The sequence below is a fragment of the Prionailurus bengalensis genome, chromosome A1 (assembly GCF_016509475.1).
Source record: "Prionailurus bengalensis isolate Pbe53 chromosome A1, Fcat_Pben_1.1_paternal_pri, whole genome shotgun sequence".
Taxonomy (NCBI): Eukaryota; Metazoa; Chordata; class Mammalia; order Carnivora; family Felidae; genus Prionailurus; species Prionailurus bengalensis.
This window is the reverse complement of record NC_057343.1, coordinates 199,712,244-199,784,332: the sequence shown is the minus strand read 5'-3', so window position 1 is coordinate 199,784,332 and position 72,089 is coordinate 199,712,244. Positions and strand designations below refer to the sequence as shown.

General features: G+C 42.5%; 1 protein-coding gene across 1 annotated transcript; it reads left to right on the top strand.

Annotated features, from left to right (window-relative positions):
• The first annotated feature begins 29,050 nt into the window (after window positions 1-29,050).
• Window positions 29,051-59,393, top strand: SNX18 (sorting nexin 18). The gene is made up of 2 exons (XM_043598583.1): window positions 29,051-31,137; window positions 56,662-59,393. The coding sequence occupies exons 1-2, from the start codon at window positions 29,517-29,519 to the stop codon at window positions 56,913-56,915; spliced, it is 1,875 nt and encodes a 624-aa protein (XP_043454518.1). The 5' UTR covers window positions 29,051-29,516; the 3' UTR covers window positions 56,916-59,393.
• The last annotated feature ends 12,696 nt before the right edge of the window (window positions 59,394-72,089 follow it).

Genomic DNA, 72,089 nt, shown 5'->3' with positions numbered 1-72,089 from the left:
AGTAAAACACAGAAAACAGGATAACATTGCTTAGAATTTTAAATGGAACGCTACAGATCACTAGACACTTGATTAATGTTTGTTAACTTAACAATATAGATATCCTAAGGAGCTAGACTGAATATAGGCTGATCTGGTCATTTTCCAGCAGATAACACCCTCTTTGAGGGGATAAGGGAGAACTGCTTCCATGCAGGTAATTATTTTAAGTGATTTAGTCCTGCTATTATTTTCTTCAAACGTTACACAATACTATGTTTTAAATATAACACTAGGGAAAGACGTACACTGTTCTTTCCAGAATGGACATGCTAAAAGAAAAGAAATAACTATGTATGGAAAGATATGTTTTAACAAGTCTTATTCTTCATTTCCTTTCTCTTCACTGCTCATCAACATGGCATGCACAGTGCTTGTCCTTAGTTTCTATCTCTACTCTCTCTATGGTGGTTCCCAGATGTTTTTAACTAGTTCCTATATCGGTGAGGTTTCATTTGCCTTGGGTTCTTCTTCTTTGAAAGAAGAACAAACAAGAAACTTTGTTTTTCTTCTTGTATTCTCCTCTTCCATAAATGCCTTAATTTCCCCCCTGTGTTTACTTTCTGCCCATCTGCTTCCCTTTCTTTCATTTTCTCTGTAGCATTTACTCCCTCCCAGTTTTTCACCTAGAGTCGCTGAATTACTCCTTGGCTCTTACAGGCCAGACGCCTGGTACAAGATGACCAACCATCTCAGTTCTCTGTACAAAACCCACTCAGGCCCAGGACGACCAGGATAGTTGATCTCTCTACTTAACCAGTAACCTGGGGAAAGAATATATTGGTACTAAGTTAAGGGGAGGAGTAACTACACTAGGTAGTACCCAACTGTGTGGCTGCAGTTTTTAAATTATCAAGTGTTGGGAGAAAATGCAAATGCGAATAAAACATATAAAGGTGTTAACCAATTATTGGCGAGATTCAGATGACCCGAAGGACCAGAGACAAGTATGTGAGTCAAGGAGACTTTGGAGATCGTGTGAGAGACTCAGTTGGGTCTTTAGAGCTACAGGCTGTGAGGTTTGTATACAGCCCAGAGTAATCTATGCCCTACTCCTGGAGAAAATAGGACACTCTTTGCACTGAGGAGTTTGAATTGAATAAAAACTATGGTACTGATAATGAAGTGTATTCCAGAGTAACTGACAACTCAGGAGGAGAGGCTAAGAGGGCAACAACATGGCTCTCCCTGCTCCTGGGAAGCATTGTCAAGGCTGAGTCCCACCAGTCTGGATTGCAGGGTCTGGGAATTCCCAGTGCAAGTTCCATCAGGGGCTTAGCAGAGCCATAAGATTTTCTGTGGCTCCTTCTAGTCCTCCTAATTACACAAGTAAGGGGCTACAACTCCTGACCAAAACAAGCTTCACCACATCTTTCTACTATTAAAAGTACTGTTCCTTTTTTATCTTCAGATTGTGTTCGATTGTGCCAGTATCCTGGTAGAAGGCCATACTAAAATGCAGCTAATCTCTGCTAAGATTTTAACTGATGACTTGAGGTATTATTTTATTTTTAGGAGCCATATGAAGAATAAGTTGGTCATCCCTTCACTTCCCCTGTGAGAGAGGATTCCTGCTTCCAGGCACACACAATGCCTGTTTGACAAATTAACTTAGACCATTCTGAATACATGATTAATTCTTTTAGAATTCATTCATTCTTGTGGAAAGCATAGAACTGTGGGATTATTAACGGATGAAGGAAGTGGAATTCAGGACTCTAACACATTTATGTGGGAAGTCAGACTACACCATCCTTCCTGGCTTTCATTTGGGAAACTGCTGATTGAACATTTGCTACGTACTGGGCACTATATTCGGTGTTGCAGATACAACAATGGAAGCACTATAATTATTGACCTCAAGGCACTTACACAAAGGCTTTTTAAAAGTTACATACATATGAACAAAGAGCTTTAATAAGGGTTAAAGATATTAGTGTAGAAGCATATTCAGGTTACAAGGTAGGTACAAAGAAGGGCATGGTCAGTTCTACATGGGCTGAGGGCTGTGGCTGTGGTCACTTTATGATCTAGTCTACTAGCTCTGGAGGATAAGGATGAGGATTGTTTTATGACCTGTGTATCTCTAATGCCTTGCACATAGTAGGTGCTCAGTAAGTAGTTTTTAAATGAACAACAGATGGTGTTGCCATAGAGCATGGGGGGGTGTGAAGCAGTGTAAGTAGTTTAGCCCAAGGGTTCGAGGTCCTACATGATTGGGCTCCTGCCTCCCTCTCCTGCTGTGTCTCCCATGCGCTGCTCCCCTTCTGTCTTGCTGAGGAGTTTGAGCTTTAGCCTCAAGGCAGTGGGGGCCCACAGGGGAGTCTTAAGCAGGGCTGTGACATAATTAGCCTGGTGTTTTAGAAAGAGAACTCTGGCTGCAGTGTGAAGGACGGATGAGAAAAGGATGACTTAAGCTGGGAAGATCATCATCAGTGGTAGTAGTTCACGTGGGGTAATAGACATGATAATCATCTGGTAAATTTTCAGGGCCAACCCTAAACCATTTGAATCAGAATCTCTGGAGATGGGATCCAGATGTCAGAGGTTTCTAAATTGTCCTGGTGATTCCAATGAGAAACCAAGGTTCAGAATCACTAGCGGAAGTTTAGATAGTTGCAGAATGAAAAAAGGGGGCGCATAGATACACAGCTGTTAGATGTAGAGGAAGCATAATTAATTAACAGAGCAGAAGCAATGAAGATAGAGAAGGAATTGAATTACTCAAAGGTTGTGGTTGGAGTCATGGAAATTAGGAGATAGAGTGATCAAACTTTCCCATTTGCCAAGGAGTATCATGGTTTTATACTGAAACAGGTCCCTTATCCCTGGGGAAGTGATCACCCTACAGGGAAACATCACCATCCAAGATAGGCAGTGAAGGATCAGAGTGCGGCTAGGGGGAAAGATGATTAATGTTAAACACGGGTAACAGCTGCTGAGTATTGGTGACTAACACAGACCTAAAGCTCACAGCTGAGGATCAAGTGGACTAAAGACCCCACATTCTAAATTGCTAAGAAGACAGCTGTTGAGCCTTTTATCCCTCAACAGGGCCTAAGAGGAACCAGGAAGCAGAACCAGCACCACCATCTCATACCCTACTATGAGGTCGAAAGGGAGAAGGCTGTTGCCTTTTGTAGAAGTACACTACTCATGTAGAACTGTTTATTCCCCAAACAAGGGCAGGGGTGGGTCTGGGTTGCTTCTCCTCCTCGAAGTCAAGGGAGGGAGCTATCAACAGGACTGCTCATAGGTTCGGGGGTTTCAGTCCCTGTCTGGATGGTTATGGGGTGCTAGGCTCACTGTCCAGTTCCTGTGCTACCAGGGTAGAGGATAAGAGGATAAGGATATTGGAAGAGATGGCATAGAGGGGGGACTGCAGGGGCAAGACTGTCCCCACTCAAAGCCCAAGAGATTTGGAAGATGGATCATACATAATCCTGAAGACCTAGGAGGTGGCTGGGGTGAGTAGATCATATTTAGAGCTCTGGTTTTATCTGGGAAAGCACAGTATTGGGTGAAAAGGGGTACATATCAGAGGAATAGGGCACCGGGCTGCCAGCTCGGGAGCTGGGCCTGAAATTGAGAATGAATCCCTTTCATAAGGGGCCCCTAGTACCTTGAGCTGCTTCTTGGGAGCAAATCACTTGTCAGATGACATTGTCAGTCTCCGTCTGTCCACACTGAGCACAAGGACAATGAGCTGGGTCCCACAGGGCACTACTCCCTTTCTTATCCCTCCTCCCTAGCCATTATCTGTAAGGTATGTGATGGAATAACACTGGTAGGTGTGTGTGAGCTGGACCACATCCACACCCCCATTTTGCTGTAGGGATTAGGACAGGAGGTGGGACAGAAGACAGCCATTAACTGCATATGAAAGTAGAGGTTTGAAACAAATCACTGGATCTTGAAGATAGCAAGTCATTGTTTTAACAGCCATCAGTAACTCTTCTAAAAACTGAGAGTGACTGAAAAGTTATAGCATTGGGCTAAAATCATTAAGGAAGTCCACATTCTATGGAAGAGGGGATTTTGACACAGCAGTTATTGCCATGGCATGAACAACCTTATGGAACAGCTTAGGTAGTGAGAAACTGAAGCCTTCTACCAACAGCGAAGTGGATGCTCCAGGCACCTCAGAGGACCATGGCCCTAGTGGATAGCTTGCCTACGACCTCATGGGAAATCCTGACACAGATCCTGGAACTTCCAGTCACCTGATCTGCTATGACCTGGATCTTGCTTCTGTCAAACATGACAACTGTTGCCTTGAATAAGAAAGGATAAATCTCAGGCCCAAGAGAGAGGCCCAAGGCCTTGGAAAGTTGGGAAACAAAACAGACTATAGTTGGCTCTGTCTCCTGTGCGTGCCTGAGTCTACTTCTTCCACCAATACTGTGATAGACCTGGTCTGCATGGCAGGCTGTGCTTCTACAGACAGATTTAAAAATCCTTAGATGCTGTCACTCTCTTTCAGAGGCTTTTAGTTAATGGAATTAACTGGCTTATTTATCACTGGAATAGGGGGTAATTTAAAAAACAAACCTACATTAACTCATTTGGCTCATTTGGGGAGGACAGCTGCTCCAAGATTCCAGAGGAGAAGGGGAATTAAAAATCTGATGCAAGTCTAAGATATTTCTTTGCTGAAAGTTGCCCGATGTCTAACTCAATTGAAATGAGTGTTTGGAATATATGTGAAATTAATATAAAGTTTCCAAGTTTCCTTGTATTTTTTTTTCTAGATTTTTTTTTAGCTCTATGACTTTCCATTGAACAAACTTAATATAGAAATGGCTTGGTAGGCTAAGGTTACAGAACAAACATAAGTCTTAGTCCTGTATCTCACAGATAGATAGTATGTGCTCTTTATTCATATCCGTGAAGATTAAGGTTTAAGTAGTTTCATCTTGGGGATGTGTTTCATACAGGATGAATCTGGATGCCTTTTTCTATATATAATTGGTACCATCAGGACTGAAATTTTCCATTTCCTCATATGAAAATAATAGAAGCTGCTTATTAAACAGATCCTAGACCAGGAAATGTAAGGGTATTATAATGAATAATTCTAAGCTCATTATGCTCTTAATTAACAGGTGAAGATTCAGGACAATACTGGAACTGATATTAACCCTGATAGCATAAAGTGCAGGCCTGATCGATTTCTATGGAGTCATTATGTAGTATATGGGATAAATTTAATGCAAATCACTGCTAAATATAGCCATGTTTGTGGTAAAATGAATTATAGCACAATTTCATACCAGAAATAATACTATCAAGATCCATCGATGTTACATGTAAAAATGGCCCCTTTCCTAGGCATAAACACTTATGTCAGGATCACCCAAAAAAATTAGTTGATGACAGTCACCCACAGGCCTAAGGTATAAATATAGTTCCTTTATGAACTAAACGATCTTGTTATATCTGGCCCTTAAATTATTACACCACATTTAAGCAAACAGGGTGGGGACTAATCAGATTAAGTGGAATTTAAAAAAAGCAATCTAGCTAGCTGTTTTGTTGGACTCTATTTAGCTGTAAATGACATTCAGAGTTGTTGCTGGTATTTATCCTACACTCCTTATAATGTCCCATCATCAAACTGAACTGCCAAATGCTCTATTAGATGGAATAACTTCTTTGGGCCTCTGGTCAGGAAATCACTTACTTACTGGCATTATGGAAATTTTCTTTTTTTTATTCAATCCTAGTCTGGGTTCACAGCTTAAATTAAGTCCTTGTTGTGCAACTGTGTGACCATGGGGAAGGTATATGACTTTCCTGATCTCCAGTTACCTCACCTGTGAAATAAGGCTAGTGCTGTGTAATTCACAGGTAATATACCTAAAGCACCTGGCACAGAATGGTGCCTGTAGTAGGCACTGAAGGAACAGTGGTCACCATCAAATAAAGCATATCAGCAGGTTTGATTTGAAATTTATTTCTACTTTAGATGACTTCACGATAATAAACCTGCAACAGAATGTTAGTTCCTTTCACGCCTCGCCTCCTTAAACACACAGGAAACAAAGCAAAACACTTAGGGATACAAGACTAGATAGTGTCCTCTAGTGGTACACAGGCAAAATACATGAAGGCTATTTTCTATTCTTTCTTTCTTTCTTTCTTTCTTTCTTTCTTTCTTTCTTTCTTTCTTTCTTTCTTTCTTTCTTTCTTTCTTTCTTTCTCTCTTTCTCTCTTTCTTAGGATTCAGACTGCAATTGATCATGGAAATACAATGTAAAGCTATAAGGTGAAATATAATTAATATTTGGAAAGGATTTTAACTTTCACATCATCCTGTACCACAATAAAGAAAAACCTCCTTGTCTATTAAAATACAAATTATAGTTTAATCATGAGCAATTAAGTCATAGAGCCAGAAACTATTTCTTTTTCAATCAAGTGTGAGCCTCTTTGATTCATTTTTGCGCTCCTGATTAAGTATTACATAAAGAAATTATGTCAGTAGTTCAGTGGAATGAATTCACAGAGTTCCTTCCAAGTTCATGTAGTAGTACATAATTTGGTTATTTCACAGGATTTCTGATAGTTTAGAAAAAAGTAAATGTGCCATAGAACCTTCTTCAGTGATTCTAAGTATTAGATGTCAGTCACCATCCCTTACTTGCTATTATCATTCCCTTAACTTGCTATTATCAGAGCTGTTCCCAACCAGCTCTGATCTCTCACAATCCCCATTTCTACCAACACTATTGCCCTTGAAATTCAATCACAGCAGTATCAGTGATTAAAAGCATGAATTCTGAAGCCCAACTTGTCTAAATTCCAGATTTACCACTTATTGACACTGTGAACTCTGCCTCAGTTTCTTCATCTATGAAACATGAGTGTTAATACCAGCTACTTTGTAGGGTTGTTGTAAGGACTGATTAAGCTCATATATGGAAAGTGATTAGAACACAGCCTGAACTTATTATCAGTGAATAGCTGTTATGTGCACATCTTTCTCAGTAGTACAGAGACTGCATGAGAGGCTTAAGATATAGGTCCTGCCCTCAAAGAGTTTAACAGTTTGCATCAAAAGTCCTTGTGGGATTGGTGGTAGGGGGTGTTTTATCCCACTTCTTGGTTTGTAGGAGGAGGACTTTTCCTTAAATATACCCCTGGCACTCACATGCTTGTCGTCTGTGGTAGAGGTGGGCTGATTTCCCTGGAGTGGAGTAGCTTTGGGGGCAACTACATGAGGAAAAGATACATTTCCCCATGCAGTCAGAGGCCCACTGGACCATCACTCAATAGTATATCCTACAATTCAGCTCAGCCAAAAATAAAGGTGATAATGTGGGCTCTACCTGCAAACCTCTTGATAGAGTTCTTCATTTATTGAGAACTCAGTTTGAAAAGCAGAGAGCTATTTATTGAGGGGACCCCTGGAAACCCCAACAGAACACACTGACTCACAAAAACAATTCACTGCTAATTTGTATGGTGTGGACCTACCATACAAATGTTTTTCAGAAAGGAGAGTTTGGAGTAGGCTGGAGCAATGGGAGAGACTTTCACAGAAGTGGGACTCAGGCTGGTTCTCAGAGGATGGGACTGAATTTGGATGAGGGGAGGGAGGAAAAGGAATCCTGTAAACAGAGCAGTTCTTTTCTCAGACTTAACAGGAGTCTGTACTTCTGTGCAATTGGAATAAGACATAAAATATTGGGTAAAATCGGAAAGTCGTATTTCTGCTTGATAACTACATGGTGACACAGCCAAGCTATGGTAAAGAATAGGTGGCAAAGAAGTTCCTTGCCACCTAGTTTTCCAATCACATGTGACCTGTCAGGAATGTTCTAAGTACACGTGTTAGGACGCTTACTCCTTACAACAACCCTATGATAGAGATAGTATTATTTCTCCCAGCTGAGGATACCAAAGCATAGAGAGGGGCAATTTGTCCAAGGTCTGTAAGAGCTAGAACAGGGGTTTGAAACTAGGCAGTCTGATCCTGGACTTCATGCTGTCACATCATTCTGCTTTGTGATTTCTCAGTCCAAGAGACAGGGTTGTGGTGGTCCTTCCTTGTGAAGGGGCTCAGAGAAGAGACCAGCCTGATCAGAGTGAAGGTTGGGATTTTGGAGGCTGTAAGTTGAGTTTAGAGGTAGGTGGGGCTGGTAAATGGGGGTTTTGAAAAGCCAGGCACAGAGGTTTGGAGGTGGAGACTAAAAGAAAAGATTAATCCTATCATGCTCCTGCTCGAGGACAATTCTATATTGCTCATTGTATGAAGTCCAAAGATTTCAAGGGTTTCAGTTTGGGGAATGGACACTGTGTGAATATGAGGAGATGGGAGAATGAAAAAACAGCTTGATCCTTTATGCCTTGGCTGGGCCACGGGTGGGCAGGTCACGGCAACACATGTTCTCATCCTTTCTTTCCAAGGGCCTGCCTAGAAAACATTCAAGGCTGGAGGTATGAATCTGAGATTTTATACATATACCTAAGAGCTGAAACCATGAGATGTGAAGCTTCCTGACAAAAAGATGACAAGTACGTAAAAGAAATATTGATGGAAGAGGGAATGTGGGCAACATAGTGCTGTGAATGGTAACACAATTAAAGAAGTTCTGGTCAGCTGGTTCAAAGAGGTGGTACAAAGCCAGGATATTTAACAGTGAGCTTGAAAACAATGAAGAGAGGAAATGAAGCTTGGCTTCTTCCCTTACAACACTGTTGCATCAGGTAAAGAGAAGGATGTCTGGTTAATGTTAGTCCATGTTATCATATGTGTATACTCTTTCCTATATGAAGGGCATGGTTATATTATTGAGAAGATATTTGATCAGTCCAGTCCTCCCCAGGAAAGCAGAAACCATGATGACCACTTGAAATAGGTGATTTAATGCGTGCAATATTTAATGCAGATGATGGAGGAGAGGAGGACAAACAGGGGCCAGTGAGGCAACCCAGAGATTAGGCAGGCGAGAATTCTACCACTGAACCACCAAGGCTGTAACCCAGAGATTAGGAAGCCATTTCTATTCCAAGTCTAGAGGGTCAAGAGGAAGAGGCAGTGTTGCTAGAAGTCAGAGGCCAGTTTTACCCACAGACCTTGGTAATGGTGGGCTTGTAGGGGGGAGCAGCAGGTGAACAGAGATGGGGAGATACTCTGGTTTTTCTCTTCTTCCCACTTAACAGTCTCCCTCCGCCACATCCAGTGGCCAAGCCCCGTTGGACATTAGCTGACTGGGGAGCCAGGAAAATGCAGCCATCAGAGGTCAGGCCCCAGGATAGAGAGCAAAGCAGGGAGCCTGACAAGAGGGCACATGAGGACAAACATGTCCCGGACCTGCATGGTGCTCTTGTAATGTTTGGTCTGACGTGGGGATGATCTCCTCATACAGAGGAGCTAACGCCCACCTGGGTGAAGTCACTGTTCCTCTGGACAGTCACCAGAGTCCTGTCACCCGTCTTCCCCTGCCAGAATCCAATTAGACTCATTCTTCAGCCTCAGTTACAGAACAGTCAAGTTGTGCAATGGTGGTTCTCATGGTAGGCACATAGTTTCTTCTGCATGTTAAGAGGCCTCTAGAACTAGAGTGAAGGGTGATGGAGAAAAAAGCCCATGAGAACCTCCCATCCCCTGCCTTCAGAAGCTGTGAGGGAGTTGCTCTGCTCTGAGACAGGCAGGAGAATGGCACCCAACCTGGGGTGCTGGAGGCTTAAGAGTTATGGTAGGAACAGGGACCTGCACCTCGCAAGCTGAAGGGTTTGTTTCATTTGCCTTCTCTTGTGTTTTATTTCAGTATTGTGGTAAAGTAAAAAGACACTTGGACCCCCTCATGTGGCGCTGGTGTTAAGGAAATTCATGATGAGTGGGGTGGGTGGTGGATTTCCGTCCAAACTTGTGCCATAGCTCTAGAGAGGCAGTAGGTGCTTGGGGCCAGTGTTGGTGGGAAGACTGACATGACAGAAGCCCAAGAATAAAATAACATCCAGAACAGAAGCTCCCTCTGGAAGTAGCTGGTTATGTGCCCTGACTATATAACCCTAACACTAAAGCTTAGTGGTTTGTGGGTTTCAAAGCTAGTAGTTACTGAGCACTGTCCCATGTCATGTACCATTATAAACACTTTGCCTGTATTAATTACTTTAATCCTGATAACAACCCTCTGAGGTAGGTGCACATGACCGATGTGGAAAGGAGGCTTAAAGGTTCAGCAACTTACCCTAGAGAAACTATAGAGCCAGGATTTGAATTCAGACAGGGTTTCTCCAGAGCCTGCATAATTAACCAATACAGGGGAATCTGAGTACCTTAGAAAGCAGAAGAGAAGATGTTTGAGGGAAAAGAGACAGAGAAGCTTCTGGAAAGGGTAGAACGAAAGGGGGAAGTTTTAGGAGAAGATGGGAATGACTGGAGGGGAGAGAACAAGTGACTGATTAGGGGAAAGTTTATGTGCCATTCCAGATTACATCAGCCAAGCATGGAAATCTGTGCGAGGATATGGAAACCATCATCATACAGGCTGTGTCTAATGATTCCAACCCATAGATTCCTTGTCTACTGTTGTTTAGTGCTTCTGTTGGTTCTTATTCATGGTCTTGTCTCCTCATATTTCTGGCTATCATTGAATGTTGGGGTTGTACTTGAAAATAGTTCATAGAAATATTTTGAAGCTGAGACTTCTATGAATCATCCTCAGAAATGTTTGCTTCTGAGTGGTGCTGGCTATCTGGGATCAGCGTAACTTAAGTTCAAGCCTTGAGGTTTTGTGAACCACCAGATGATGATAAGCCAAGCTTTGTATGAGCTGGTTTATTTCTGATTTACACTTTCTCCTATGGCTGTGGGAGGCCTTTTGGGTCTCAGGCTAAAGCAAAGGATTACTTACCATGGAGAAAGTGTTATAAAAATAATGAGAGAGCAATTAACGGATTGCTATGAATTCCTGAGTTGATTCTGTATTTCCTCTCTCAGATCTCTCTCTGCTCCTATCAGTAATGGTGATTCTGGGCTACTGATTGATGCCGGTGGCATGGCAAACGGTCAGGGTGGGGAGCACAGTCAGTAAACTGGAGAGACTGGAGTATAGAAATGGTTGAATGGAGGGGCACCTGGGTGGCTCAGTCGGTTAAGCGTCTGACTTTGCCTCAAGTCATGATCTCATGGTTCGGTGTGTGAGTTCAAGCCCTGCGTTGGGCTCTGTGCTGACAGCTCAGAGTCTGGAGCCTGCTTCAGATTCTGTGTTCCCCCCCCCCCTCCACTTTCTGCCCCTCCTCTGTTTGCACTCTGTCTCTGTCTCTGTCAAAAATATACAAACATTAAAAAAAGGGATGCCTGTGTGGCTCAGTTGGTTAAGTGTCCGACTTCAGCTCAGGTCATGATCTTGCAGTACATGGGTTCGAGTCCCACATCGGGCTCTGTGCTGACAGCTCAGAGCCTGGAGCCTGCTTCAAATTCTGTGTCTCCCTCACTCTCTGCACCTCCCCCACTCATGCTCTGTCTCTGTCTCTCAAAAATGAATAAATGTTAAAAAAAAATGGTTGAGTGGAAATTCAGTGGTGAGCTTTTAGAAAGGCCCTGAACAGTCTAGCCTCACTCTCTCAGCTTACAAAAACAAGATTCATAATGACAGTGCCATAAGCTATGATGTCCTCTCATATCATGAAGAAACAATGAAGATGAAGAGAGAAGGCTTCAGGGGGACCCCACTCAGGCACAAAAGGGCCTGGGCCAGTGGGCTCCCTGGCCTTATTTTTCTTGATATATCTATCTCTTGGCTGCTAACGGGGCTCCCAGAAGCTGAGAAGGGCAAACTGAATACCGTGACTCAACAGTGTCAGGGGCAGAGATGTTCAGGATCTAGGATATGACTTCATCTTATTTCTAAGCTAATAAATTAGCCTGTTACTGTTTCATGAATGCTGGCAGAAGACATCTACTTATACTTCAGAGAGAAAAGACTTTAATACTCAGGGCACAGCAAACAGCATCACCACCAGCACATTTGCATTGGTTCCTCTTGTTCCCCACCTCCACCAAATCCCACAGGGGCAATCCAGCAGGGCCCAGATGGCCACCTGCACATGCAGCGAACTGCATTACAGCAGAGGACACTGAGCTTGGGTAACCCATTGTTTTATAGCCAGCAGTAAACAGCCTCCTCTTTGTCCCAGAGGGAGACCTTACCTCATGCCTCAAGGTTGCTCTCTGCAAACACATCCTGACAAATGGCCTAGATAAAGTGTGGCCAGGGCCTTAGGGCCTTGGTTTCTTGACATACCAAGCAAGTATGTGCAGGGATGTCCAGGGCTCATGGTAGATTACCTTTCCAACAGAGCTGGTGGAGACGGATTACCTAAAATGTGCATAATCTAAAAAAAACTATTATTTTCTGTTGTATTCTCTAAATTTGGGTCACCGGACTGGATCAAAGCCCCAACTGTTTGGATTCTGCTATGTGGTCCCAGTCTGTCTATCTAGCTCACTTACTCTACTATTCTCTCCTGAAGCTTTTCTCCTCATTTTAATCAGTTGTGCTTGTTTTCAATCATGTTCTTTCATACGCTCTGCTTATTTAGAAAGCAGCACACACAGTGGAATGATTGCTGATTTTAGCATTAACAAATCTGTGTTTAGGTCCAAAGTTTACCACTTGTCAAGAGACCAACACACCCATCAGGCCACTCAGGTAGTAAAGTTGGGATACCATAGTACCTCCCATTTGTTTAGTGAGTTACACTTCAAGATTGCCATTTTGAAAGTCAAATTTCTCCTTATCTCTCTGCTCTCTTTATCTCACTTATAGACACTGTCTATCCATCCAGATTCTCCATCTTCATGCCTCGGTGTCACCAAGGCTTGCCAGTTTTATCTACTAAGTATTATTCTCTTCATCCTTTTCTCTCCCTGCAGACATTGTTTACCTTAATCATGTTTCACGTGGAATCATTCAATAGTTCCCTCAGGCTTGCCACCTTCAATGGATCTGTCTTACATTGACTGATCCTTTCATGTCCCTCATTGCAAACGCCTCCCATCCTCATACAGCACGGTTTCCTTATAGCATGCGTTCCCCTTCACTCCTTCTACACCTCACCTTGTATTATTTTACACTACAACATTCCTGATTTCCTGTATTTCTCAGCACCCACCATGGTGTTTTGTATCTTTGTGCTTCTGATGCTTTCTCTGCCTCAAATACTAATCCTCTCTTTGACTAAGCCCTTTTCCTTTAAAAACTCAGGTCTTGTAATAGACAAGGACATGATACAGGAAAAGGAAATCAGAAGTATAATATTGGAAAGGATACTGTCATCCAGGAAAACCCAAAAGAAACAACAGAAAAGTTTCTACCAGCAGTAAGACAGTTCCATAAGGTAGCATGGTCAAGATTGTACCCAGGAACGTCTATCAAATGGGGAATGGGACATTTCAATAAATTACGGCACATCCATATAATGTGATGTTATGGTGCTGTAAGAAAGAATGAGGATACTAAACTCCGACGCGGAAGTAGTTCTAAGATACATCATTAAATTTAAAAAACAAGGGGCAGAGCGATGTGTATAGTGTGCCTATCTGTGTAATGAAGGAGGAGGGATAAACATGTTTGTGTAAGGGAACTCTTGAATAACAGCAAGGTACTACAAAAGTTTTTGTTTTTGGATAGGGATAGTGAAGAGGGTTGGGAGTAGAGAGTATGGGAGAGTCGGTATGGGAGCAAGACTTTACACTCTATGTTGTTCAGTTTTGAGTCCTGTGAATTTGATACCTATGCAAAAGACATACACCAAAAACAAAAGAAAAAACAAAACCTCAGCCATCACCTCTACTCTTCTGTCTCCTTCAGATGAGAGGAAGCTCAGAGTGGTGGCCAGAAACCGAGACTTGGCACCAGGCTGACCTGCACTTACCAGCTTTTTGACCTTGGGAAAATCATTCTCCTCCTTTATAATTTGGGAATGACAATTCTCAAAACAACCTTTCTGGGTGAATATTAAGTATGATAATGTTTGTAATATAATTAACACAGTGACTTACATAAAATTAGCACTTGGTATTTTATATGTACACACACACACATACCCACATATAAGTATACACATATATATTTGTCTATATTAACATATGCACTTGCATATATATCTACACATATGTGCATTTGACTAACACACTGTACTGAAATGATCAGATGATCTGTTTGTGTCTATTTCTCTCCACATCAACTCTCCTTGTCCCCATCCCCATAGGCTTCTATGATTTCTTAATATTTTTATCTCTGGTACAGGCACATTTAAGTGATCAAGAAATATTTGTTAAATTGTTGGTGAACTAAGCGTGGCCAGTTCTTAAGACTCTCTGAACACAGAGAAAAAAATCAACAGAAATATCCTGAAAATTTTTAGTCAAGTCATACTAACCGCTAAGGTTGGTATTATTGCAACTTTCTTCTCTCCCTATACCTTGCCCCTCCATGAAGACCAGAAAAGTATTTATAGACCAGTCGGAGCCAGAGATGGAGATTCTTTTCTATCATAGGTTCTCATTAGAACCAGTTGAGGGTTGAATGAAGGACAAATGCTGTGCCTGAGTTGCCCTTCTCAGTGCTCCCCCCAGCAAGCAGCTCCTCCAAGTACTTGCACTTAAAAAACTTCAGATCCAGACCACACTTCAATTTGCTGATCCCCTTGGCTTAAAATTTATAGAGGCCCAGATTCCAATAAACAGCACAAACAGGCAATGCACAAACAGGAATTCTTTGGATTCCTCTAAAAAGAAAAACTGCAGTTTAGTTAGGCAGGTCTGTGCCCCCCTTTTCCTCCCAGTAGGAGTTTGGCTTACCATTGAAGCTGGGTCCCCTGAGAGTCCGCTGGGGTCCAGGAAAGCCTGACTAGCTCACTGGGGCTAGTCTCTTGCTCCTGAGAGTTCAGCTTTAACAGTCCACCTGGCAGTGCAAATATCCTTTCCTTCTAGACACAGAAATGACACGGTGTTATGTCTTCTGCCGGCTCCCAACCCGTCCTGCCTCGTTGCATCAAGGCATGAAGCTTAAGCCTCTTATGTGCTTCCCAGGATAACAATGCTGTTTAAAAAAATATTTCAGGTTGGTAATTTTTCTGCATGCCTGATTTAGCCACCAGACTCATCTCCAGATATTTAATATAGAAACATGAATTTATAGAATTTGTATAAATTTATATATGAATATAAATTTATTTGTATAAATTTATATATGAATATAAATTTATAAAGACCCTCTACATATCCTATTTCATATATTAAAAGGACTCTTTCCTATAGAATTCATTCACAAGATTTCCTAAAAAGAAAACTGTCCTTGTTCACTTAAAATATTTTATTTACCTGAATCTTATTTTTTTTTTATTTATCCGCTATAAAACCAGTATCTTCGATGTAAGTGTATGTGTGTAGTACCCTAGACTAAATGAATCTAATATATGCTTTTTCCTTTTAAAATTCTTCTCTAGGTATAGTTCTGAGTCAGGTTAGACATAATGGCATTTAGTGGCTCTGTAGATCTTTAAGCAAATTTGTTGATGTCAGTATTGTCTCTGCCACTGAAAAGGCATCTGATCCATTCTGCTACACCCCTCCCCCCTCTGATTTTTATAAACATGTTCTCTCAGCTGGGTCAATATGCATAGAATGGGATGGGGAAGATGTTTAGTGCTAAGCAGCCTGTCTTCTCTTATTATGACAGGGGACATTTAAATGACATTTGTCATTTTAAGGGAGCAGAAATTTTCTCCAAAGGAGGAGCTGGTCCAAAGCTGCTCTGGGGAAAATCAATTATACTACCTTGAACGGAAATGGACATTTCTCCTCCAGATGTCTGTTGTGCTGTGGTCTGGCCTCCTTGAAGATCTTAAAGCATTTCCAGGAGAAATACAGTTCATGCAACGCAGCATCACTTCTCAGGGCTCAGTTGTTTTCTCCAGCAAGGATTAAGGCAGGTAAGAAGTAACTTGGACTTTCAAAATCAGTGTTGCAAACTGGAAGCCAATAGTGCAAATGTTGCCTTCAGACACATGTCATTTGACTCACACAATATTTTAAAAATCAGGACATTTTTACATGCAAATGAAGATTAGTTGCTTCTTAGAAAAATCAAGCCATATGGCAATATAGGGCCTGTATTCTGGCATGTCACCAAGGGGCAGGGGCCGAATCTTTGTCCTCTTTAGATGAGGTGCACTCCCCTCAGGTCACTACAGGCCCCCGACTCCCCACCCCTCTGGACCCCTCCACTAGGCCTGTTTACATGACTTGCCTGTCCCATGCAGGCATTTGAATTGATGACTTCTTAATTAAAATGTTATCTATAGCTCATTGAAGCATCGATCTCTTATGTTTACTTTTTTAATGTTTATTTATTTTTGAGAGAGTGTGTGCAAGTGGGGTGGGGGTAGAGGGCAGAGAGAGAGAGAGAGAGAGAGAGACAGAGAGAGAGAGAGAATCCCAAGCAGGCTCCATGCTGTCAGCTCAGAGCCCCACACAGGTCTTGAGCTCACGAACCGAACAGTTAGAACATGACCTGATAGGAAATTAAGAGTTGGACGTCTGGGGTGCCTGGGTGGCTTAGTTGGTTAGGCATCCAACTTCAGCTTGGGTCATGGTCTCCCGGTTCATGGGTTTGAGCCCCGCGTTGGGCTCTGTTCTGACAGCTCAGAGCCTGGAGCCTGCTTCAGATTCTGTGCTACCCTCTCTCTCTGCTCCTCTCCCATATTCTCTCTCTCTCAAAAATAAATAAACATTAAAAAATTAAAATAAATAAAAAGAATTGGACACCTAACCCACTGAGTCACCTAGGTACCCCTCTCTCATGTTTAAATAATAGGTCTACTTTCTACCCAGCCCATGTAGATTAGATTGCTAGATTATCCTTACAGAAATCTAATTTGTAATTAGCAATACTCTCCTAAATTGCTATGTTGATTAAGTTCTTAGTGTGATAAATGTTCTATTATGTACATATTATTTCTCTTCCAAGTCACTCCCTGTCTTAGACACTAGTATGTTTTGATAGGTGTCTTTGAGGAGTTGTCACTATACTGTGAAAATCAATATTTAGTAAAATTTCACTTAGGTTTTTTTTTTTTTTGTAATTCTTTTAGGTTTGCTTGTTGATTTACTTCTTTGAATTTTATTTTATTTTTAATGACTTATTTTTAAAATATTTTTATTCATTTTTGAGAGAGAGGGAAGGGGAGGGGCAGAGAGTGAGGGAAACACAGAATCAGAAACAGGCTCCAGGCTCCGAGAGCTTTTGGCACAGAGCCCAACGTGGGGCTTGAGAACCTTGAGATCATGACCGGAGCCTACGTTGGAGGCTTAACTGACTGAGCCACCCAGGTGCCCCCACTTCTTTGAATTTTAGATTCTGCTGTAATCTCTGACCTCCAGGCAAGGTGAATGAATGGAGTTCTGATATGTTAATGAGATAAAGGTCTCATTAGAATTAATCAGAGAAAGACAGGCACAGCTGCTGCAGAGAGAGCCAGCATTATCAGCAATAAGGGAAGTAGGGGTTCTCTCAGAGCACTAGCTTCTTTCCCTGGAGTAACAGAATGCTTCCCTTCCCGCCCCTCTTCCTAATCTCCTGCATTTTAACTTTACAAATGACTTTTTTTTTTTTAACTAAAGGAAAAAAACCCAGCAGATTCTTTCCACTGCCACATCTAGGAACTAAAAATTACCATGTTTATCTGGAAACACATCCTTCAATTCTTCTCCTAAAGTTGGCTACTGTTCATGTTTATATTTCCTACAGCTACTACACATCTTATTACTTCCAACATGAAATATTTGAGTACCTCCTGTATTCCTGCCATTAGGACAGCCACAGGGAAATAGTTATGAACCCAGGATAATGCCAGTCTGTGAAAACCACCACCTCAAACTCTTGGAGTGTTCACCCTGAAACTCATGTAAATGGGGCAGATGGACAGATTGGTAATGAATAAGTAACACACTGGTACAGATGCCACAAAACAGGTATGAACAGAATGCTCTGTGAACTCAAGGGAAGGGATAAGTTATTCTGCCAGGGGAAGCTTCTTGGGAGAAGAGGAACAGGAGTTTGAAGGATGACTAGTTTTGCCCACACAGGAAGAAAAGTGGGTACTCCAGGCAGAGGAAAGAGCCTATGTGAAAGGCCCAAATCTCGATGCCCATGTAACCTGTTGAGGAAATGATGGGAAAGCTAGTATGGCTAAAGTGAATAGTAATACCAGAGCATTTCAGAGGACGTTTGCAACAATCCATTACAGTAAGAAATGCAGCCGAAACTTGGGTGGTAGTAGAATGGATGAAGGGGGGCTAAATTCAGGGTACAGGTGGAAGATGAAGGAACGGTAGCAGTCAGGGGCAACTGAAGTTTCCTCTGTGGGAGCATCTCTGCACGCTAACAATGTCAGAGGGAAAAACACAAGAGGCAGCACATCTGGGGTCAGCCAGCAGGGATGGGACACTGGGAGTCTGATGAACGATCTCTTTGGTGAAATCCAAATGGATGGTCTTCATTTTTTTTTTCTGATATGACTTTTTCCCTCTCTTCCTTGAAATGCTTTTCTCTTATTTTCTAATACATCGCCTTCCTACATTCCTTTTTACCTATGTGATCCTTCCTTCTCAGGCTTGCAGAGGAAAAGGAATGACTGAGGGAGGCTATCTGTTGTCGGTTCACTGTTCCTATCTCATGTCTATGCTCTTTCACTCTATTTTCTATTTCACAGCCCCTCAGTTACCACCTATGGACTAACTTCTAACTCTATGTCTGCCTCAATCTTTCTCTGGGTTCCAGACTTTTGTGCAACTGCCTAGGACATTTCCATCAGGGCACAGGCACTTCAAACTCAACATCCAAAACTGCTCTCATCTTCCCTGGCTCTCATGGATGTCTCATCTCAGCCAATGGCCCTCCATCTACTTGGTTTCTGACTCCTCTCAAGTCTAAGTTCCATGCGACCATTTCAGTCTTGGTTACCACTAACACAGTGAGTGGCTCACACATAGCACTCAAATATTGGTACAGTAAATGAATGAGGCAGAATGGGCTCTTACGTGTCTGGTTTCTGTCAACCCTCCTGGGAAAAAATGTCATCCTCTACCTTTCTCCCATCCCACTTTAGCTTCAGTTAATCAAATTAGTTTCCATTTGCTTCAGAAAGCCTTCCCTGACTACTACCCCACCTCCCTGGTCTGCTAAGTTCCATAATTTCCTGTATACACCCTAACCATAGCACACAGCATGTAGTTTCCATGAGCGCCAATTTCACCAACCAGCTCCATGAGGGATAAAGCAGGATCTTCTTTATACCCTGGTGCCTATTTGCTTGATGGAAGGAAGCTAGCAAAGAAGGAAGAACAGACTGGCAGATATTCTGTAGGAAATGTCCAGAACATATTTGGAAATGAGTATGGAGCTTACAAGAGGGCTATGGCAGACAGAGATCTGAATTATCCATGGTGATGCCACTGGGGTGATCATTCTCACCCTGGAAAATGTGTGAGGGACAAACTCTTCTAGGTGTATAGGGGCTGAGATGGGAGACAGTCCTGGGTATGAGACAGCAAAGAGAGTGGGGACTGTGGTGAATTAGCAATAATAGCTGTGTCGAAAGGGGATCAGCTATAACTGCTATGCAGAAGTACTGGCCCAGTGTAGCCAGATCTTCTGACTTCTTTCCCAAAAGGAGCCAGAAATCCCTATTTTTTAATGAGTGAGAAGTCTCCCACATTTGAAACTAAACACTGAGCCATATTCAGGCAGTGGCTTGGCAATTTGTGACTCCTGGTATAAAACATTAAGAAAAGCAGACTTACAAACTATGACATTGCATATATATTGATGATGGGAAGAAAAACAGGCCACAATTCAAAAGGGGGGACAGAAAAGATCTACAAGAACATGCTCATTAGCCACTAGCTGAGTTAATCTAGGAAACATATTTGAGGAAAGAGGACAATTTATAAAAGGGGCTGTCAAGTAATGAATATTGGATCAGGTCCTTAGTCTGATTTTGGAGTAGGAATGAGCTCTGTGAAAGAGGTCCAGTATTGAAAAATGAGGGATTTCTTTAATAGTAGTAGATACATTTTTAGAGACTTGGGGTACAGTCTCAGCTATACATATCCCTACAGAAATGAACATCATAAAATCCAAATGTGAAAATATGTCCAAGTCACCTCAACAATGAATCACACCATTTAATAAATTAATTTTAATCATTAGACCATACTTTAAATTATATTAAAATTAATTTTATACCATGAGCATTGTGTGAACTTATGAACATAATATGGACTTATTTCATTAAATCCAGTTAAGATCACATGAAGAGATTTTTTTTACTCCCATTTTTCAGACTAAGAAACTAAGGTTGAGAAAGGTTCATTTGTTCATTCATTTATTCATTCAGTTGACAAATATTTATTGGATTTAAAACATTTTTTAATGTTTACTTTGGGAGAGAGAGGGAGAGAGAGAGAGGGCATGAGCCTGAGTGGAGGAGGGGTAGAGAGCAAGGGAGAGAGAGAGAATCCCAACCAGGCTCTGTGCTGCCAGCACAGGACCCAACTCCGGGATCGATCTCATGGATCATTAGATGGTGACCTGAGTGAAAATCAAGAGTCAGACCCTTAACCAACTGAGCCACCCAGGTGCCCCCTAACATTTATTTGATTTACTATGCTGGGCATACAGTACTGCACAAAGAAGACAAAATCCCTGTCCTCAAAGAGTTTTAATCCTTGTGAAACCAAGTAGACACAGAAGTACAGTAAGTAGCCTTCCTTTCAGACATGGCGCTTTCTTTGAATCCAGGCCTTCTATTAATTCTCAGCTACAAAGCTTCCAGCAAGCAGCCAATACTCTTTAATAATAACAGTTTTACAGAGCCAGCAGGGGGCAGACCTATGACTCAGACAATGAAAGTTCTCAGGACAGCTAAGTAGTCACTGGCCTGCTTCCCAGCCACGTGATCTCAGCTGAGCTCCCTCTGCAGTTGGATTTCCTGCCCTGTGGTCCTGCCCTGTGACACTAGAGATGATAATACCTGCTCTGTCCATGGAAGAGTTGCAGTGAAAATACAGCAGGAAATAAGATTTTAAGAGGTGAATGTTCTTATGAAATCCTATGTATATATTTGTATAATGTTTGGTATATTATACAAAAAACTTTCAAGTAAATATAAATACAGTGTAATTTGTAATACTATACAAATAGCCAAATGCAAATATAAATCAACCAGTGGTGAAATTCCCAGAAATCTCAGAAAATCTGGAGTATTGTTCTGGATTGTTGAGCTAGCTTTAAGATTGCTAACGTAACGAGAAGTGTCATTTAATTGCTTTAGAAGCATTTCCTTACAGCTGGACACAGAGGGGCAGAGGCAAACAGACCCAGATACATGAAGAGTTACTGAGAAGAGCTGACCTCCAGGGAGGAAAGTCACTGAAGAAGTATTTGTTAATTGCCTACCATGTCTGTTTTATTCATTGCCGTATGTCAGTGCCTGGGACAAACTTCCTGCTCTGAAAAGGTTTGCATCCCAACAAGGGAGACAATTACTATATAGATGTGTTTACGGTAGGTAGTAAGTGCTACACAGAAAAGAAGCACGGAATGATGGCTGGGGGGTGGAAGGGAGAGAGCAAGTATTAGTTAGGATAATTAAAGCCAGCTGCATCAATAAACAAATCATGCAATCTCAGTGGCTGAACCAACAAAGGTTTCTCTTCTCAGAAAGTCTGATTGGTGTCGGTCACTCAGGGACCTAGGCCGTCTCCACCTTACTTCTGGGTTCTCCAAGGCAGAAGAAGAAGAAAGGAGGGATAGAGGAGCTACAATGGTTCTGAATAAAGTGAAAATGCAGCGTGATGGATCTCAGGGGGAAGAGGATTCCAGACAGAAAAAGCAAGCAAACAAACAAAAAACATCAAGGACAAAACCTGAGGCAAGTTCTGGTGTCTGGTCTGACATGTAAGAAGCTTAGAGTTGTTACTCCATTCTTAGGAGAAGTAAAAAGACGAACAAACTGAAAAAAATCAAATATTCTTAGATTCATAAGAGAAGTGAAGTTACAGCACAAACCACTACATCCATATTGGAGAGACCAACAGATGAATATAGAGAATCACACCTTGGCAGAGCAGAAGCCTCTGTAGGAAACAGTGTTGGGGTGGAACATCTGAACTGTAATTGATGAATTGCTGGAGGACCCGTGCGGACAACTCAGAGTTAAAAACTCTGGGGAGACCCAAACATTAGACAGTCCCCACATTTTTGTGAGTTTTACCTCCTGGATCTCTACCAGATCCTCACAGTGAATACTGGAGAAAAATCCTCTACTGCTTCTCGGAGGGGAAGGGGAAAAGAAACCATTTTTAAACATGCTAGAGCATTGTGTTCTTCTAACAAGGTGCGACCTCAGGAGAAACTATTTAACCTGAGCCTAGCCTGCTGGGATTTTATTAGGGCCTAATTGATCTAGAGGAAAGGAAATCTCCAACTCCAGCACACTCTAACCACCCTGTCCCACTTAACGGAAGAGGAAAAAAAAAAAAAAATAAGCCCTAAGAAGTACACGTGAAGTTCACAGTCCAGAGGCAGAGGCTCACTAAAGGCCCAACAATCACCATAAAATGCTTCCCTTCCCCACTGTACCTTACCACACATAATAAAAGGCCTATTTACAAAAGTTCCTCTTACCTAGCAAAATATGCCTGGCTATGAGGAAAATATTACAAGGCATACTAAAAGGCCAAAAAATAAAGTCAAACAAACAACAACAACAACAAACAAAACAAACAAACAAACCCCAAAGACACAGGTGGAAGAGAGAGCAAGTATCACAACCAGATTCATGTATGTCAGGGATGTTGGAATTACCAGATCAGGAATTTAAAGCAACTGTGATTAATATGCTAAGGGCTCTAATGAATAAAGTAGACAACATGCAAGAATAAATGCAATGTAAACAGAGAGGTGGAAATTCTAAGAAAGACCCAAAAAGAAATGCTAGAGATCACTGTAACAGAAATGAAGCATGTTTCGATGGGCTTGTAGTAGATGGACATGACTGAGGAAAGAATCTCTGAGCTTGAGGATATATCAATAGAAACCTCCAAAACTGAAAAGTATACAGAAAAAAAAAAAAGGCTAAAAAAAGATAACCAGCATAGAATATCCAAGAACTTTGGGACAACTACAAAAAATGTAACATACAAGTAATAGGAATAACAGGAGAGTAGAAAGAAGAAAACAGAAGAATTATTTAAAACAACAAGTGAGAATTTCTTCAAATTAATGTCAGATACCAAACAATAGATCCAGGAAATTCAAAGAACACCAGAGAAGACAAATACAAAAAAAAAAAAAAAAACCCTACGCCTAGGCACATAATTTTAAACTACAGAAAATGAAAGAGTAAGAAAAAAATCATAAAAGAAATCAAAGGAAAAAATATCTTACCTATAGAGGAGCAAAAATCAGAACTATATCTCACTTCTCAGAAACGATGCAAGCAAGAGGAGAGTGGAGTCAAATATGTAAAGTGTTGAGAAAAAGAGCTGCCAATTTAGAATTCTGTGCCATGAGAAATTAAGACTTTCTTAGACAAATAAAAATGGAAAGAATTTGTTGCCAGTAGATTTGCTTTGCAAGAAATGTTAGAAGTTCTTCAGGGAGAGGGAAAATGGTTAATAGATTAGAAACTCAGATCTACTTAAAGAAAGGGAGAACACTGGAGAAGGAATAAGTAAAGGTAAAATAAAATCTCCTATTTTTCTTAATTGATCTAACAAATAACTGCTCAAAATAGTAAGCAGTGCTTTATTCAACTATGTATGTTTATGAGTGTGTATATATGTGTGTGTGTATATGTATATATACATATATATACATATATACATATATATACATACATATATATGTATACATATATACATATATACATATACACACACACTTATGTGTGCTTATACATACATAAAATGATATAAATAAATATGTATATATGTATATACACACACACACACACACTTATGTGTGCTTATACATATTTTATACATAAAATAAATGATATCAATGCTACAAGGGGCCAGAAGAATTTGTATTATTTTGTTATTAGAGGGTACTCACACTACTTGTGAAGCAGTATAGTGTTAACTGAAAGCAGACTTGGATTACTTGTAATGCGTATTGCAAACTCTAGGCCAACTACTAAAAAAGTTTAACTGATATGTAAGAAAGCAGAGAAAATGGAATCAATGCTTTTCGACATTATATTGGAAGTCCTAGCTAATGCAATAAAGAAAACCAAGAAATAAAAGGCATACACATTGGGAAGAAATAAAACTCTCTTTGTGTGCGGATGACATGATTGGCTATGTAGAAATCCCCAAGAGAATCAACTAAACCCTCCTCCCACCCCTAGAGCTCAAAAGTGATTACAGCAAGGTTGCAGGATGCACAGTTAATATACAGAATCCAATTGTTTTCCTACACATATTAGCAATGAACAAGTGGAATTAAAAAGCACAATACCACTCACCTTAGCACCCTCTGAAAATGAAACACTTCGGTATAAATCTGACAAAATATGTAAAAGATCTATATGAGGAGAAACCAAAACTCTGACGAAAGAAATCAAAGCACTAAGTAAAAGGAGAGATATTCCAAGTACTTGGATAGGAAGATTCAAGATGTCAGCTCCTTCCAACTTGATCTGTAGCTTCAATGTGATCCCAATCAAAATCCCAGCATTATTTTGTAGCTATCAACAAACTGATTATAAGGTTTACCTGGAGAGGCAAGAGACCCAGAATGGCCAAGACAATACTGAAGTAGAAGAACAAAGAGGGCTGACACTACTCAATTTTAAGTCTTACTCTATAATTTTTTAAAAATTTATTCATTCTGAGACAGAGAGAGTGAGCAGGGGAGGGACAGAAAGAGAGGGAGAGAGAGAATCCCAAGCAGGCTCCACACTGTCAGCTCGGAGCCTGATATGGGGCTTGAACTTCCAAAATGTGAGATCATGATCTGAGCCAAAACCAAGAGTCGGACCCTTAACCGACTGAGCCACCCAGGCACCTGTAAGTCTTAACTCTAACGCTGAAGTAATCAAGACAGTGTGGTACCGGTGGAAAAATAGAGGGATCAATGGGACAGAACATAGAGCCCAGAAATAGATTCACACAAATATAGTCAACTGATCTTTGACAAAGGAGGAAAGGCAACACAAAGAGGCACAGATAGTCTTTTTGACAAATGGTGCTGGAGCAGCTGGGCATCTGCATGCAAAAATCAATCAATCAGTCTAGACACAGACCTTATACCTTCCACAAAAATTAACTCAAAATGGATCAGAGACTTCAATATGAAATGCAAAACTATAAAACTCCTAGAAGATAACAAGAAAACCTAAATGATGTTGGGTATGGCAATGACTTTTTAGTTATAATTCCAAAGCACTATCCATGAAATAAATAATTGATAAGCTGGACTACATTAAAATTAAAAACTTCTGCTTTGTAAAAGACAACATCAAGAGAATGAGAAGACAAGTCACAGACTGACAGCAATATTTACAAAAGACATCTGATAAAGGATTATTTTCCAAAATGTACACAATTTCTTTTTTTTCCAAAATGTACAAAATATTCTTAAAAGTCAATAATAAGGAAGCAAACAACTCAATTTAAAAATGGGCCAAAAATCTTAACAGACTACCTCACTGAGGAAGACATACAGGGACACCTGGGTGGCTCAGTCAGTTTAATGACTGACTCTTGATTTCAGCTCAGGTCGTGATCTCATGGTAGGGAGATCAAGCCCCGCATCTGGTTCCGTGCTGAACGTGGAACCTGTTTAAGATTCTCTCTCTCTCTCTCTCTCTCTCTCTCTCTCTCTCTTTCCCTCGGCTCCCCTCCCCCATTCACACACACACACTCTCTCTCTAAAATTAAAAAAATTAATCATAAAAAAGATATACGGATGGCAAATAAGATGTCCTACATCATATGTCATCAGGGAAATGCAAATTAAAATGAGGTGCCACTACCCGCTTATCAGAATAGCCAAAATCCAGAACACTGACAATACCAAATGCTGACAAGGCATTCTGATCCATTGCTGGTGGTAATGCAAAATGGTACAGTCACTTTGGAAGTTGGCAGTTTCTTACAAAACTAAACATGCTCTTACCATGCAATCCAGTAATTGTATTCCTTGACATTTACCCAAAGGAGTTTAAAACTTATATCCACACAAAAACCTGCACTGGAGTGTTTAGAGCAGCTTATTCATAATTGCCCCATTCTAGGAACAACCAAGATATTGTTCAGTTAGACAAATAATAAATAAACTGTGATACATACAGACAATGGAATATTATTAGGGCTAAGAATAAATGAGCTATCAAGCTATGAAAATACATGGAGGAAGCTTAAATGCATATTACCAAGTGAAAGAAGCCCATCTACAAAGGCTGCACACTGTATGATTCCAACTATATAACACCCTGGAAAAGGCAAAACTATGGAGACATTAAAAGGATCAGTGTTTGCCAGGGGTTAGAAGGGAAGGAGAGATGAACAGGCAGAGCACAGAGGATTTTTAGGGCAGTGAAACTACTCTGTATGCTACTACAATCATAGATGTAGATACATGTCATTATACATTTGTCCAAGCCCATAAAATATACAACACCAAGAGTGAATCCTAACGTAAACTGTGGGCTTTGAGGGATAAAGGTGTGGTAGTGTGGGTTTATCGATGGAAACCAATGCACCTCTCTGATTGGAGATGTTGACAGTGAGGAGGGGCTATATGGAAGATCTCTTGTGCCTTCTGCTCAATTTTGCTATGAACCTAAAACTGCTCTAAAGAAATAAATCTGAGGCACAAATGTGCTTGGCTTGTTCCAGAAATAGCAAAGAAACCGCTGTGGTTTCACTCTAGTTGAAGAGAAGAATGGAAAGAGAAGCAAGGGCCAGGCCACCACATAAGGCCTCACAGGCCAAAGGAAGAAGTGTGAAGATACGGTCGTGTGGAGCTATTTAGTGTCCCGGAATGATGTGTTTTTACAAACGCACAAGGAAATAGAAATAGTTGATGGTTATAAAAATGATTGTGTAAACTAAGTTATGAATAGTCTCCATTTTCCAGAGAACTCTTTTAAAAATGTGTTGCTGTATCTACGTCCCTGAGTGCAGAGTTATGATTTTCTAATACTTGAGCACATTTTCTAAATATGCAAGACCCTAAGGAACTTTTCCTGTCACCCAGGAGCCACAGAGCCAGGCACCATGGATAGCCCGTTTCTCTCCTTCACCAAGCCTGATGCCTGGCCTCCCATCGGACTCCTGCCAACTGAATGCTTGTTTGTTCTGGAACTGCAAACAACCTCTGACATCCAGTAGTTCCTCAACTACTGTTTCTAAGGAGCAGCCCAACCAGTCTTTAAAAGCCATCACCTCAAAGTCCTGGAATTTTCACACCTGAAATAGATTTTTAGTCTCTCTGTCTCAAAACCTGAAGCATTGCAAGTTTCCTGTTACTTTAGTGAACGCTTTAACCTAAAAAAGTAACTACCAGATGAATGGTAAGGGTGAAATTAAACGTACTTATCCTAAATATGGTAGGTTAGCTTCTCACAGTTAACAAACAAAATCAATTGTATTGTAGATGTTCCGTGAATGTCGACTTCATGTTTCTGACCACATAAATTGTTGACGATGAAATTCAATGACCTCTCTTGCTTACTGTAAGAAGGATCCTAACTCAGAGTTTTCAACTAAAAATGTTGTAATTCAGAATTTGCTTACAGAATTGAATAAAGGTTTTTGCATTAGGGATAAACACTGTGGGAGTACTTCTGGTATACTGGGTTGGTGGTTTTGCACAAGATGCTTAGAATACCACAGCCCTTCCTCACAATACTTGTAAACTCTTCTGGCCCGTTTCCCAGATTTGCTTGAAAAGGGTCAGAGGACAGGCTGAAATTAATGACATATGAACACTGAATCCCAGTTAGAGGTGTCTTTAAAGGAATCATTAGGCTAGACTTAATAAAAGGGGACTATGAGAAGGAAAAACTTGGGGCAAATTATACACTGAAGGAAAAGAAGATGTGAAACAAGGCAACTTCGGAGATGGGAGCTGATTAGTATCTCGGGAAGTGAGTTTTCTTTTTTGAATCTACGTATCTTAAAGATAATATAAATACAGTGAGACAGAGATGAACGGACACAGATGGTCACTGATCTCAGATTAGGAGTAGGGGTGTGAACATGAGGGTCCTTTCTGGTGCTATGCCCTGGGATTGTGGTTTCAGGACCCCATTCTCTTTATGAAGGAGAACGGGGTTTTTCCTTTCCCAAACAGCAGCAACAAACACCTGACTGTGCTCCCCATGTATAGTACGCGCCATATATGAATCCCTCTGTTTCATGTTCCCCATCTGTAAAGTAGGGATTACATGATTATCGAATACCCGCAACAACCCTAGGAGGGAGGGAGGTTCAGGGAGTGACTTGCTCAAGGTCATAAGCTAGGTAGTGTCAGAAAGCGAATTCGAACCCAGTAGCCTGACTCGGAAGTGTAAACTCTCATTCCCCGCACTACGTGAGGCTCAGGGAGCAGAAGGGACATATGCAAAATGCCAGCTCTCCCTGCAGACGTATTTTACTGGAAACTCTCCCGCCCTGATGCCTCTCTTCCCACACCACCCTTAGCCTCTTCATTTGTCAGGCACAACACCTTCCTTACTTTGCTCTTGTCATTCTTCTCCCCTTCTTGCCAGAAGGTTCCAGCGGGTGGAAGACGAAAGGGAGCGGACAGCCCCCGGCACAGGCATCTTGTCTTCTTCTTAGTGCCGTCGCTAATATTCACTGAAACTCCTTTATTAGATGTGTGGTTCAGTTATTCTAGAAGCATTCACTGAGCGCTCAGAGTGGGAACGTTCGTCAGGAACGCAAATATTAATTTACTTTCTAGGATACTTTTTTTTTTTTACCTAAGAGCCTAAACATCTCAGACAATTCACTTCTTTCTGAGTGGAAATCTTCGCCCTGCGCCTCACGGCTCAGGGCCCGCCTGAAGGGGGCAGTGGCGGCCGCCGAGTGGGCTCCGCGGGCAGGCGCGGCGGCTCGGCCATCGCTTGCTCTCGCCTGGCGCGCGGCTCTCGGCCGTGGATTAGCGCAGCTGGGGACGTGGGAGGCCGCGGGCCCCGCCCCCGGCCGGCGGCGGCGGCGGCGGCGGCGGCGGCGGCGGCGGCGGCGGCCCAGCGCGGCAGTCGGCGCTGCGAGCCGAGCGACGCGTAGGGCGCGACTGGCGGGCCGGGGCGCGGAGCTGCGCGCTATCTTTTGGCCTCCACTTCGCGCGCCGGGGCGCGGGCGACACCGCGGGTCCCTTCGGCCGGCCCCGGGCTCGTGGCGCCGGGAGTCGGCGGCCGCTCGCCGGGACGCCGGGACCATGGCGCTGCGCGCCCGGGCGCTGTATGACTTTAGGTCGGAGAACCCGGGCGAGATCTCGCTGCGGGAACACGAGGTGCTGAGCCTGTGCAGCGAACAGGACATCGAGGGCTGGCTCGAGGGGGTCAACAGCCGCGGCGACCGTGGCCTCTTCCCGGCCTCGTACGTGCAGGTGATCCGCGCCCCTGAGCCCGGCCCGGCGGGCGACGGGGGTCCGGGAGCTCCAGCTCGCTACGCCAACGTGCCGCCCGGCGGCTTCGAGCCCCTGCCCGCCGCGCCGCCCGCCTCCTTCAAGCCGCCGCCCGACGCCTTCCAGCCGCTGCTGCAACCGCAGCAGGCGCCACCGCCGAGCACCTTCCAGCCGCCGGCTGCGGGCTTCCCGTACGGCGGGGGCGCCCTGCAGCCGTCGCCTCAGCAGCTCTACGGCGGCGGCTACCAGGCCAGCCAGGGCAGCGACGATGACTGGGACGACGAGTGGGACGACAGCTCCACGGTGGCCGACGAGCCCGGCGCGCTGGGCAGCGGCGCGTACCCGGACCTCGACGGCTCGTCGTCCGCGGGCGGCGCGGCCGGCCGCTACCGCCTGTCTACGCGCTCCGACCTGTCGCTGGGCTCCCGTGGCGGCCCGGCACCTCCGCAGCACCACCCGTCGGGGGCCAAGAGCTCGGCTACTGTAAGCCGCAATCTCAACCGCTTTTCCACCTTCGTCAAGTCGGGCGGTGAGGCCTTCGTGCTGGGCGAAGCATCGGGCTTCGTGAAGGACGGGGACAAGCTGTGCGTGGTGCTGGGGCCCTACGGCCCAGAGTGGCAGGAGAACCCTTACCCCTTCCAGTGCACCATCGACGACCCCACCAAACAGACCAAGTTCAAGGGCATGAAGAGCTACATCTCCTACAAGCTGGTGCCCACGCACACGCAGGTGCCGGTGCACCGGCGCTACAAGCACTTCGACTGGCTGTACGCGCGTCTGGCGGAGAAGTTCCCTGTCATCTCGGTGCCCCACCTGCCTGAGAAGCAGGCCACGGGCCGATTCGAGGAGGACTTCATCTCCAAGCGCAGGAAGGGCCTGATCTGGTGGATGAACCACATGGCCAGCCACCCGGTGCTGGCGCAGTGCGACGTCTTCCAGCACTTCCTGACGTGCCCCAGCAGCACGGATGAGAAGGCCTGGAAACAGGGCAAGAGGAAGGCCGAGAAGGATGAGATGGTGGGCGCCAACTTCTTCCTGACTCTGAGCACGCCCCCCGCCGCCGCCCTCGACCTGCAGGAGGTGGAGAGCAAGATTGATGGCTTCAAGTGCTTCACCAAGAAGATGGACGACAGCGCGCTGCAGCTCAACCACACGGCCAACGAGTTCGCCCGCAAGCAGGTGACGGGCTTCAAGAAGGAGTATCAGAAGGTGGGCCAGTCCTTCCGCGGCCTCAGCCAGGCCTTTGAGCTGGACCAGCAGGCCTTCTCCGCCGGCCTGAACCAGGCCATCGCCTTCACCGGAGATGCCTACGACGCCATCGGCGAGCTCTTTGCCGAGCAGCCCAGGCAGGACCTGGACCCCGTCATGGACCTGTTAGCGCTGTATCAGGGGCACCTGGCCAACTTCCCCGACATCATCCACGTTCAGAAAGGTAAAGCCTGGCCGTTAGAGCAGATGGTCTGCAATGTGTTGTTGAGGCTGAAAGGGCCTCTGATTTGGACAGAAACACCAGTCTCTGTTTCAGACTGGTGTTCTGTGGGTTGGGAATCAAGAAGAGATGTGGACAGCTGGCCTGTTTTTCTGAGTGTATGATGGATTGTGGGCAGGTAGCTGCCTCCTTAAAGAAATTCCAGACAGGGAGTGGGTACTCTTCAGAGAAAGTTCTGAGAGTACTTTTTATGACAGTGCTATCATTTTCGAGTTGAATGGTTGGGTAATGAGCTTCTGGGATCTGTAATCTTGTACCTAGGGTAGAATTAGAAGAGGACCCAAACCATGTTAGGCATCCATTTGAACACTGCAGGGTCACTTACTTAGTGATGGGTTTCAGGAAGCATGGAGATAATGGGGGAAGAACGGATATCTGCAAATAAAGTAAGCCCCGTATCTTCCTTCCACACCTCTCAATCCCTAGTTTGGTAGAGGAATTATAATCAATTCTCTGAGGGTTCTAGCTGGGGCAGTTTAAGAATCTCTTGCCTAGGCTTCTTGCAACCTTTGTAGAATGAGGTTTAAAAAAAAGGCTCACTCTAATTTCAGGAAGTTTTTTCTCTTTAACATTTAGTCATTTTTGAGAGCCAGAGTGTGAGTGGGGGAGGGGCAGAGAGAGCCCAGAGCCAGAGACACAGAATCTGAAGCAGGCTCCAGGCTCTGAGCTGTCAACACAGAGCCTGATGTGGGGCTCGAACCCACAAAACCATGAGATCATGACCCGAGCCAAAGTCGGACACTTAACCTACTGAGCCACCCAGGTGCCTCAAATTTCAGGAAGTTTTACGAAAATCTCTTTAAGCGCAGTCATTTTGAATTCGGAGTCTATTAACCGACTGAAGGTAAAAAAGTATTATCTAGGAAAACAATGTAGGGAAACTACAAAGAATGCACAGCATCTGAGTATCACGTCTGAGGGCGGTGTTCCTGGTTTCCCAGTGAGTTAGCTGCCCAACTCTCAGAGCTTGTTTCATTATTGTTAGTTGTTAGTGTCCCTAATTTTTGTCAAAGCACTAACCTTTGCAGATTATTTTCTTAGAAAATAAATTAGAACCGTCAAGCTTGGAGTGAGAGAATGGGGAGGTGTTGGAGTTAGGGAGGTGGTCTTGCCGGTAAATATCTTCTGTTCAGTGTGGCATTTGTGGCGGGGAGGGAGTTACCTAATCTGACTTCCTGTGATGTTGGAAACCTCCTTGGGTCGTGAGGTCTGGCCTTCAGTAAGGAGGTGCTTACTGCCTTTCCAGGTGCACCAGTCCAATTATGAACAGCCCTGATATTTGACATATTCTTCCTTACATTGAACTAAAATTTGCCTCTCTTGTTTGTCTTTGTGTTCCCTAGACCCACAGAAAGTTGTTCTATTCCTCAACATATTGGCCCTTTACACTTTTGGAGACAGAAGTCTTGCTTCCTTCCTTTCCCTGTTCTATTCTTCCCCCTGCCGCCTTCCAAGTGTGTGACTAGTCTTCTCACCCACCAAGGAGGGGATCCTTCCAAATCCTTGAATTTGTCCTTGGTCCTGCTAAAATGCAGTATTCTGAAACATCTGCAGTACTGATTTTGGTAGGGAATAGTAACTTTCTTGGCAATTTACATTTTGTAAATGCAATCTAAGATTGAGGTAGCTATTTGAACAACCATATTGAACCTGCATCTATATTCCTTATGCCTTTGTGTGTAAATTGCTGTGAATCCTTGACTTTCTGGCTGGTGCTGGTGGGACAGACTCTTTGAGCCTTTCGTGCAAGACCTTATATTTAAATACCATTGTGGGGGCGCCTGGGTGGCGCAGTCGGTTGAGCGTCCGACTTCAGCCAGGTCACGATCTCGCGGTCCGGGAGTTCGAGCCCCGCGTCGGGCTCTGGGCTGATGGCTCAGAGCCTGGAGCCTGCTTCCGATTCTGTGTCTCCCTCTCTCTCTGCCCCTCCCCCATTCATGCTCTGTCTCTCTCTGTCCCCAAAATAAATAAACGTTGAAAAAAAAAAATTTAAAAAAAAAAAATAAAAAAAAATAAATACCATTGTGTTATATCAACCTGGACCCATGCTGCCTTTTTACATATTTTGTGAGTTTATGCAAATTGTTGGTAAATAGTTGAAAGGGTGGAGGCAGGTACAGTCATCTGCGGGCGGACACAGGTGACTGGCTGCTACAGGGTGGCATAGGTTTACTCACTGGCTTTACCGTCCTTCAGACCACACACAGCCTTGTCAAATGCCCTGCAGTTGAAACTATTAGAAAAGGTATGGTATTTGTTCTGAGGTCTGTTATGAGTTTACAGCAGTAGTTTTTGTAGTTTATCAAACTATAGTTTACTTTTTTCAAATCCTAGAATTAAAATTGTAATCTATTTCTGGGGATTTGAGAAACTTTTTTCATTAAAACCAGTACCATTTTATGTTGTCTAAACAGATTCAAGGGCACTAAACATAATCCTTAGGAAGTTCAGAAAGAAAATCAGTTAATATTAGTAAGTATAGTTTGTTTCTGCTGTAGCCTTCGTGTGTAACGTACAGGGAATGTGTGTCCCTAGGTGGCAGGTCTTTAGAATGTACTGCTATTTAAAGCTATAGTGTGTGATGCAGGAGGCTAAAAAGCATTTGCTTACGACCAGTTTTTATCAAGGATGCTTGTGTATCAAGGATGCTAGTGTTGGCAATTTTTAGGAATACAGATGAGACAAATTTCGTAAGTGATGTTAAAGCTTTTTGAACATGTTCTGGATGTTCAGAACTTGTGGCTGTAAAAAGCAGCTCAACCCTCCCCTTCCCCCCCCTCCCCTAACTACACAGTTGCTGTTGGAATGAGTCTTTTTTAGTCTGAGCACTTGGGGACTTTGTTTACAGGTTGGTTTTCTTTTTTCCCCCCGTAAGGTCTCAGTATAATCACATCAAAGATTTTACTGTAACTTTTGAGAGGAGAACCAAAAGAAGAAAAAAAATGATAAAAATCTTTAAGCAGTTTAAACAGTCTTTTATTTTAAGTATGTGGTTCAAAGTTCATAGTTCAACCTAGGGAGAAACTTAAAAATTCAAAATAATTATTTCAACACTTAAGCCCTCATTGTTTACAGGAAGAGAAAAGCAGTTTCAGTTCTACATTTTACACGTTCTAATCATATTAGGTCCACATTCAGATGAGACAGAAATGATTAGAAAGTGCTTTTTTAATTACTAACACAGTTAAGAAGGGGAGTTAAGTTTTTTCCCCCTTAATTCCTGGGGGGAAAGGACAGGAACATTAGTCTCCTCTGGGCTTTTTTCTTATCCAGGAGACTGCTGTGGTCAGCTTTTCCAGTGTTCCAAACCTGTGGTATTCGATGCTGGGTCTGTGAGCCACATATGGCTATTTAAATTTAATTAAAATAAAATAAAATAGTATAATTCAGTTCCTTAATCACACTAGCTCTGGTTCATGTGCTTTGTAGCTAGTGGCCTGCACATTAGACAACAGATACAGAACAGGCCATTTTCATCACTGCTGAAGGTTCTATTAGACAGTGTTGTGCTAAACAGTGGGCCGTGGTTTAACTGTGAGTCCTTTCAAATTTCTCCAGTAAGCTGATGATCTTTGCACATACTCTTCAGATAGTTTTCTTTTTACTTGGCATCCCGCACTTTCCATGTTAAGTAATAAAAACTGGGAGGGGAAGCAGGCCCTGCTAGACCCCTCTCTACAGAACTTCCCAGGCACTCAGTCAGTGAGTAATATTTCTGTGGTGTGAGGATGTTCATCTGCTCTGCATCCTGCCTTCGTCTCCCATTCAGAAAATATAACTGGTATCAGAGTGGATGTCTGGGACTAGGGAGGAACCAGCTCCAGAACGAGGGTGGAAAACTCAGATACTCTTAAATGTGGTGGACGGGCATTTTTCTGACTATACTTAGTACTGAAACCATTGCTTAAACTTAATAATGGTTTTAGTGTAAGCACTTCCTGCAAAAGGGAAGAAAGCCATATGGTTTCTTTAGCTAAAAGAGAATTCTAGAATTCTAATGTTTTTTCATCAACTAACGGAGTCTTAGGTAAACAGACAATTTTGGTTAATGGAGTCAAGCATAGGAAGAAGGCAGTTTGCTATAGTCTGAAGTACAGTAGATGGGAATTCAGAATATGTTTGAATGTTGCTCATATTTTGCTCTGTCTTAACAGGAGTCCCTTAAATTCTTTGTTCATAGGCCGCTCATTGATTCCTGTCTAGTCACATGTCTGTCACTGCCCAGCTTTGTAACCCTGTGGTCTGATTTTCTTTTTTTGAAATGGTAGCATTTTATCTCCTCTTTATCCTCCCTGCCATAGTATGCTTTTATAATGCTGATGTTGGTGAGTTGGGTGGTACAGAGAATCTCTTCACTGTCAGTTTCTTAGCTTATTCTGTTCTGTTTCCAAAGATATGATTAATCCCTAATGTTTAATAAAGCTTACTCTGGATGGCAGTGAGTTGCTGTGGTTTAAAAGCTTTAGGCTTATCTCCTGGGGAATACTGTGAAAAGTGTGGGCTTCATCTTTATTTATGAATATGGACTAGGTACTGGGAGGGAAGCACTTGAAGAGAAATTTCTTGATTCCCGAGAAGAGATATGTCACGTAAAAGTGATTTGTTGGTAAAATGTCGTGTGAGTCTGCGAAGGAGGGTGGCTGAGCTAGGTAACAAACAGGCAGGCAGTCCTGTTTTCTGTACTCTCAAATTAAATATGCAGGGTCCACACTGCTCTCTGTAAACGTTCCAGATGGCGCCTTCTTTTCAACAAAAAATAGCCCCAGGACCTCAGGAATGGTACACCAGTAGTGGGCCTTATCAGTCTTGTGGGGTAGAGTTTCACCATTGTGCTTCCTTTCACCACGCGTAGGGTCCGTCTTATGTCCCTCAGACATTAATTAAAGATAGCTAGAGTCCTGGCAGGGCACCCAAGGTAAGGCTGGGCCACAGTTAGCCCTTCCCTGTCTGCTCCCCATTCTCCTGTGGCTAAAAATAGAACTGAGAGGGTGGTGCCAGGAATATAGAGAAAAGGTCTAATAAGCGGGCTGTTTACAAATGCATCCTTGTTTTGAAACTTCTGGGCTGGAAATTGAGGTCATTCATTTTTTTTTGTTTGTTTTGTTTTAGCCCCGTCTTAATTGAACCCATTTCTCCTCTCTCCCCTACTTACACCTCCAGCTATTTTTTAAGGAGACTTCAGTTCTAGCCATAACCTTTGTCCCTGTCTGTATTTTCTTAATAAAAATGAGGTTGGTTACCTTTGGGGCTTTTGAAATAGATGCCTGAGTTCTTTGGTTAAAATGATAATGTGACTGGCCACAGATGGTCTTGGTCATGAAGCTAGGTAGGGATACTGCTCAGATCACCCTGTCATTGGTTTCTCAGACTTCTTTTTGAGGCATGAATCCTTGAAATTACACTGGGGAATCCCAGTCTGTTAGGCTGATGACGGCAGAATCAAAAGGAGGCAGGAACCTGCACTCCCACTCATGTTCCTCCGATAACTCTTGGAGTTCGTTGGACTTCCCTCTTAATTAGGAAATGTCATCCGCACAGTTTCCTGTCTGGTCATCTTAGGATTTCCAAACATGAAGATCAGAACCCAAACTAGGAAGAAGTTCTGGGAGAAGGTGTCAATTCCCTTATGAACATGACACTTCTTTTAAATGATGATCTTTTTCTTCAGGCTGAATAAAAATTTCCTGCCATATTGTCCCAAAGCATTTTAAAACCAAAGTTTAATACCAAGGTAGATTTAATTTGCCATCTATTTCTGAAACTTTGTGATACCACCAACTAAATGATTGTCACAAATAAAATGGCACAGTAATGCTTAGCTCTTGTTTAGAGAGACTGTACTCCAAGGACCTGTACCATTTGTCACTATTTATAGAGCACAGACTAGAGTCACATCTGCAGGAAGGACAGATGGGACTTAGATCCTCACTGCGTTCTTTGACTGGTGGCAGAGAGGTAATGTGCCGGGTTACTGAGAGCCCTCCAAGGCAATGCAGAAGAGACGGGGCTGGCCCGAGTCTGTCAGGAGCTTAGCCCCACAAACAAAGGGTGCCCATGTCAAGGCAAGAGCCCATGTTCGGAGTCTCCTCACTGTGGGCCAGTATGGAATCTGGGGGGCTAGTGTGTGGATGTGAGGGGAGTTTTGGACAATGATTTTAACCTCTATGTCTCAGTTTTCTCATTGGTAAACTGGGAACGCTCCCTCCTAAGGTCATAAGGATTAAATGTTATGGTTCTCAGTACTTATTACTAAATGCTTAATTTGAAAAATAGAAAGGACTTTTCAAATGGGAAACACTCTTCTTTAAAAGATAGTTCCAGTAATCTTCTCTTCCCTCTGGTAGCCTCCTGCCCTCAGAATTGCAGGCAAAAGTATAAAAACTATAAAAAGTCATTGGTGTAGCAGTTAAGTATTGCATTTTAACATGGCTGTCCTGCATTGCTCACTAGAAGAAATGGTAACAGAAATAAAGGCCAGTGTTACTTGGAGTCAGTGGTTTGTGGTTCACATTAAAGAGTTTGTGTAAATCGTTTCCTATCAGTAGCCACTCCCTTCTTCTAAATTACTTGTGTCCTTGCACAAATCACTTTGACGTTTCTGAGCTTCTGTTCCCTCATCTGTCAATATGAGATTCATGATCTCCTAGGTGTTGCTTGTTAATTGACTTAAAAAAAAAGTAACATCCGTACACTGAAAAGAAAATATTTGGAAAATATATGATGAACATGTAGGCATTGTTTCAGACGAGTTTCAATAGCATTCTATCTGCTTATGTTACTTTGTAACCTGCGAGCATGAAAATTCTTTATCAGCTGATGTGAAAGAAAATTTGTGCACTTCTAGTTCAGATCAACAAGCATAGATTGAGAGGGCTTAGCCTACCAGGTGCTGGGAATGTGAAAGTGATAAATACCTGGTCTCCTACCTGCTGGTGAGAGCTCCCAGGTGTTTGGAGGCTGAGGTGTGGTGGACAGCTGGAGAACAAGGGATGTAATTAGTAGGGCCACCAGAGAGAGAAATTGTGGTGGGTTTTTCCTCCTGTAAAGTGTACTTCACTTTGAGTTCAAAATACTATCTCCTCTCCAAAAGTGGAAACAATCTTGTATTGTTGGTCTTGTATTTGTAGCGTGATTAAACTTTAGCGTGAATGAGTGTTAGTTCATTTGTCGTTTCTACTCCTTTCCGTAGAAGTTTTTATCTGTCACTGTGATTGGACTTTCCTCTCCTGACAAGGAAATTTTATGTGTTATTTGCCAGGTAGCGAGACAGCAGTTAGGGAGGGGAGCCGAGATCTTAGATTTATTCAGAGTATCCTCTCAGAGATAAACCTGATTTTATTCAACAAATGTGCAAGTGCCTATCATAGTTCAGGCACTCTTAAAGATGCTAGAATTGCATCACTGGCCAAAACAAAGATCACCACCCTTGTGGAGCTTACATTCTAATTCTGGCAGGGTGGAGACACAGTGAAAAACCAGCACAGTAAGTACATTATAATGTATGTGGTAGGGGAAAACATAAAAGTGGATCAGAGCAAGTATGCATGGGGAGGCAGAAGGAAGTATAAATGAAAAAGGATGAATGAATGAAGAAGGATGATCAAAGTAGGCCTCACTGAGAAGGTGAGGTTTATTTTTTTTATTTTTTATTTTTTTGCTTTTATTTATTTATTTATTTATTTATTTATTTATTTATTTAAAATATGAAATTTATTGTCAGATTGGTTTCCTTACAACACCCAGTGCTCATCCCAAGAGAAGGTGAGGTTTAAATGGAAGCCTGGAGGAGGTGAGGGAGTTAGCCAAACAGGTATCTGGGGGGAGAGCCTTTCAGGCAAAGGGTACACCTAGAGCAGAGGTGTTGGGGTGGGTAAGTGCCATCAGGCAGTAGGAGGCCAGGTGATGGAGCTAAGAGGATCTGGGTAGGAAATGAAGTCTTGCAAGGTTCAATTGGTAGGGCTTTGTACGTCATTGTCAGGGCTTGGAGTAAAAGCCCTAGTGAGATAGGAGCCATTGCAGGACTCTGAGCCAAGGAATGACATCCACCTGGACCTGTTAACAGACTTATTCCAGTTGCTGGTTGACAGTAGAATGGAGAGAAGGTAGGGTGTCAAAGGTAGGAGCAGAGAGCCAGTAGGAAACCACTCCAGTAATCCAGGTGAGAGACAATGGACGTGGGGACCAGGGTGCAGACAAGGGAGATGGCGAGGAGATATATCCCACGTTGGATATAATTTGAAATTAGAATCAACAGGTTTTCCTAAGGGATCCGAAGGGGCATGTGAGAGCAAAAGGAATCATCAAGGGTAACTGCAGTTTTTGGTCTTACCAACAATAGAGTGGAGTTTCCAGCCACTGAAATGAGGAAGGCTATGAGTGGAACAGGGGTGAGGATGGGAATCAGGACTAGAATTTAACCCTTTTAGGTTGATGGGCTCCTACATTCTGTTGACATCTCCCCACTCCAATACATGCATGGACAGGCAAGCCTTAAATCTAGTTCCCTCCTTGGAGTTTCCTACTTGGAGCCCAGTCCTTTCTGAGTAGGCGTGGCTGGGAGAATGCTAACTGGTATGCCAAAGACTATATACATTGCTTAGTTGTGGGGTAGTGTGTTGGGGTCATGTTTTTATGTTCCTCTAGTATGTAGCTCCACTATTTTTTACATGCATAATAATAAGTGCTTATTAAATGCTTGTTTAGTTAAAAAAGTAGGCACCCAGGGTGCCTGAGGTGCTCAGTCGGTTGGGCATCCAACTCGATTTTGGCTCAGGTCATGAACTCACAGTCCTGAGATCGAGCTCTGTGTCAGCGCAGAGCCTGCTTGGGATTCTCTCTCCCTCTCTCTCAGCCCCTCCCACATGCTCACTCTTTTTCTCTCTCTATCTCTCTGAAAAATAAATGAAGAAGACAAAAAGTCTTCAACTTTAGTATCTATGAAGTAACTTTCCTAAACTTATTGAGAAGAGAGGAAGTTTTAAAATGCTTTATTTTATGTGCCAGAAAAATTAATATTATGTACCTCATGATTTCACTTTGTATTGATTCTTGATGTTTAAACTTATATGTATACACTTTTTCCTCTTTGGTAAGCTTTCATTTTAATACATTTGTCAGGGTCCCTTTTTTGCATAGGTCCAAGCACAAGATCTAGAGCACACATTCATCTTGTTGAATGACTTGGATTCACAAAGCACTGAGCTTAGATGTTGAGCAGTAGGTGCCTGCCCTCATGGAAGGTGCAGTTCCATAATGGAAATAGGATGTGTGTGCAGAGAACTGGGAGACAGGAGGTCGACTTAACTTAGTGCCTATCGTAAGAGTGCACAGGAGTCCCGAGGATGAATCATTGTCAACTGTGTTAGGAGCTTAGGTGGGTAGCATTTGGTTTCTTCCTCTGAAAGATGGTGGGATATATATATGTATGTATATAATATATATACATGTATTTTTAAAATATAATTTGTCAAATTGGCTAACATACAGTGTGTAAAGTATGCTCTTGGTTTTGGGGGTAGATTACTATGGTTCATCGCTTACATACAACACCCAGTGCTCATCCCAACAAGGGCCCTCCTCAGTGCCCATCAAGGTGGTATATATTTTTTTAACGTTTGTTTATTTTTGAGAGAGAACGCATGCGAGTGGGGGAGGGGTGGAGAGAAAGAATCCCAAGCAGGCTCCACACTGTCAGCACAGAGCCCAACTTGAGGCTTGATCTCATGACCATGAGATAATGACCTAAGTGGAAATCAAAAAGAGTCAGAAAGTTAACTGACTGAGCCACCCGTACGCTTCAGTAGATGGTCATATTTTGACTTTCAGAGGAAAATAGTCAGAAAGTGCATTCTTGATCTTGGACATGCTTTAGGATAAGCATATAATAGCTGATATGCTGCATGCCCAGTGCTCAGGTCAGTGAGGCCAGCTGACAGGTTGAGTAGCTGTCACCATACAGTATGACGCATGTGCAGTCGTGGGCATGTGCCATGGTGTGAAATAGGACAGAGGATGGAGTAATCAACTGTGGGGAGAGGATAGAGTACACGGGTGGCTTTTTCCAGTCTCACTGTAAGAAGTTTTTTGAAAATAAATTGGAAGTTTGCCTAGCAGTCAGAGGCAGGAAGGCATTCTGGGCAGAGGGAATCAATCATGTACAAAAATCAGGGACTAGATCCTGGCTGCCTCTCAGATTCTGCCCTGAGTGATTACAGCTGCCCTACCCTGGATCTAATGAATCAGAATGTTAGGGACCTGTGGCCTAGACAGTGGTGGTATTCTTTAAAGAGCTCCCCGTGGGATTTTAATGTGCCACTCGGTTTACAGCTCGTGCTGGAGGGGATAGGGGGGAGAGTCATGGAAAGATCAAATAGGGTATTGACACGCTCAGGCCTGCACTTTAGATGGACAGGTCCTAGTGACAGGTGTAAAGGGTGGCACGTGGGTGAGGTGAGATGGGAGGCTCTTAGTGATTTAGGCAAAACATGATGAAATCCTCAACTGGGGCCCTGTGTGTGGGGTTGGGGAGGAGGAGAGAGAGGGGGCTGTGTGCCTGCAGGAGTGAGGGTAGGGGACAGGGAGGGGTATAAAATGACCTGCAGACAAGGGACTGGAGCTACCAACAGAGATACTTGGAGCAGGGGTCTGCACTACAGCCTGTGGGCACCCCTACCCATGTACCCTGTTTACAGCACTTCAGCTAAGGGTGGTGTTTACATTTCTAAATGATTCCATTTTTAATGGGTATAAAAGCCTCGGTTTTGCCTTGACATACAAAACTTCAAATATTTACTATCTGACCCTTAAGGAAAATGTTTGTTTACCCTTAACTGGGAGGTCAAGTAGGGTAGGGAGCTGGGGTATGAGTAGTAATAGTAGTTGCTACCATCTTTTGAGTACTTACTGTGTGAGTAGCAGTATTCTGGGCAGTCACATACACTGTGTCTAATTCCATGTAGGAGCGGGTCTGACTGCATGCATCCTGCAAACAGGTGGAGTGGAGCTCCCACCAGCTTCACTGTGTAACTGGTTGCAGTTTCCTCGTGTATAACATGGAGTCATCATTTTGCATGCCAAATACTTCTATGCGTGAATTCCTAGCTATTGTATTAGATTCCTAGGGCTGCTGTAACATGGCTAAAAAGACAGCCTTCCAAACGAAGGTGTTGGCATGGCCACGTGCCCTGTAAAGGCTCTGGGGGAAATCCTACGCCATCGTTGTTGTTCTTTGGCCTTTGTACCCACCACTCCAGTTTCCGCCTCCATCTTTACCTGATGTTCTCCCTGTGTGCCTCTTTGTCTCCTCTCCTTTTAAGGACACTCGTCACATTGGATTTAGGGCCTACCCTAATCCAGGATGACCTCACCTAAACTAATTATATGTGCAAAGGCGATTTCCAGGTAAGGTCACAGGCTGTAGGTGGATGTGCATTTGGGTGGTGGTGATGGGATACTGTTCAGCCCAGTACAGCTATTATCTTCCCCAAAGGGGTGTTATCCCCATGTGAGACCTTTGAAAACTAAGGCTCCGGAAAGTTAAGTGAATTTCAGGATTGCACAGCTAATAGCAGGGCCAGAATTTGAGTTCATTTTTTGCCTTGATTGAAAGTAGTGTTCTTTATGCTGCAGTAACTAGCATGCCTGCTAGAACATTTTGTATTCTGTAGACAGGCAACGGCCACTAAAGGTTTGAAACTGAAAAGTGAAGTCTGAATCATGATAAAAAATTAAAAAAAAAAAAAAAAAAAAGAAAACATATTTTGAGGGCTTACCATGTGCCAGGCATTATGCTTCGTGTTTATGTTTGTTGTATCCATATAAACCTCATAGGAGATCTTGAGGTAAATACCCTCATTATCCCCATTTTGCAGACAGGAGATGAGCCACAAAATTTAACTGTGAGCTCTTAGAAGTGTCCCTCACCGCTGTGCAGCCTGGCCCCAGGGCAGGCCGTCCGGAAGATCCTCCTGTTGGCTGAGTGCGGAGATGAGAGGGCTGTTGGAGTAGTCGAGGCAGACCAGGCATGTGGGTGGTTTTGGAAAGTAGCAGGTGAGCTTGAGATACCTGCCAAGTAGAGTGGCCAGACATGGTGAGGAGTGGCTTTCCTGAGGAATGTACTCTTACCTTCCACGTTTTAAGTTTGGTGACAGAAAGGAGTGATGCCAGGAAGAGAAATAGGCAGGTGAAGAAGATGAGCAGGATTACAAGGAAAGAGAAGGAACAGGGCTGAAGGGAGTCTTAAATCCTATTTTCTGGGCCTTTATTGTATTTAGGTATATTGACATTTGTGAAAATCACAAAAGCTACCTGTTGTCTGCAGTGAGATATCTTTAAATACATGGGTGTCAGCATGGGTCCTCTGTAAGTTTTCATGTTTTATGACTTGTGTTTCAGGTCTTTTTAAAAATGATGTATATCTGAGTGCTTTGTTTTGTCTTCAGATGGTTATTTATGGTCTAGTTCAAGGGAGCCCAGATACAGACCAAGTGAAGACTTGTCACCCCTGGAAACCTGATCCCTGCCAGCATGAGGAAGCAGGAAAACTCCAGGGTCAGAGGTGTTTTTAAGTTTGAAACAGCTGATTTAGGAATTGTTCCCAAAGCTCAGTGATCGTAAAGCAATGTGAACTGCTAGATGTCAGCTGAAGAAAGAGGCTGAGCTGAAATAAAAACAAAAGTATTTGTTTGGGGTCCCAGAATTACAGTTCCATGAACACAGATTTGGGCAGCAACCCAAACAGTGCCTCCCAGAGAACAAAACCAAGGGTTTTTAAATCAAAAAGGAATGCTTATAAAGTGGCTTACAAAGAATTTCTATTGGTGTTGGTGGCAGAAAACTAAATCTGGGTTGAATATAATTGGTTGCTAAGGCTGTACCTCACTGCAGCATGCCACAGGTGTTTGGGCTGAGTCCTTGGAACGCAGGCCCTTTGGCCCAGTTCGCAAGTTCATGGCTCCACCCAGTGAGGGCGGGAGGACGTGCAGAAGGCCCTTCTCCTTAATGGCTTCCTGGCTCCACCTTAAAACCCCTTGACATAAGTGACCCCATTTCACACAGTCATAGTGGCCACAGTGGATGGCACTAAGGACGGTGATGAATGCTGTGCTGCTTGCTCACCAGTTAGTGCCACCATAGCTAGGTGGCAGTTTGTAACACTGTGGCTTACAATTAGAATTCTAAAGTTAAAAACGAGACGTTATTTGGGAAGAATACTTGAAAGCAAGAAATCAGTTCTTTAAAATTACTCTTCCAAGTACAGTGTTAACTGTGGCACTCTCAGAGGCACTCATCCGGTCGAGGACCTGGCTTCGGGTTTGGGGCTCATGCTTCCTCAGTGTCTGTAAAGAGCTGATGCCATTTCACCGCCGTTCTGCCCTGTGCGGAGCAGCTTGTCTGTTTAGCAGCTTCTCTTAGATATTTTAGCTTATGTCTCCCTTTACCTTCCTAGAAAAAAAAAAACACAACTATTAAAGGTAGTTTCCAGAGTTCACTCTCCCTGGTTCAGGTATGTTTTATCATAGGTCAAAGGCCATCTAAACCCAAAGTGCTGGCAGTTTGCAAACATACCTAATGCTGCCCTATTTGTACATCCATGTATGTGTATCAGGTAACAAAAGAATTAGGAAATTGGGGATTATGAGCTGCAGCCCGTAGGCATCGATTTTGTTCTCTGAATTTAAACCATCATATGGATTTTGTTTTACAAAATTGGTTGTTTTAAAAAGTTTTATTGTATGCTCATAATTATCAAGCCTGCCCTTTCTATCTGTGAGGATTCTATGGGTATAAAATCTTTAAAAAAAAGAAACGATACATGCTTTTCTTTTCCTATTCTCACATTTTAAAGTCTTTATTTATATTTGCATGGCTAGAGGCAAGTCAGCATTTTCACTGTTGTATGCAGACTCTTCTGAAGTAAAAACATACCATGTTTACAGAGTTCTCTTGAATCTACAACCCTGGTAACTTTGTCACATATTTGATATTCTATATAAGCTGAAACACAAGAAGCTTTATATAAAATTTTCTCGCAAAGAGCCATCTGTCCTGCCAAGTAAGCCACAAGAGGTATAATGGTGTGGTTCCCCCTTCAGTTTTGGAGCAGGGTGCACGGCAGGGGTATGTGCTTAGTAGCAGTCCTCGGATGTAAGGTACACTCAAGTGAGTGCTCCCATTGCTCCTGCCATATTCCTGCCCTCCCACGTTTGCTGACTGCTGCATGGAGCTGAGCTGAAAGGGCCTCTTCGTCGGCATGGCACAAGGCTTTTCCCTAGAACAAACTATCTCAGGAACAGACCAAACTCAGAGGCCTAGATTCTTTAAATGATTGATTTTTACATCATCTGGCAGCCAGTTTTTTTTTTTTTCTTTTTGCAGTTCATTACCCTTGTGGCTCTCTTCGAAGCCTCATTTTTAAAATTACTCAAAAGTTCTCTTTGCCATTTATTATATTTATGAATTGAAAGTGAATTTTATATTAATTTTACCTTTGGATTTTGATAGTTCTCAGCTGTAGGGACCTTTAGTCCCTTCAAAAAATTGCTTTCACTGACTTAAGTTCAGTGTTACTATTGGCACCCCCTGGAGGTTGTCCTCTAAACCAGGAGCCCACTGGGGATGATTTGACTCAGGAATCGAGTTTTGAGAACCCAGAGATGGTTCGTGGGTTGCTTATCCCTGAGATGTGGCTTCTGAGGGGCCTGTCACTAAGCTACCCTTGTGCATTGTGTTGGGGCTCCTCTGAGGGTCTTTGAGGTCATGGGTGGGACAGTCTCAGTTGGGAACTAACTACTTGAGTTGAGAAGCTGGGCAGACCCAGGTCACATGCAGCCCGATACTTTCAGTAAAGTTATTTACTTGTCCTGAATTTCACTTTCCACCTCTGAAAATGGGAGTGATAATTGCTTTTCTTTCGGGGTTAAGTAGAAGGAAAAGAGATATGCAAAGTGCAGAGCACAGATTTGCACAGTGGTATGATTCACAGACTATTTTGCCTGGGTGGACAGCCATTCTGCCTCTCTCTGTTAAGTGCATATTGGCCTTTATTTTTTGAGATGTTTTATTTAAAAAAATACCAAAAAGTAAATATTGGAGCAGAAAGGGGAGAGAGTAATCAACCAGTGGGTGGGTGGAGACCGAAAGGGAGGAAGGAAGGGGGTGGGGCAGAAGCTAATGGGGAGTTAGCAGGGATGAGAGGGTGTGGGGACCAGTGATGAGAGAATAAGAGCAAATTGGCCACGTTGACCAAATTAGCATTTTCTTTCAAAGTTTTATGTGTTGGAGGGAATGAAGAAAAACAGGCCTAGTCCAGTCTTGGGCAACTTCTACTTTGCTGTGTTGCCTTTCAGCCCGCCTCCTGTTCTGTCCCCCATACCGTGGCTTTGGTTTTCTGGGGCAAGGCCCTGGGAAGACAGAAAATCCAGTTAATGTTTTTGCCACATTCATGATTTCAAAATTAAATAAAGTGCTGGCTTCTTTTTTCCTCCTCTTCTTGTTTTTTTTAAAGGGAGAAAATGTAGCCTTTGGATCCCTGTTGCTTAGTGACTAGGCCTTTTGTATAATTGGTCTTAGGAGGGACAAAACATCCTGAGTGTAAGAGATTTGGTTGAGGAAAGGAAGGCAAAGTTCAGGTGCTGACACTGGCCCCAGCTGGAGGTGGGGGGCAGCTGGGGCAGCCAGCAAGCTCCGAAGGGCCCGGGAGGTGGAAGAGAGGGACACAGAGAGGGAAGCTGAAAGGAGGCCACACAACTTCTACCACTGAGTTGAGGGCTCTCCCAGGTTAAAATGCCTGAAGCAGGGAAGTGTGTGAGAGGCTCCCCACCCCACACGCCCATCTCACTTTGCTGGGTCAGAAGTTGCCAGGAAAGTGATGTCTCTCTGGAAACCAGAAGGAAATAATACAGTGTAGTGTACTATGACTGACTACATTTGCTGGTGGCTTAGTTCAGCCTGCAGTGGGCCCTTGGTTCTTGCTCATTGGCTGGAGGACACCAGACCTTCACTGCTCTTTTACAAACACCAAAATGACACAGAAATGCTCCTTAAGCAGTTTTTGCTGATGGAAATAATTTAATGCTATGTAAATAATATGATGCCTTTGAAAATAGTGCTGACTTCCTGGATCATAATTAATCTATAAAATGAAATTTGTTTGAGTTGGAGTCCTTTAGAGTTATAATATTAATAAGCCCTGTCATATGATTAAGTTCTTTAGTTGTAATTATTTTGTATTCTTTAGAAACATGCATAATGTAATCCCTTGGAAATTGAGTACATATGGATTATGAACCAGGATGTAGTTATTTCATGCTTCGCTCTTTCCAGCCTGAGCGTGCTTTAAAACTGTGAAAGATGGCTCACACTGGTAAGATTCAAAGAAAATGGTCAGAGAGGGGTGGGATTGAATTTAGGACCTGAGTTCTGCAGAACTTTGGTGATGGGGAAGGGGGCAGAGTGCCTCTCTTTGAGCCTGGGCAATTGCAGTAAGTATAAGCATGAATCTGTTGGGAATTTTGCATGTGCAGAGGCAGATAACAATGCCAAAGAAGTCCAGGAGATTTTGTTAATAACAGGTCCCGAAGCAAAGTGAAAAAATACTCGTTTAGTTTTCCTTTTATCACTCCCAGTGTGGAAAGGGAGGGACCCCTCTTCACTGGAGTGCAGCAGAGGCCCTGCAGGGAATGTTAAATGCAAAGTGGCAGGACTGGCTGGCAGGTAGGGGTTGGGGATTCTTTGTCATGAGCTAGCTGTGGTACTTTGGACAAACCACTTAGCCACTTTACTGGTAAGATTGAGAGAAATTGTACCAAAGACTCTTCTAAGGTCCTTTCAGCTCTTCAACAACAACAATAAAAACAAAGCCAGCCCCCCCCCCCCTCACAAACTCTGGGTACCGGCTCTGCCCTTGTCACCTCAGACTCAGCCCTACTGACTTCTCCAGTGGGTATCTTGTCAGGGGTGGAGTGAGGAGAAGGAAGTCCTCAGGGTTCCTGCTCCCCCTTTTGCAATCAAGTCTTAGGGTTATTGGTTCCTCAGTGAACTTTCCGTTTTGTGGAGAAATTCTAATACTCCACCCAGCTAATTTAATAATTGAGTGCTCAGTTGAAAGTTCATTCTTAACCTGTAAGCCTTTTGGGGAGGAGGCTTCTCTGTGTTCCTTTCTGCCTCCTTCCACAGCACTCTCCCTGAGGGAGAGAAACAACTGTTAGACTCAGCCCCTGTCCTGGAGCGCAGCTGGCTTACCCTTGCCTGTTTGGGAGCATAGTAATGGGGAATGGTTGAAATATGTTGCCTTGCTTTCAATAATAACTTTTTCCTATCCTAAAAATACGTTTGAAGAACATACACTATTTCATGTGTTACCTTCTCACAAGTTTATTTCCTTCTATGTTACCATTCTACTGGCTATTTATTTTCTGGGAAGAATGTACTCACATTGCTCGGTATGGTTAGCCCCTTCGTATTTAATCTCAGAATTTAATACTTGCCTATGTTCTCTTTTCATAATAAAATCTTACTCAGTTCATAGCGTATTCCAGACGCAACTACCTATGTCTGTTAGCCCAAGAAACAATTTCATAATGATGTGCTTATATTCCCCAGTTTAAAATGTTTTTCCCTCTGATCACTCCTATTTAAATTTTCTTTTGTTTTAAAACTGTTGTCCTGACCGTGAATATTACCAGGTCTCTTGTTTAATCCAGCAGTGACCACTTTGTACCTTAGACTTTATTGTGTAATGTCTCTGCTGTATTCTTTCATTTCCTTTTTCTGTTTTGAAAGCAGTGTGGCGGTGTGATGTTTATGAGGGAGGGGGCTGGCAGGAGGCAGATTCCTCCTAAATCAGCCACTTAAAAGGTAGAGATTTTGAAAACCTTTGCCTGTTTTTATATTTATTCTATGATAAAAATGTGTGTTCGCTTTGTTCTTTAGATTCTGGGCAACGCTTTTGGCTTTTATTTACGCTCCTCTTGGGTTTGGTAAAAACCAGTACAGCTGAGAGAATGCTTACATGATGCAGTAATGCCTCGTTACAGCTCGCAGCTGGTTACAGCGAACCTCTGCTGTTGCTTCTTAAGCAGCTACAAACCAATTTTTAAAGTGATCCTCAAAGTAGCAAGTGTGTACTGATCTAACTCTGTCCCGATATTTTTTTTTCTCCAAACTTTCACTCCTTAGGGGCTACACCTGATTCAAAATTTGCCTATCTCTGCCTTTCTTGTGATATTTAAAATTCCCAATATGAAAATATGTGAAGTGTAGAAATACGTACAGATAATTCCCAGTTTGAGAATTGTCAAATCAACTGTGGAAACATAGCTACTTATGGCAAAACCCAAATTCTAGTTCTAATAATACTATTTCATTCACCTCCAACCAGTATTTGTAATATCAGTTCTATTGGAAAAATATGTTCCTGTGTTCATCTTGACAGGACCCAGGGTTTACAAGCACAGTGGGTAGAGATAGGGTAGAGGGAAGCTTCTGGGGTCTTCAGAAAGCAGTTCTGTTTGTCAGTCCCCAAGAATTTAAACACCCTTGCAATTTGTTCACATGGACAGCTTGAGCTGTTTAAAAGATGTCACTTTTTTTTTTTCTCCCGCTTATTCTCAGGCAGTAAACTCGTCAGTTAACTTATACAATTAGCTTACCGAGTAATTTGACTTTATCTTTCTTGTAAGAAAGAAATCACACTAAACCCTTCCTGTGTGTTAAATGTCTATGGAAAAACTAGCTGGAGGGTTGTGAGATGACTATTTAAGACCAAAATGGTTTTCTTCTTAAAAGAAATAATATATTTTTTAAACTTTGCAAAATATTTTGCAAAAGGTAACTTTATTATTATTTTTAAAATTGGTTTAGGATGTTATTTTCATCCTGAACTTTAACAGCCAGCTGCTATATACTCAGAGGAGGAACTAGGCTGCTGTCACTTCAACTCAGGATATATTCAGGAACTCTTAATGATTTTTTAAAAAGTATATTGCTGTCAACCTGTTTTACTATTAATCTTCTTTCTTCTGAAGGCAGATCTGGGAGTAAGTCAGCTACATTTCAATTAAAAGAGGTTGTTTTAAAATTTGTTCTAGAGGCGCCTGGTCAGTGAGTTAAGTGGCCGACTTGGGCTCAGGTCATGATCTCGCTGCTCAGTGAGTTCAAGCCCCGTGTCTGTTGGGCTCTGTGCTGAAGGCTCAGAACTTGGAGCTGCTTTGGATTCTGTGTCTCCCTCCCTCCCTCCCCCCCTGCCCCTCCCCAGCTTGTGCTTGCTCTCTCTCAAAAATAAATAAACGTTAAAAATATTTTTTAAAATAAATTTGCTGTAAATTTATGGTACAGTTTTGTGGAGACTAATCTTCCTTGCTTATACATGGCACTCACTATGTATAGTGAGTGTACAAACCAGTTCCTGTTTGTACTTCTGTGAAGTTAGTATATGCCATTTTGTATAGGTCCTTCATTGTTTTAGGCACATAAGTCACCTTAAAAAATAATTTGAGCTCCCTAAAACAGGAACTAGGTCTCTTTTTTAAAAAAAGTCACTTCTATCTCCTGTCATCTTGCTGCTGTAATCCTGATACATTATGCTAATGGATTTGAATTGCATTAAGTGGGTTAAACCAGAATTCCAAGTGGAATTGGCCTTTGGGTACTTACTCTCCTCAGTGATTTGTTCTTTCTTTCCTAGTTTTCCAAATAAATACTTTTTTCTGGGATGACTAACTACATCAGAGCAAAGAAGCAAAGCCTATATATCCTTAAAGGGATTGTATGTTACTATTTTTGGTTGTAGTTCTTAATTTATGTAATCTTTCTATACGATCTAGGCAGATAGTGAGAACAAGAGAGAGAAAGAGATGCCTTCCCCCCCACCCCTGCCCATGTATATTTGGGCTTAGATTTTTCAAAATCATGAAATATGTGCTGCTTTTTCAATGTTTTGTGGCACCTAAGTGTTGTTACCAAGACAAGAAGATCAGACATCTTATAAATATTAAATTGCTTTACAGGAACAATTAGTGAATTGAATGTGGTTAAATAAGATTCCAGAAGGAAATTTTCAAAACCTATATAGTTCTTTTACATATTCACAAAGCCTTCTGAATTGTATATCAAAACAGAAGCCAGGGGCTTCATAAGGGAGGTGGCTTATGGTGCAGGAACCTCAGCCACGGGTGGGGGGATGGGGAGTGGGTGGAGAGAAGAAGGAGAAATACCTGATCCTCACCTGCCCAGCTTTTATCCCCCAGCACCCTGTTCACCTAGGTCCACCTGGCTTTTTTGCCCATTCAGGCTTTAATTTCTTTTCTAAATATTTCTAAATAGTGTTTACTTTGAAGCCAATCGTGCATTCACATCCCATCTCCATATCTTAACCTGGTTACCTGGCAAATTTGATGCTCAAAGAGGTGGAGTAGCTTCTTCAGTTTCCTTGTGAAAATAAGACTAATGTCTGTTGTAAAATTGCAGTAGGGTTAGTGATAGTATATGAGAAGTGCCTAGGGGAAGAGGGGCAGAGGGAGAGAGAGAGAATCCCAAGCAGGCTTCATGCTCAGTGCAGAGCCCTACACGGAGCTCGATCCCACGACCTGAGATTATGACCTGAGCCGAAATTAATAGTTGCTCAACCAGTTGAGCCACTCAGATGCCCTATATATATTTTTTATACAAATATAATTAATATACAGTGTCAGGTGTACAACGTAGAGATTCAGAATTCCGTACATTACTGAGTGCTCATCAAGATAAGTGTACTCTTGATCCCCTTCACCTGAACATCTTCACCACCCACCTCCCCTCTGGTAACCACCAGTTTGTTCTTTGTATTTGAGAGGCTGTTTTATTTGTCTCTTTTTTCCCTTTGTTTTGTTTCTTAAATTCCATGTATGAGTGAAGGCATATGGTATTTGTGTCTCTCTGACTTATTTCACTTAGCATTATACCTTCTTCATCCATATTATTGCAGATGGCAGGATTTCATTATTTTTTTTATGGCTGAGTAATATTCCTCTCTGTGTGTGTGTGTGTGTGACACATCTTTTTAATCCATTCTCTCGAGGGCACTTGGGTTGCTTCCATATCTTGGCCATTGTAAATAATACTGCAATAAACATAAGGGTGCATATATCTTTTCAAATTAGTGTATTCATTTGCTTTGGGCAAATACCCAGTAGTAGAATTACTGGCTCATATGGTAATTCTATTTTTAATTTTTTGAGGGACCTCCATACTATTTTCAACAGTAGCTACACCAATTTGCATTCCACCAAGGTTCCTACCTTGCATTCCTTCCAAGAAAAGGGTTCCCTTTTCATCACATCCTTACCAATACTTGTTATTTCTTGTGTTTTTGGTTTTAGCCATTCTGACAGATGAAGTGATATTTCATTGTGATTTTAATTTGCATTTCCCCTGATGATTAGTGATGTTGAGCATCTTTTCATGTGTCTGTTGGACATCTACATGTCTTCTTTGGGAAAATGTTTAGGTCCTCTGCCCATTTTTAATTGGATTATTTAATTTTTTGGTGTTGAGTTGTAGAAGTTCTTTATATATTTTGGATATTAACCCCTTATCAGATATATCATTTGCAAGTATTTTATCTCATTCAGGAGGTTGTTTTTTTGTGTTGATGGTTTCCTTTGCTGTGCAAAAACTTTTTATTTTGGTATAGTCACAGTTTAATTTTGCTTTTGTTTCCCTTGCTAGAGAAGACATATCTAGAAAATTTTTTGACAGATGTCAAAGAAATTACTGCCTGTGTTGTTTTTTTCCCTAGGAATTTTATGGTTTCATGTCTCACATTTAGGTCTTTAGTCCATTTTGAGTTTATTTTTGTTTATGCTATAAGAAAGTGGTCCAGTCTCATTGTTTTGGTGTCTAGTTTTCCCAACACTATTGTCTTTTTCCCATTGTAAATTCTTGCCTCCTTTGTGATAGATTAATTGACCATAAAAATGTGAGTTTATTTCTGGACTCTATTCTGTTCTTTTGACCTATGTGAATATTTTTATGCCAGTACTAGACTCTCTTGATTACTATAGCTTTAGTATGTCTTGAAATCTGGGATTGTGATATATCCAGCTTTGTTCTTCTTTTTCAAGATTGCTTTGGCTATTTGGGGTCTTTTGTGGTTCCATACAAATTTTAGAATAATGCTTAGCATATATTATTTGCTGGTTTGGGAAGCTACTATTTATTGTTTTTATATACCTGTTTTCCTGCCAACTTCCCACGCCCAACCTTGTCCTCAGCACAGTGCCTGGCATGTAGTAGGCCCTCTGAGCATTTTCCCTCGTGACACGATTTCACATGTTATCTTGAGAAAGACATATTTAATTCCCATGCAGAATTACATACTTTGTGGTCCTGTTTCACTTCATGTCCTGGTTGTGTGCCTGTCCTCCGTGGGCTTTGCCAGGTGGCTTCCTTGAGAAGGAAGGGAGGGAGGGCAGGGACTTGATGCTGAAATGTTTGAATTTCTCTGTTTTAGCAATGTGCTCTGTAGACATCAGGTCCTTCATAAACATTTGTTAAACAAATCAAATCCTTGCCCCAGAGCTGAGCCTTTTGGGACTTGAAGGTAGGAACATTTGTGTGACTTACTAAATTGACAATTGGGAGAAAAACGAGTCTTAAATTCCCATTGGCTCTTTCAGGGTGTACACTTAAAACGCTTAAAGGTGTTAAATGGCAAAAGGTCCTTAGGCCCCAGGAGGATTTAATACTTGCTGTTGGGTCCAGGAGTTTTGAAAATGTATGCCCATGTGATAAATTGCAAACACCTGAGACTCATTCTCTTTTAAGTTGGTTTTTAGAGATGCACGATGTGCAATGCCGTATCATGGGGGTAGTTTCTAAGAATATGGTTGTCATTTAGAGTTGGACATTCACCCAGCTCTGGGCCAGGCTTCGGAGCCCCCATATGCAGGGCTCTACTCTGCAGGCTCTGATGACTAGAACGAGTGATCCTTGGAGCATATTACCAGTGTGGCAGCGTGTGCACAGACATGTCACGGAGGCACAGGGTAGGATGCTGCATGTCCTTGGTGTGTGCCCAGTGGGCTTGGGCACCTGCGAGTGGAATCATCATAAAATAGTCAAATTACCTGAGACTTTTCTCTTAACTTCCTGTTTTCTCTCTCTCTCTCTCTCTCTCTCTTTGCCATTTAAAAAAATTTTTTTTTTCAACGTTTTTATTTATTTTTGGGACAGAGAGAGACAGAGCATGAACGGGGGAGGGGCAGAGAGAGAGGGAGACACAGAATCAGAAACAGGCTCCAGGCTCTGAGCCTTCAGCCCAGAGCCCGACGCGGGGCTCGAACTCACGGACCGCGAGATCGTGACCTGGCTGAAGTCGGACGCTTAACCGACTGCGCCACCCAGGCGCCCCTCTCTTTGCCATTTTAAACATGCATTTCATAATTTCATATTCTCAGTCATCTTGTTAAAAAATGTTTCCTTTAATTCTGTCTCATTATGCTTTCCTGGTCTTTTCCACTTCAGTTTTTGTATGTAACTTGTGAGAGATGGACACACACAAGAAAGATAAATTTGCTATGAAAAATGATTTCTTTCTCTTTTATGGGGAGGAGTTCTTTCTCTTTGATATAAATGACAAGCAGGCGGATTTTATGGCTTTGCTCCCCTGCCAGGGGGCAACGGCAGAAGAGTGAAAAGTGCCACACTTTAAAGGGACGGCTTCCTGGTGGAATTGGTCAGGTGGAATTGAAGCCGTGTTAATGCCCATGACTTCTCTCTACAGAGGAGACCCCTCGTCTCTGCCATGGGGTTAAGTGGGGTCTCTACTGCTTTTCACTTAAAGACCTCGTGTAGAATAAATAAATGAAAATGTATACACATACCTGCATATGTATGTGTGACGCTTGTCGGTGGGTTTTAATTTCTCAGGTCTTTGAGCTGTGTCAAAAAATTCCCCCCAAAACAAACATACTGTTTACCCTCCAAGGGTTTTATGCAATGCTAGGTTTAACTCTACTATTTAGGAGATTTGAAGAAGTTTAGAAACAGGGCTTTTCCCCTTGTGTATTTCATCATTAGCTAAAACTGAACATTTCTGAAACAGAATTCCTCAGCTTTCCCACCTCCTCCTAAACAGGCTCCCTTCTTTTGTCCCCCTTGGTGTCATCATGGTGAAGACTGCCCAGCCAGGTGTGATAGAGGTTTCTCTCTCATCCTTCGTCATGGTTTAGTAGAATAAGTGCTAGATGGAGCCAGGAAGGCTGAATTCCTGAGGTGGCCATGAGCAAATGATCTGAACTTGATCATCATTCTTTTCCAAGAACCCATGAAGGTCCTTTGTTTCCTACCCCTAAATATCCTTGGCTTTTTTTGTGTCTTCACGTGGCACCTGCCAGAGTGATCGTCCCCTTCCTTCTCCCTTGTACATACTCTGGTGACATTTCCTTTTTTTTTTTTTTTTTTTAAATTTTATTTTTTTTTAATGTTTGTTTATTTTTGAGAGAGAGAGCACAAGTGGCAGAGGGACAGAGAGAGAGGGAGACACAGAATCCGAAGCAGGCTCCAGGCTCTGAGCTGTCAGCACAGAGCCCAGTACGGGGCTTGAACTCACTAACGGTAAGATCATGACCTGAGCCAAAGTCGGATGCTCAACTTACTGAGCCACCCAGGTGCTCCTCTGGTGACATTTCTTGACAAGAGGCTATGACACCTCTGGCTTCATTCCCAGATTATCATTAGGGCAGACTCAAAACTCATTGGTCCTTACAGCCCTGAAGAAAAGGTGGCAAATTCTTACTTCACAGGCCTCATGCTCCAGGTGTGGGTCTCCTGATAGAACACGGAATGGCCCCCTCATTGCCAATAAGACACAGGTTTGGCCAGCCCCAGTGAGGGTGGCCTCCAGTTGTACACTGTCCGCATTTCCAAGTCCCCTTCATGACATGAATAATTTCTAAAATACAGCCCAAGTTGGCACTAACAAGTTTCAGAGTGTGGTTCTAGGGTCTTATACGGTATCTCTTCAGTGAGACTTTCTGAGGAAGTAGATTTGCATCTTCTGTGGGGCATTGTGTTTATAGATAGCTTTCTTAATATATTTGTGTGCAATGGTGTCACACCCTTTCTCTTAAATGAAAATCGCAGTTTCTTGGTTTGTATTTTTAGAGACCATTACTTGCAGTTTATTATCTGTTCCGTATAGTATCTCTCCCTGGAAGAGATGAAACCTGTTATAGGTACTTGGTCAATGGCAGGTGCTAGTTTTGAGAAGTGAAATTGCAGCAGCGGTGGTGTTTTCAGTAACCCTATCAGGTTCCTTTGTTTTTAATAAGTAATAACACTCATCCCTTTAAGTTCCAAAAGGCTTGAAATAGTGTACGCAAGTATTTATAATGCAGGAGTCTGTTTGCTATGTAGCTATGTTGTTAGGATGTGTGTGTGTGTGTATTTAATTTTTTTTTTTTTTTTTTTTTTTTTTTTTAACTACAGGAGCTCTTACCAAAGTAAAGGAGAGTAGGCGACACGTGGAAGAAGGGAAGATGGAGGTCCAAAAGGCTGATGGCATTCAAGATCGCTGTAACACTATTTCTTTTGCCACTTTGGCTGAAATTCACCACTTCCATCAAATTCGAGTAAGAGACTTTAAATCACAGATGCAGCATTTCTTACAACAGCAAATAATATTTTTCCAAAAAGTGACACAGAAGTTGGAAGAAGCTCTTCACAAATATGATAGTGTTTAATGACTGGACATTGGGTTGTGGACTTTTTTCAGTTCAAGGATATTTCTACAGCAGAATAAAAACTGCTATCAAAGAGCTATTGCCAACTATCAGTGGTGGTACAAGGATGGTTTTGTGTTCAACTGAAGCTCTGCTGAATATATAATTACGTAGGAAAGAAACAGTTAATATGGTTATATAATAGAAACAGTACCACACATTGTAACTAAATTATACTATGTATGCCTACACTACCATTGTAACTTTTGGAATAATGATTATACTATTTGCCTTATTGCTTTTTGAAGTATGGGTATTTTAGTGCATACTTTGTAGACCTCAAAACCCATGAAGGGTCTCAAAGAAGCTGGCTGGATAAAAGCCTGCTGCGGATGCCTTTTTACTCTCATAGATTGGGATTACCTAAATTCAACCTATTCTCTGTTTACAAACTCCAACTAGAGCAGCTATGCGACTTTGTGCCTTTAAACTCTTGGTTTTTCATTTCTCCACCCCCTCCCTTTTTTTTTTTTTTTTTTTTTTTTTGTAAGTAACCACAACTTTTCTTGATTGAAAGAGTGAAAGGCCAGTGCATACAATGACAAACCTGTTGGTAACCTCATATTGGCGCTGGGGGCGGGGTGGGCGGTCAGCTGTCATCAGTTTGCCTGGCAAGTTTTGTCTCCCGACACACGCTGGTGAGGGCAACCGAGGGAGACCTGATGCTCATCTTGGAATATGAAGTCTATTAGGGAATAAAATGGTGCCACTCTGTTCCTTAGATGCTGTAGTAGCATAGCCTCTTCACGCAAGTGTCCTAGAAACTTGGCGTGGAGATCGAAACCAACATGTCTTATAACACAGAGAAGGAGGAGTCTAATCAGTTGGGGACACAAGCACAGAATCAGTGATGACACATACCTGGTTTAATTCTTAAGAGGGTTTTCTTTTCTTTTTCTTTCTTTTTTTTTTATCTTGAAGATTTTAATATTCAGTGTGTGTGTGTGTGTGTGTGTGTGTGTGTGTGTGTGTGTGTTATTATTTTTTTTTTAATGATCTACACTGTTAACTGATTGAGACTCCACTGTGATTCACTCGTTTACTTAATCAAAAACTTTTCAGGGATGTCTGTAAAATTCAGTGTTATACGTGATTGAAAGTAGCGTTGGTTGATCTAAGGAGGGACCAGAAATAATTACTATTCCAAATGCTGAAGGAAAAAAAAAATTGTTTTTTTTTTTTCATATTGTAAGCCCCCAGGACATTTAACCTTAAAAATTATTTTAAATATATTCTTCTATTATTATAAGGGAAATATGAATGGCTGATAAATACCAAAAAGATTCAAAAGCAGCTTAATTTAAAAAGCACAAAGAGATTCTGGCTTCAAATGCCAAAATCTCCATGTTTTTATAGTTGCTGAGCTATAAATAATGTGATTCTTGAGTTTACAGATTGAAAAAGTGTCACTGAAAGGTCAAAGTATCTACTGTTTTTATGAAGTCAAACTTATGCTGCCTCACAAATCCCTGGATATTGAAATGGTAACACAGAAGTAAAGAGGTCAATTTGAAATATTGGTGAGTCACACTGATTAAAAAAGACAGGGTCAGTTTTCAGACACTCAAAAAAGAAACGGTTATTGAAATAATTACTCAACAGCACATTTATTCTAAAAAAATAATCTCATATGGGTTGAATTTTTAAGATCAGAGTGTTGTAATTTTGATGAAAATTTTATACCTTAGGTAACTTAGAGCCAGATTTAACATCATGTGGCTTTGTTTCTATTACAGATATGTGGAATTGTGGAATTGTAACCAAATATATTGTTCTCTAAAAAGTAACTTTATCTTGTTGATTGCAAAATATAGTTCTATAAAAAAAAAACCCATATATCTATGTTAATTTTATTGCAGAAGTTTGGAGATTATAATTATAGCATTTAATTTAAATCTGAGTCTGTATTGGACAGATAAGCACTATGCTTTTCAAATGATTTGAAAATCAGTTTTATTTGCCTCTTTATTTTGATGGTGGTTTGATCTTTTTTTTTTTTTTTTTTTTTTTTTTTAAGTAAAATCACTAAAGATGTGCAGTGGTAGCATGGAAATTATCTGAGGTGTCTTGTTATGATTGTGCTTTAGCCAGGGTGGACATAGCTTAAATTATAAAAACTAAAAATTAAAGTACAAGGAGGTATAAGTTCATGCTGCCTACTTAGAAGAGAACTTTTGTTCTTCATAACTACATAACATTATAATGCCACTGATTCATAAGGGGTTTAAATGAATTCTGTGGGGTAGGACACCAGAATTATTAGTGTTCATTTTCATCTAAGATCTTTATTTCTCTAACGTTCTTGGTCCTATTGAAACATTTCAGTATACAAAAATACTGCAATGTTAATACCCAAGAGAAAAGCCATCATAATGTGTATGCTGGTCGTTATGATCAGTGTGGTACAATTTTTTAAAAAATAAACTATCATGCCCTTCATGCCATTATTTGTCTTTATTTCTATAATTTATAATTTCGATACGTGATGTATTTATGACATGAGGGTGTCCGCCTGAGCTGGTTTTGCTATTCTAATTACAGACGGACTTGTTGATGTGCTGTAATTGTCATGCAGTGAGACTGGTTTTGCAGCCGTGCATTATATACAGCCCCCATTATTCGCCCAGTCTGTTGTACCTAAAGGCACAGTGTAAACCCAGAACGAGGGAACACATTTGAAAGTGAAACAAGAGTCCGTGCACTTTGGCTTAAATAGAGCAGTACAGTTAAACCTTGGTTTACGAGCAGGATTCATTCCAGAAATATGCTTGTAATCCAGAGCACTTGTATATCAAAGCAAATTTCAAGAACCATTGACTCAGTGGTGAGCATGTGTCGTTCAGCATCACGGACTACTCATATTGCAAGACATCACTCGTTTATCAAGTTAAAGTTTATTAGGAATGTTTGCTTGTCTTGTGAAGCACTCGCAGAATGAGTTACTCGCAATCTGAGGTTTTCCTGTCATTGAGAATAGATTCGTTTTTTGGGCTTCACTGACACAGATGTCCTACGTGTATTTGTAACAACACAGCAGATTCTTCAGTGCTGGTTTTTAATTGTCTTAAGTTTTGCTGCTGTTCTCATAATTAAGGACTTGAAAAATGTAGTCTGTCAGGTCAAGCATGTAAAATTTATGTGTCAACCTTTAAATGTCATTCTTTACCAAGCTCGTTGCTATACGCATTTTTTTTTCCACTTAGGTTTTCAGTTCCTCAGAAACAAATAACCATGTCTGGTACTTTTAAATCAATAAGCGTTATCCAGTTTTCTCGTTTGCAGCCTTCTCTTTGGCTAACAGAAGAAGTAAAAATTAGGGTATTAGTTATTTATAGACTAAAAGTGTTGAACATTTTTTTTCCTTCAAAATGTTATGATTAGTACAGATCAGTCCTTATCTTTTAAAGAAATAAACAAAGTTTGCTTTATTTCTCAGCTTCAGTGGAATATTATAATTATCTTTTCTCCAGTAGTTAAGGAGGCATTTACTTAATGTGAAAGACTTATACAGAAAAATAGAAGAGTGTGTTCATGGTCTTAAGCTTCCATCTGTGCCCGTCATAGAAAATGTTTGTGAAACTAGCTAGTTTGACTAGTTTAAAACCATAAGCCATCCCTGTCGTCTCACTGGGTCTGCTTCTGTTAGTATCTTATGTAACTATTAAGCACATAGCAGTAAACGGTGAGTGAATCATTTTGAAATAATAGCAACTATGAGTCTGACACATACCTAATAAGTGCGTGAGTAAAGTAATTCACACGGTCTCTCTTGGAGTCTGTTGTGTTGGTTTCCAGAAAGAGGCCAGCTCAAACCATCCTAATTCAAGATATAAAGGATCATGGATGAGTACAGGGACCTGGTGAATCCCACACGAGGCCAAAGTCCCCTCCGGAACTAAGCTTGCATTCTATGTGGGGTTTGTAATCTGTCAACTTCTTTTCTTTATGAGTCTGTTTTATTCTTTTTTTCCCTTCCCGTGGCTTGGCTTTCTCAGTATCTTCCAGTATGTCTAAAATGGCCCAGACATCTATTTGGGTTCCTTAGGCCAGTGGGGGACACCTGACCCAAGCTGGACAAATCACCTGTGGGATTGGTGGTGGGATGGGTTCTCTGCAAGTGTGTGTAAGGGAAGAAAGGAAATGGTTGGGACCTCTCAATATGGACTTCATCTGGTAGTCCTCACAATAAACCTGGAGATTCCATCTCCTGTTCATAGATTAATGAAAAGGATCAGAGATACCTCGTATCTTTTGCCCAAGATTACATCAACTGAGTGATGGAGTCGAGAGTCAGATGGGGATCTGGCTTAAGCCAATGCTAATTTAAACTGGATTACATTGGATGCCATTTCCCTGCTTTTCAGGAACCTCAACACTTTCCCAGGTCCCCGCCCACTGCTGGACTGACAGGGATTCTGCTCTTAGTGCCCTGGGCTTGAAGGCGCAAAGGGAGGCTTAAAAAGTCTCCTTTTTGGAGTCATTTCTGTTGGGAAAGATGAGAGTCTGTGGTCCTGTCACCACGTCCCTGGCTGTCGATGCGCCGCTCTGCTCTGTCTCAATGGGGGAAGCAGGCAAGGTATTAATGTTTCCCTAGTGATATTAAGGGAGAGAAGAAAAGGAACCAAAACCCAATGGTTTCCCCTCTCTCTAACTGCACCTCTGTGCAAACATAAACAGGTTTCAGTTGCCATAAAAATGGCCTTGGCAGAACCATAGGAACTAATGTCAAATGTTTAATTCCAGTTGGCCAGGGTCACAGTTAGCTGTGGCAAGTTCCGCTTGGTCACAAGTAGCAGCAACAGAATGCTGCATGCAGGAAGGCCTGGGAAGTGATGGAATAGACTTCTGGGCAGAGTACAGAAGGATGCTATGCTAGGGACCTAGAAGCAGGAAACCTGGAGAAACCAGCCAAATGTCTACCTCTGTCCCAGGCATCTGAGCTTGGGGGGGGCAGTGAATCTGGGATTGGGTCATGTCTACAGCCTTTCTAGGGATCACAAGTTCCCCGCTTGGCTCTATTCCCAGAATGTCTCAATCCCATCATGCCTGTGGCAGAGATAGAGCTTCCAAAACTGCTATAGGGGCCTACGTGGGTTAAGAACAGTTTAACTTCCTCGGTTGAATTTGTACCAGAAGTCTGCCTAGGACACGGCCAATTGTCCCGAGCTCCAATTGTGAAGCTACCTTCCAAAGGACTTAGAAAACATGGTGTTCTGTTTCTGTGAGCCCCATAAGCCTATCTGGAAATGCTCTCTAACTTTGAGGGCCCAGATGCATCAGACCTTATTTGAATAGAGGTTTAACTTTTCAGTTGCTCCAGGAAATGTCTCTTAGGGCTTCATAACTGCTGAGTCAGTGGACTTATCTGCAAGCACAGTGGGGAAGTTGGCCCAGCATTACAGTAAGAGAGGCGATGCCAGGGGTCACAGCCTAGCTTCTCCACTCCGAAAGACCTCAGCTTACCCAACTCGCCTCTGAGCCTCAGTTTCCTCAAGGGTAGGATAGGCCTACTTAGACTTTATCAAATTATTGAGAGTATTAGATTAACAAGTATGTAAAGTCCTCAACCACTTCTCAGTACTCCCTTTTTAAATAACAAACATGGGAAGTGACAAAAATTCTACAAGTAGGTACTTAATGATGATAGCCACGTTCCCAGACACTGTGTGACCTTGAGCTAGTCAATCTCTCTGTGACCATTTTCTATCTGCAGTGGGATATAGTATCCCCTTCACAGAAATCTTGTGAGAATTGAGTGACAAAAATCCCTGAGCCCAAGGCATGCCAAGTGTAAGAACAATAAAGATCCTCCGTGAGGATGTGAGAAGGGGTAAGATGGATTTTAGCCGTTAGAATTTTAGCCATTAGCCATATCAGCTCTGCTGTGGAGAACTGAGGAATCCACACATGGCTCTCAGGTAGGAGATCCTGCCTTCAGCACAGCTCGTCCACTTTCTACCTGCTTTGGCTCGCTCTGCCCCCATGCAGCCCGGCCCCAGGTCCAGACCCCTCTCCGGGTTCCTGCTCCCAGAACCCTCGTACAGCGTCCTGGCATATTCCGCCTGGAAGCCTACTTCACCACTTTCCAGACTCCTCAAATTCCTCCTGTTAGGGTGGTGAGGAGCTCAGCTCTCCAGAGGGAACCTCTTTTCAATACCGCTCTCCACTTGGTCCCAAAGAGCTAACTACCAGTAGGTTTAGAAAGTTGTCCTGGAGCTCTTACCAGAAATATCTGCTGGGGACAGCTCAGAATTCTGTTTTTGTTCACCAGATGAATCGCGATTATACTGACGCCTGCTGCTTTCACACCTTAAAAATACGCCTAGGACTCTGAGGGCAGCATGCTCAGTGTTTAGTATCTCAGCCCTGACCTCGTGCCCCTGACAGACATTTCTAACTGATGGTCAATGCATTCAGTCTGGGAAGTTGAATTTAATGCCTCTGGGTGGCTGTTGAAGTAACCATGCCCTGAATCAAATAAAATACTGGCCTAGACCAAGTTTGATCAGGCCACTTGGTTCTGCTTTTGTTCAACCTAGCAGTTTTAGAAAATACAATTTTTGTTTTTGATTCAGAATGATTCCCTTGGGGAGAAAAATCTTGAAAAAAAAAGAACAGGTTAGGATGTAGCAAATTAGATTCAGCCTAAAACCGATGGTGTTTCAGTGTAATGTGTTGGCATCCCGAGTCTAGTTTTGATCATTCTTTACCACCTGGTCCCTTTGTGAACTGCTTTGTGAGCCAACTGGAGTTAGCAGGGGCCAGCCACATCTTCCCCCAGCTGCACCCGGGGGACGCTGTCAAGTCCACGGGCTTATGTTCTTCATCTGAACCAAAGTATTTACAGGGAGAGTGAAATCTGTAATCCCAGAAACAGGGCTTTCTTGAAAAATGTTGCTTTTTAGTGGCTCCTATTCTGAGATCCACGAAAAAGAAAATTTGGCCTTTTAGGTACTCATGCTGACAGGTGATTTCATGATAAATTGCATAGTTATCTGAAGGATTAAAAGCTGTAGGTGTCAGTTGTTTAAAAAAAAAGACAAGAAGGCTCTTTATATACCAATATGGAATTTTTTCAAGAAAAAAAGAGCAGAACAATATTTTATAGGCTATACCTTAAGTAAAAGAGAAAATAGGAGCTCCTGGATGGCTCAGTTGGTTGTGTCCGACTCTTGATTTGGGCTCAGGTCATGATCTCACAGTTTGTGAGTTTGAGCCCGGCTCTGTGCTGATGGTATGGAGCCTGCTTGGGATTCCCTCGTTCCCTCTCTCCCTGCCCCTCCCCTGCATGCACTCTTTCTCTCTCAAATAAATAAACTTAAAGAGAAAATAAATATATTTGTTTATGTACTCATAGATTGTTTCTGTCAGTAGATGGAAACAGTTGGTAACAAGGTAATGTTGTTTGCTTTGGGATCTGGGAACTACATGGCTTGGGGGACACGGGTAGGCAGAAGATTTTTCTTGTATACCTTCGTATCTTTTGAATTTGAATGAGTGTATTTTCCATTTAAAAAATAAAAATTGGATTAAAAATAACTAAATATAAATTTTAAAATTGACAGAGGCATTAGCAAAAAAAAAAAAAAAAAAAAAAAAAAGTTGTAAATGCCTCCAGACCTGGAAGCAAATTGTACAAGCATAGAAGGATCAGTCTTGTACGGGCAGTGGACCCACAGTTACAGCCAAGTCAGTCTTCATTGTGTTATTCCCTGTTGAAATGCCGCAGTGTTAGGATGTGTGCTGTTCAGGAGAACGTGTAGACTGTACAGGGAGAGATAGTCTGGGAAACCATAGTCTGTTGTTGTCTGTGGTGCGGGCTGTTCTTTTCTAGATCAGAGCCCCTCATCTCACCCCCTGTCCTGCGAAGCCTTCCACCGTGCTCCAACCCCAGTGTCTGATCCCCTGTCTACACCCCTGTCACTTTGGTGCTGGCACGTAGCAGCTAAGTACCCACAGGTCCTGGGCTGAGATCTACTTCTTCCTCCTACCGCTTAGACATTAAGTGTTCATCATGTGCCAGGTTTGGTTCTGTTACCTGCCATTACCTGCATTATTTGATCTAGGGAACTCTCTTGCAAAACCACTTTACCCACAAGGAGACAGGCTTATAGACATTACAGAATGGTCACAGAGCCAGAGAGGGGCACAGCTGGGATTTGGACCCAGGCCTCCTGACTCCAGGGGCACCTGACTCCGCGACGTGTGTTATTAACCACTCTACAACCTACTTGAGAATACAGGGTGACCTGCTGGAGCACCAAGGAGGCGGTGTGGTAGTCCCCTTGAGGACAAGCCCTGTTCCTGACTTCCTCCTTCCTGGGAGGGGCTAGACACAGGCCGTGAAGACCAAAAAACTGTGGTCTGGAGAACAGACGATCTTCGTGACTCACCAGGTTTTTGAACGACACCAACCACATCTTAAGAAGGAAACGAAATGCCAAAATGCTAGCCCTCCGCGCTTGCACCATCAGCACCGGCGGTGGGCTGCTCATGAGGGCAGTTTTCCACAGACAGACCTTTGTTACACTTCCAGTGGCCAGAGGAGTCGGCCACAGGAGGAGAGAACAGCCGGGCCACAGTGCCGGCTTTGTTCAGCTGTGGGCCTGCTTCGGTGCCCCAGCCTGCCGGACTCAAATCTGCGCCTCAGTGACGTGGCACATGACCGCACATCACGCCCTGCCCAGCCAGTTGTGAAGGACTGTCGTTTTGAGTGTCAAATCCCTGTATGCCGGGTTACTGCTGATTGCTCTCCCTCAACACAACTGGGCGAGTTGAAAGAAAAGCGCAAGCTGAGCGCCACGAATCATGAGGAAGGCTGGCCTCTGAGCAGATGGCTGGGGCGTCTCACAGGTCGAGACGGGGGATTCACCACCATCAAAGCTGTTTGTGGAGCCTGAAGCCCTGAGTGAGACGAAAAACTAATAAATTGTCATGCTGGTTCTCTTACTCCTTCAGTGCAGAACCTTTGAGTGGGACCAGACCCCATGTCTTCTGACCAGCACATTTTCTCCTGCTTTACCTCATGGGAAAGTATCATCATCGAGAGGTTGCTGTGGAAAAGGTAGTTACCCAACATCAACTCACGTTTGGGTCATTTTGCTTCAAAAGCTTGATGAAGCCACCGGCACAGCAGAGATACCCCAGACACTTGGCTCGATTAACTTGTTCATTTGTCAACAAATATCGATTGAATTCCTAATTTCCAGGCATTGGTCTAGACACTAGGAATACAGCAGTGAACAAAACCAACCCAGATCCCTGCCTTCATGTATTTACATTTCAGGAAAGGAGATCCAATAATCAAAGTAATGAAATATGTAATATATAGGTGGTGATAAGTGACATGGGAAAAAATAAAGTGGGGAGGGGAGGTATGGGTAGTGAGCAGTGGGAGAATTTATTATTTTAAGTGGCCAGGATAGGCTTCTAACCTGAGGTAAAGACCAGAAGGACTCAAGAGTTGAGCCATGTGGATACCTAGAGGAAGAATATTCTGGAACACCACCAGCAAGTGCAAAGGACCTGAGGCAGGAGAGCATACCTGGCATGTTAGAAGCCCATCAGGGAGGTACTGTGGAATGGGGGTAGAGGGGAGAGGAGGTGGTGGGTACAGGGCTGAGCAGGAAGAGATGAATCCCAGAGGTGGGGAGGATCCAGGTCATAGAAGGTTATATATGGAGGCTGTTGTGAGGACTTTGGCTTCTTTTCTGAGATGGGGAGCTCCTGGGGGGTTTTAGCAGAAAAAAAAACATGATTTACCTCATGTGTGACGGGGTCACTTTGGATGATCTATGGAGGCAGCTAAGGCAGAAACAGGAAGACCAGTTAGGAGACTTCATGATAATCCAGACATGATGGGGGCCCACACTAAAGTGGAAGCAGTGGAGACTGAGGACAGTCGAATTGAGTGCCTTGACCAGGGAACCATGTGCCCAGTGTAGAGCTTAGCAAGCCTAACAACAGTGTCTTCTTTTGTTTTCTGTGCCTCCATGGCTGATGACTGCCCTTTTGGTGGAAAACTTCCTACTTGATAGTTTAATGATCTATCTTGTTCTGATTGAAGAGCCATTTGTTCTCCTTAGAGTGATTCTTCTGATTATTAAATATTAATTTTATAACTCGGCTCTAAGAATACTCTTAAGTTCTTAGGGGCCACCTCATCACTGCCTCCGAGGTATGGTAGCCTGACTAGAGAAGTCTGACACAGAAAATTGACTTCTACGGTTCTAGGGCTACATTACCCATATTTCAGCTGTAGATTGGCCATCCTGGTCAGGGTCTGAGGATCTTTTCTTCTCTCAGTGCAGTTATGTCTGCCTGGTTGCCATAGTGGCTCCTTCTGCCCAGCGCTGGTACCTCCAACACAGGGGTTGAGGGCCCAGTGGTTGCCTCTCTATCCACCCGGGGTCCTCATCACAGCCTGGTCACGATGCTGCCACATGACATCTGCAGACTGAATGGGCAAACTTTAACAGACTTCCCAGCTCTTCTGGATTCCTTCTCACTCTCTTAATGTGCAAACATCTGGTCTGTTGCTCTTTGTGGTTGGGCCTCCATTGTGCCTTGTGTTCTGCCTGCTGGCCAGGGTTCCTCTGCCTGTACCATTGTCTGTCCTCCATGAGACTTTTTATTGAAACTTCCTTTTGCTCATCTATTTTTTTCCCATTGTTTATCTCTTAACAAATACCTGCAAATGAGTTGATAAAACTTTAAAGGATTCCTTTGTTAGTCTTGCCTACATTCAGCTATGGTATTTTTCTGCCCTGGCTTCACATGAGCATCACCTGGGGAACTTCCAAAACTATTAAAGGTGTCTGGGCCACACTCTAAACCAACAGAATCAGAATCTAGAGAGTGGGGCACAGGCTTTAGTATATTTTAAAAGCCCTCCACTCTGCCCCCCCTCCCCCCCCCCCCGTTAATTCTGATGCACAATTTTGCTTTCTTTCTTAAAGGCAGTATAAACAGGGCCTAGCACTGGCAGGCTGCTTAGGCTTCTCATTCTCCAAGGCGCTCAAAGATTCTCTCTAAATGAGGTTTTATGGAGAGTCAGAGACAATCAGTGAAGGGATTGAAAGAAGAAAACATTCATTATATAAATTTAAATGTTCCATTACCAGAACACATGGCCTGCAATGAACTATGAATTAGTATTATTTTAGTCTGTCATCCATTTGAATAACACAATTTTATTTCATTGTATTTTGTGTGTGTTAAGAGCAGTGATCTGTTAAATATAAATGATTAAAATATACCACAAAATGTCTTTCATTTTTTTATCCATTGAGGCTTTAGAGAACCGGAAATGGTTCCAGCCTACCTGGGCAGAGGGACTTGTCCTGGGAGCAGCCATGGCCTGGAGGAAAGAGTGTGGGGCAGGGACCCCCACGAGCCAGCTCTTCCTATTCTGGCCCCGAGACTCTGGGCAGATCCCTGAATCCTTTCCTGCAAGGAAGGTTTTATGATTCCATTATGAAGTCGTGGAAACTGAGGCTCAGAGAATGCAAAACAGCTAATTCTGTAAACGTCTTTGTGTAGCGTTTTCGAGTTTACTGGTTTTCTCTTGTGCCACCCCACCCACACACCACACGGGACATCATGCCAGCTAGCCTTTTGTAAGCTGTTTCCTCTGCCAGCCAGGCCTTCCAAGTCTTCTTTGTCTGGCTGACTCCTGCTCCCCCAATGGGACTGGGTTCAGGCATTTCCTCCTCCTGGCAGCTCTCCCTGTCCCACCTACCACCCTGACTTAGTTAGGTACGCCTCCCTGTGCTGCCGAGGTGACCATACTTTCCTCTGCCTTGGCATTTCTTGCATTTAATAGAATTCTCTTGCCTGCTTCTCCCCCTTCTCTACTCAGTCAGCTTCTTTTCTCCGTACTTTCCCATGGTTAGCACAGTGCTTGGCATATTTATAGATTTATTGTAAGGATGAGATAAGACTGGCTGACCCAAAGGTACTATCATCTCAGTGTTGTGTTATATTTGCTGTGCATTTACAAGCAGGGCCATTTATTAACTGAATTCTTTGCTCTATTTCCCCTCTCTTTTATTTTAAACTGATTAGCAAGCACTTGCCAAAACCAGGGAGAGAGGTTACCTCAAGTAGTTGTCTCTTTGCTAAAAGGCATCCACAGTAATGACACAATATTTTATTTGGATTTTATTGATGGGCTTTGGGTTGCTTACAAATTTTGTCACAATGATGTTACTCGGAAGATCTATAGTCATTGTGTTGGTCATTGTTGCTGTAACAAATTATCGCAAACCTGGTGACTTAAAGCGACACAAATTTATAGCCTTCCAGTTCTGGAGGTCAGAAATCCAAAACTGGTCTCACTGAGCTAAGATCAAGGTGTTAGCTGGGCTGCCTTTGTCTTTGGAGGCTCTTGGGGATAATCCTTTCTCTTGCCTTTTTTAGCTTCTAAAAGCTGCTACATCCCCTCTGGCCTCTGGCTCCCTTCCGTCTTAAAGACCAGCAAATGTTGGCTGAGTCTTTTCACACGAACATTGAATCACTCCTACGTGGACTCTTCTGCCTTCTTCATCCACATTTAAATACACATTTAAGTACTAAGACTGCCTGGTATAGTCCAGCAGGGCCTTATATTAAGGTCGGCTGATTAGCAACCTTAATTCTATCTGCAGTGTTTATTACCCCCTGTCATGAACATGACATATTCACAATTTCTCAGGTTCTGGGGATTAGGATGTAGCCATTTCTCGGGGACCATTATTCAGTTTACCGCAGTCATATATCTGTGAACATTTGTACGACCATCTCTGTGGAATAAACTAACTAGAAATTAATTTGCAGAGTTAAGGGGAGGGGAGAGAGTTACAAAAAGTTTTGAATTGCCCTCTTAAAGGCTTACATTTCTACTAGCACTGTATTTGAGCCCCTATTTCTTTTCACCCTGGCCAGTTCTGAATAATGTTTTAAATCTTTGCGAGTCCTGCTGTTAAAAATCAATTAGTACTACAGAATTTGAAAACTAAACAAATCTGACATGTGTTGACATTAAGAAGCTGATGGGACACAGAAGTGCCCATGATCCAAAAGTTGATCTCTTTTGGATTCTGTAAGTAACATCAGTTGTTGAGTAAAGATGTGGCACAGAATCAGTAGTAAAGGAAATACCCTATGATGGACATTTTCTTGCTAACAGTTCATAAAACTGGACCTGAATCCATTGATTTATTAATTTATTAGTCCATTATTACTCTTTTTTAAAATATTTATTTATTTTGAGAGACAGAGTACATGCTCATGCACTTGGGGGAGGGGCAGAGAGAGGGAGAGAGAGAGAGAATCTCAGGCTCCACACTGTCAGCAAAGAGTCCTAATGCAGGGCTCAAACTCACGAACCGTGAGTTCATGACCTGAGCTGAAATCAAGAGCCAGTCGCTCAACCAACTGAGCCTCCCCGGAGCCCCTACCATACTCTTAATACATGCCAGGCACCACATGACCTCCAGAAATTTACAAAGCAGTTAAAGGGATAAGGCACAAGTGGTGGCAGGTGATTTGGGAATTGACCATACTAGTGTAAAATCCATCCATGCAACTTACACGGTCTAACTCATAATGGATCACCTTTATTTTTGAAAAGTCACGTGTTGCCTAAATAGTTGGATAATCGTGCAATATTGCAATATAACATGCAGCTGCCAAAACTTTTGTCTGAGCATCAGTATTTGTCAGGTCAAAACAAGTGATCCAAAAAACTGATTATCTGAAATAAGCTGGTCACAAAAAGGCAAATTCCACTCATATGTGGTACCTAGAGTAGTCAAATTCACAAAGGAAATAGAATGGCGGTTGCCAGGGGCTGGGGAGAGGGGGAAATGGGAGATGTTTAATGGGTGTAGCGTTTGGGTTTTGCAAGATGAGAAGAGTTCTGGAGGTCGGTTGCGCAACAGTGGGAACGTACTTAATACTACTAAACTGCACACTTAGAAAGGAGCGAGATGGCAGATTTTATGTCATGTATATTTTTTTACCACAATTTAAAGAAAAAAATCTAAAAAACCCTCACAAAAACCAATTGGTTATCTACTAAGCAGTCATGGGAGAAACTGCAAACGTTATAGAGGTCCAGCTGTGCTGGGCATTTCCCAGCATCGTCTCATTTAATTTTCCCAACAACCCCGGGGAGGCGGGGGGGTAGGTGTTAATTGACCTATGTTGCAGGTGGAGAAACTAAGTAACTTGCCCAGAGTCATGTAAACCGGGATTTGAGTCCGCTTGTCTTTCTCCTGCGTCCTCATGCCTGATAATTAATGGTGCAGGTGTGAGACGAATGTGATTTCCATCGAGCACCATCTCAAGTATTCTCTAAGGTTGAAATGCTCTTATTAAAAATGACACAAGGACACAGTTACTTAACTAGAATATAAAATTCCTAGGAACGTTCACTGGCTTCTCCAGCTAAGGTTTATCTTACTAAACAATTAGGGCTTTAACTTCTTCCCCCCACCTTTCCTCTTTTCTCATTCTTGGTTTCTTTCATTATCAATGTCTACATTACAGTCCCACAGAGCAGTACAATCCATGTTGAGGTAACTTAATTAAATTTGGCCCTGTCTGTACCATTTCATTCAGAAAAGGCTGGGAAAGATCTGTAAGGGCCAAAGGATAGGCCCCGCCTATCACTGCTCTGACACGGGCCCTGGATGATGTCATATGAGAAGTCATTTCCTGCTTGGTCCTTATCTGTAATGCTGACCAAATTAATAGCTTTACTTCCTTTACTTGTGTGTAATGGAATTTGGAAATAAAAGTAAAATCACTTCCTATTGGGGTTTATACTTAAGTCCTTTAAAGTTCATGTACTTGGATGCTTCTTCGTCTCTGGAGACCATGAGGTTGTTTGAGGTAGGAAAAGGACAAGCCATAAAATATGCCATGCTGAAATTCAGTGAGAGTCATGGTTTACCTACTGTCTATGTTCTGCTGAATGTATTTCCAACTCAAAACGTGCTGAGGATTTGGAAGGAGTAAAACCTGACTCATACGAGCATGGAAGTTTTAACATTAATTAAAAGGCATGGCTGTTATAGACTAAATCATCTCCTGTGGCTCTTTGATGATATCCTCTGCAGCAGAGGACAATGCTAAGAGCACCGGATTTAT

Excerpts from the sequence above, each read along its gene's own strand:
- SNX18 (XM_043598583.1), top strand. The coding sequence starts at position 29,517 with ATGGCGCTGCGCGCCCGGGCGCTGTATGACTTTAGGTCGGAGAACCCG. Across the intron at positions 31,138-56,661 it reads CATCATCCACGTTCAGAAAG|GAGCTCTTACCAAAGTAAAG; the intron begins GTAAAGCCTGGC and ends TTTTAACTACAG.